The sequence below is a fragment of the Symphalangus syndactylus genome, chromosome 10 (genome assembly GCF_028878055.3).
Source record: "Symphalangus syndactylus isolate Jambi chromosome 10, NHGRI_mSymSyn1-v2.1_pri, whole genome shotgun sequence".
Classification (NCBI taxonomy): domain Eukaryota; kingdom Metazoa; phylum Chordata; class Mammalia; order Primates; family Hylobatidae; genus Symphalangus; species Symphalangus syndactylus.
In genome coordinates this window covers 79603998-79676086 of record NC_072432.2, presented here as the reverse complement: position 1 = coordinate 79676086, position 72089 = coordinate 79603998, and the positions used below count along the sequence as shown (strand labels likewise).

Below are 72089 nucleotides of genomic sequence, written 5' to 3'. Positions count from 1 at the left end.
TAGAGCTGACATACAGAGAAGAGCAATTACAGGGCTCTTCAAAAATGCACGTACTGCCCTCATAAACCTATTTCACAAGGCATTAGTCAAGAGTATATCCTCTGGACCCTCCCAACTGGGATGAGCAGGTCTAAAGTGATTAATCCACTCCACCATCCCAATCTCCCTAAGCCTTTGGATCTCTTCCTCTATATTAAACCAAGGGAGTTCAAGCATTACCAGCTCACTCACAGTGGGAGATCTTTTAATTCATATCTCATCTAACCAAGCAAATAAACTATTAGAACCTTTGGTTTTTTAAACTACCAGAGCTTCAACATTAAATGCAGAGTACCTGCTTAGTGGGTCCAAATCAATAAATTCAGCCTGATCCAATTCTATGTTCCTTCCACCATTATCCAACACCCTTAATATCCATTCCCATGCCTGGTCTCCAGATTTCTGTTTATATAAATTAGAAACTCAAGCAGTTATTTTTTAGTGACCCACATCTCATGGGTCACATTCTCAACCTCACCTCTAGAGGCCTGCTGGGAGTTTGGTCTAGTTATAGGCCTAGAAGCAAATGGGTGCTTTGTTGGGGGCTCCTGAGGAGAGTCAACATTATCTTGCCTGGAAACTGCCTCAGGCAAGGCCATCACTTTTGGCTCAGGCAGCACAGGGTTTATCTCCTCAATCAAAGGTGAAAAGCTTGGGCGAAAGCATGGGTCAAAGGTAAAAAGCATGGCAGCATGGGTTGGAGAGGGGATATTGCCACTACTGGGGATAGGGAAGCTTTTTCTTCAGCCAAAAAAAGTTCATCAGAGTTTATAACCTCAGTGTCTCCAGCTTCATCAGTGGCCTCCCACACCTCCGCATTCCAAGTTTCAGGGTCCCATTCTTTTCCAGTCGTTGCATTCACTTTAACAGTAGACAACTGGTGAGGTTGTGCATGCACCTTTCATTGCAAGTCAGCCATTCTCATGATAAGAACTTGTATCTGTTTTATCCACAATTTCAGCCCTTTCTCTATAGGGGATAAGACTCTCACTCAGGGCGATCTTAGCAGGTTTGAGGCTCAGTATCTGCTTCTGAAGCTGGGAGATAGAATCCCTGATTTCATCATTTTCTATAATCACTTTGTCCACTGAACTTAAGAGCAACCAACCAGCTTTATTATGTTCCTTGGTTCTCCACATATGGTCAAACGTATAATGCACAGAATCACTAAACTCCTTGCCTCTCACAAGCGATGAATCAGGAGTGTTAAATGCATTTATTTTGCATAACTCTCTAAACCATTCACACCAAGGATTATCAGTGTTCTCTATACTATTAGAAGTAGAGTCCTGGCTGGGCACAGTAGCTCATGCCTGTAATCCCAGGGCTTTGGGAGGCCAAGGCAGGCTAGGTCAGGAGTTCGAGACCAGCCTGGCCAACATGGTGAAACCCCATCTCTAATAAAAGCACAAAAATTAGCCAGGCATGGTGGTGGGTGCCTATAATCCCAGCTACTCAGGAGACTGAGGCAGAAGAAGTTTGAACCCGGGAGGCAGAGGTTGCAGCAAGCTGAGATCGCGTCACTGCACTCCAGCCTGGGCAACAAGAGTGAGACTCCACCTCAAAAAAAAAAAAAAAAAAAAAAAGAGTCCTTAGCATTTATGGGTCTAATTATACTAAGCTGCCAACTCCAGAAACCCCTAAACCAATGAAAGAACTCCATCTTTAATATTCTGTTCCTCTAGAACCACTCCTGGTACCAAAATTGGCATTAGTCAGGGTTCAATAGAGGGACAGAACTAATTGGATATATATACGGAATATATTGGAATGGAATATATATATATATATATATATATATATATATATATGAGTTTATTAAGTATTAATTCACAGACTCACAAGGTCCCACAATAAGCCATCTGCAAACTGAGGAGCAAGGTGAGCCAGCCTGAGTTCCAAAACAAGAACTTGGAGTCTAATGTTCAAAGGCAGGAAGCATCCGGCAAGGGAGAAAGATGTAGGCTGGAAGGCTAGGCCAGTCTCTCTTCTCACATTTTTCTGCCTGTTTATATTCTAGCTGCACTGGCAGCTGATTAGATTGTGCCCACCCAGATTAAGGGTGGGTCTGCCTTTCCCAACCCCCTGACTCAAATGTTAGTCTCCTTTGGCAACACCCTCACAGACATACCCAGGATCAATAGTTTGTATCCTTCAATCCAATAAGCTGACACTCAGTATTAACCATCACAGATACTTACATTTAACTACTCCCCAAACCTTAGAGCTTGTTCATCAGAAATGTTTGTTACTTTAGTTTCCTCTTTTTTCCTCACAACTACTGAAATTGTTCATAAGCTAGAATTTAATTTGCAGAATTATATGCCAGAAAAAGTATTGAAGAAATAGTACAATTAAAAGAAACTGTGAGATAAATTAATATACTTTGATGACATAAAATAGTGTGAGGGAACTAACAAAAGAATAAAGAAAATTTTTGGAGGTAAATGAATACTTCCAGTGACATTTGAATAATGGAAGCTAATAAAAAAGAAAAAATATATTGAGAATGAATTAAACTTTATTTGATAAGATAAAGAAATACACATTAGAAAATACATCAAAAGAAGGGAGAGTGGATGTGTCTATACTGCCTACACTATACAATACTCCAGGTTTTGTTGCAAATATGTTCTTATTTATTTCACCTTATTATCTTTAACTTAGCTCTTGATGTCCCTATTTTATTGTAAACAAAACTATGTCTTTGAGCTATCAAGCTACTTCCTTAAGTAACATCACAAATAAGTAACTAAGTTGGAATTCAACCAAGATTATTGTAATAAAAAATTCGATGTTATTTTTTCTCATATCCATAAATGTAAAAATTAAGGTGCTTAAAACAAAATATTCAATATAGTTTTTACTAATTTTAAGTATGCAAAAAACATATAGTGAACCCGCTTAATATCCTAGCGAAATTTTCCATGATACATTGCACTTTTTATATTAGTCATGAGCATTATATATTCATGCAAATTCTGGACATATTTTCTTATGATTTCCAAATAAAAAATTCTACAGAACAATATATAAATATTAAACTTTAAATTTTATGCATGCACATTTAAACATTAGTCATTTTAAATGAACTGAATTTTGTAATTAGAGCATTCAAAATGTCACTTTTTGCTTCATTTTATTTTTGTACATCAATCCTAACCAAGCGCTATTGCTTTGCGGTAGGCACAGGTAGAGATGTTTTTAGTGTTTTTAAATTTGAAATCAGATGTGTATCTTGAAAATATGTCTATTCTTTATTGCAAAAATTATGTAAATTAGAAGATTTAAAGTATCAGTAGCAGTTTAAAAATCTCTTACTTTTATGACAAGTAATAATCCCCTTCCATTTTCATTTTGCCACTTATTACACAGTTGATTAAAAGGGAAGGCAAGCATTAGGTGTGTATTGTTCTGTGCTATTACTGATAGTAAGCTATCTCATGGGTTCCAATATTTTTCAAAAGTAATAAAATTGTTTGGTTGCCTTGTTATGTATCTCTTAAGTCAGGTAGATATCTAATACAGAAAAAATATAATTAGATACCCTTCGTCAGAGAGTAAATAATTCCTTCAGTGAAACTTTTAAACAACCTACCATGTGATGTTCTCTGTAACAGAAAGTGGTGAACAAAATTTCCACAGTCACTGCTCTTAAAACTCATACTCGGTAACATAGATATACAAAAATATTACAATAATTATTTAAATAATTATGTTTGTTTATGCTTTAAAGGAGTACATACAGGATTTTGTATAAGCCTAAATCCAGGAAAACTAACTTAGCCTTTCGATGGAAAAAAAAAAAAAAAAGGGCTCCTTAAGATAATATTGTTTAAAATTAGACCTGAATGCTTAGAAAGGGTTAACTACATAAAGAGAAGAAAGCCAAAGCTTTCAGACACGTGAACAGTCAAGGTGAGAGAAAGCAAGATGGATTTTACTACTGAAGGAATAAAAACATCGTGGGTTATAGATATTGTAGGAAGCCCAAAATGGCTTGAGAAAAGAATACAAATGAAGGACTGAGACGAAATGGGTTAGGCAATATGAGAAGAGCTCAAGTCATGCAAGAAATCCTAGGGTCTATTTGGATCTAGGAAAATCCTATAGGAATTATAAGATTTTCACTTAAATCAACACTGTATATCTGTTGAAGAGTGTTATATCAAGGGGTGACTTGATGAGGCTTACATGTTAAGAAGTATACATTGGATTGGGGTAGGGGAATAAGGTGCTATGTGAAGGCCAATTATAATACTACTACTATTACCTTTTTTAAAGTGGTGCTGTGGTAATGAACTTATACAGAGATTCCCTAGCTAAGGATATTCTAGTTTTCATCATCTCAAATTGAAGCACTGTTATGCCAAGAGCTTGCATACAGCTAAATAAACTTACCAGGTCTCTTGGCGGTTAAGCAGAGCCATGTGACTGGGTTCTAGCCAATGAAATACCTGTGAGAGTGACTGGCACCTCTCCCAGTCTTGACTCATAAAACTATCCACATGTGCTCCTCCCTGCTTCTCCACAGGAAATGTAGCGAACTGTTGACTGTGGCAGAGCCCATATCAGGCTGAATCGGTGACAATTTTTTTTTTACCTTTCCAGTATTATGAAGAGAGCAAGAAGTTTTCTATCGTGTGACACATTTAGGGCCTACTTGTTACATCAGTGCTAACTAATACATGAATTTTGATTTAATTTTAAAAATCAGTTTATTTTGTACACAACTTTAAAATAGTTGAAGTTAGTTGGTTATATGCCACTTAATTTTTTTGTTTTCTCTAAGCTAATAGTTATCAATTATATAAGCTATTTTTTATTAATTATAGTGGCAAAGCACTTCACTATGCTGTTTACATATATTGTTCACAATATGTTCTTATGATATTTGCCAAAAATCAGCTTTACTGAGACAGAATATATTGTACTAGTTTCTTGAAACTGCCATAGAAGATTAACACAAACTGCATGGCTTAACAGGAGAAATTTATTCTTTCACATTTCTGGAGGCTAGAAATTTGAAATTAAGATGACAGCAAGTTTGGTTTTTTCTGGAGGTTTTGATGACAAATTTGTTCATATTTCTTTCCTAGCTCCTGGTGTTCATGAGCAATCTTTGGCACTCCTTGGCTTGCAGTGACATCATTCCAAGTTTTCTCTTTCTTATAACATGACATTCTCCCTGGGCCTCTCTGTATCCATGTGTCTTCACATAGCCTTCTTATAAGGACACCAGTTTTTGGTCACCCTAATCTCATATAATCTCATCTTAGTTTGATCATATCTGCAAATATATTATTTCCAAATAATGTCACATTCACACGTACCAGAGGTTGGAGTTTCTAACATCTCTTTTTGGAAAGCACAATTCAACTGAAAACATGTACATACAACAAAATCCACAAATTATAAAAATACTATGTTTGAACTCTGGCAAAGAAAAACCTTCATATAAGTGCCATCCTATTTATGATATGGAATATTTTAATCACCCCCAACCAACACTCCTGACACTTTGCAATCAATGTGCCACCTCCAACCACAGTACCTCAGAATCACTAATCTGTTTCCCCTCACTAGTTTTGCCTTCTAGCATGTCACATTGATGGAATCATACATTATAACACATTTTATGTCTGGCTTCTGTCACTTAGAAAATGTTTTTAAGATTCATTCATGTTTTTGCATGTATCTAAAACAAGTGCCTTTTGTTACTAAGTTTCCCTTTATATATATCTACTGCAATTTGTTTGTCTTTTCACCCATGGATGGAAATTTTGTGGCATACCTCTGGGTATGGCTTCCATATCACCCTCATGAGACTTAGGGGCAAGGAAAACTGATGAGAATATAAGGCTCATGCTACCTTCTGTGCTTTGAGTAATAAAGTCCTTTCTCTCTGGGCCAGAAGTCTGACGTCTTCCACCAGTAAGTGTGCAACCATGACAAGCTAACTTAATAACTTGCAGAAAGGGTAAAAAAAGTTTATTTTAATCTCTATTGTTGATAATTATTCCAGTGACTGATTATAAAAAACTGGTATTCCATATAATTTTCTTTTTGACTTTACTTTTTCATATGCTATTTGTTGCACATAGTTTACATGCATTTTAGATATCATTTTTAAACTATAAATCTGTATATCCTACCACATACCTGGACATCCTGTCTTGATTATCAAATATGTATATCAAATGAACTATATCCACAATTGTATTTATTAAATATTCCACATAGCACAGATCTGATTCTAAATACATCACCACTTCCTCTACCCAATCTATTAAAAAAATTTACATTACTGAACTCACATTTATTTATTAAATCTTAGGCTTTCATATTACCAATATCTCTTCAATCTGATGCTATATTTTATCTCCTATTATTAATAAAATAACTTTCAAAGTTATCGTGACAGAAAGAAGGAAGTAAAGAAAGAATTTAGATAATTGGAGAATAAATTGGCATGCATTCATTATTACTGAGGAGTGGGAAACAGAAAAGGTGGAAAGGGAGATTGAGACAGATATATTGGAGATGACTACAAGTTTGTTTGAAATGATGTAGATAATTAATTTGAAGAGAAAATAATTGAGAGAAGAATAATTTTAACATCTAAGAAAAACTTGTTATTCTCGGTTCTTTTACATTTTGTCATTTACTTATAATTAAATAATAAAGTAACTATAAATAGCACTATTTTCCAGTAGTGAAAAGTAAAATTCAAGTTACATGTTCAAATTCTCATGAACATGAAGTCATTAAATTGGAGTTGAAACCCATATGTTGGCTGGGTACAAGGACTCACACCTGTAATCCCAGCACTTAGGGAGGCCGAGGCAGGCAGATCACCTGAGGTCAGGAGTTTGAAACCAGCCTGGCCAACATGGTGAAACCCGATCTCTACTAAAAATAGAAAAATTAGCTGGGCATGGTGGTGGGCACCTGTAATCCCAGATACTCAGGAGGCTGAGGCAGGAGAATTGCTTGAACCTGGGAGATGGAGGCTGAAGTGAGCTGAGATCACACCACTGCACTGCAGCCTGGGCGACCGAGCAAGACTCTGTTAAAAAACAAAAACAAAAACAAAACAAAAAATATAATTTAAAAATCTGTATTATTTCATCTCCTTATATCTCTAAAAATGATAATTGATATTTTCAAGACAAATTATTTATTTACTATATTTTATCATAAATTAGAAATTTAGAATTCTTTTTTTGAAAACACCCAGGAATAAAGTGAAACCACTTGTAATAGCCCATTAGAAGTTTTTACCAACAATTAAAAAAAAATGCATTAGTGACTTTCGTTATATTGTATACAAATTATAGGAATGTTATATATACTTTGTAACTAATACATTCTAAAATGCAACATTTTTTAAAAATGGAATAAGGTACTAATTTTTTTTTTAATTGAGACAGCCTCGATCTGTTGTCCTGGATTGAGTGCTGTGGTGTGATCTTGGCTCACTGCAACCTCTGCTGCCTGGGTTCAAGTGATTCTCGTGCCTCAGCCTACCAAGCAGCTGGGACTACAGGTGCACGCCACCACGCCCGGCTTTTTTTTTTTTTTTTATATTTTTAGTAGAGATGGGGTTTTGCCATGTTGGCCAGGCTGGTCTCAAACTCCTGACCTCAGCTGATCTGCCCACCTCGGACTCCCAATGTGCTAGGATTAGAGGTGTGAGTCACCATGCCCGGCCAAGGTACTACTTTTTATATAAATCTTATTTGTATATAAAACTATTAATTTTGAGACAGATCATATATTTCAATCAGAATATTGAGAACTTCATTCACTTTTCTTCTCTTTGTTCTTTAATTTTAATAATTAATTGGTCCTTATCACAAACTGCTGATTTGTGAATGGTGTGAGCTAGGAAAAGTGAGGGAGCATATAGAATAGTATGAATTAAACATTGCACAGTATACTGGAAATTTTCTGGGAGTAGATTTTAGATGATCTTACCACAAAAACAGTAACTTTGTAAAATGATGGCTATGTGCAATTTATTGCCTGTATTAATCATTTCACTACGTATATACATATATATATATATGAAATCATCATGTTGTACATTGTAAATTTATACAATAAAAACATTATAAATATTAAATATAATTAAACAAGAAAACAATTGGGTGAATGAAATATGATGGCTCTTTATTACACTTTTGTGTGAAGATAGAAACTAATAGATTCAAGTAATGAATATTGTCTTACAATCTATGACTTTTAAGCCAAATTATGCCTTTCTTCTTTCTATTCTTCAGTGTGTTACACAAGATGTAACTATGTCAATGGGAGGTTAGATGTGTGGTTATATGGTTTTTATTCCTGAAGATTTGTTACTGCATTTGCAAATTTTCCAAAATGTTCTTAAGATAATTTTTAATTTGGTAGCTTTACTCATTCTCAAGCATTTTAAAGAATTATTCAGGTAATAAAGAACACAGAGAGACACACATATCCATCAGTAAGATCATCTATTAATTACTAAGTGTATGTTCAGCGCCTCTGGTGCTTTGGTCACTGCACACTAGGGATTGGTAAACAGCACTTCAAGCTTTTACTAGAGATGACAGCTATTTGAAATATTAATAATCAACTATTTAAATAATTCAAAATACACAATATGCTTTAAATGAAGAACAAGGATTTATGTCAACCCATATCAAGGCAATCTAAATTAAGTTGAGATGGTAGAATTGTTGGAAAAGCATGCAATAGGAAGAGTTGTAAAACCCAGACGTAAGGATAAGGAGTTAAGCAGGTAAAGAAAGAGAAGGTAAGTATTCCAGATTATGACTCTGCAGTTTATGTAATTTGAGTGCTGAATGAAATCCCATATGGATGAGAGGAGATTCCAGCTAAAAGGTGGAACTGGGAGACAATACAGAGACCTAAAAGGATTTCAGCCTGCCAGACTTTTAGGAAATATTAAGGATTTTGTATTTAAATGACAGTGTATATCTACTGAAGTTTTAAACTGAGGAGTGACACATGAGGCCTACCTTTTAAGAAAGACACTCTACATTGGAGAGGTATGGTGGCCCAGGCAGAGTGTCTGGGGGAAGGGTAGATGAGTAACTATGGACAAAACATTTATAAGGGCATGCTGTTTTAAAGTCAGAGCCTTGGAAATAAACTTTCATATACATAAATTCATCAGGTGAAAATTCAAATTTTCTTTCTCTCAATCAACATAATCTTTGTACAACAGTTCTAACCCAAATCAGAGTTATCTGCTACTTCCCAGGCATTCATCTAGATGCAGTCACCGGCCTCTGGCAGTTGGGGACAGCCCTGTGACTAATTGCTGAAGAGGGGAATGTAAACAGGAAAGACTGACATCTGATTCAACCCTACCCACCTGTGCTCCTAAATGTCTCCCCCTCTCAATTGGCTGGATGAATGTAAATTTAAAGGCAGTCTTGAAAGCCACCCATTGAAGTTGGCAAAGCCCACATTAGGCTGCGTATTTTTATTTTTACTTTCAGTATTAAGATCATATGACAATTTGTACTATGACTTAAACATTAGAAATTCAGTGGATATTTACAATTGCAGTTAATCTGCCTAAACACATAACATTACAATTCATACAAGTTAAGTTTAATGTATAAATACTTGAATATTTTAAGATAACAGATCGTTTTAGATGTGTTTCCTGTATGCTATTAATTTTCAATTCTCTGCACAGTACTTTGTTAGTCGTGATGACTAAACACTTCACCATGCTGCTGACTTTCATCTGAGATATCGTAGTATTTCTAAAATGTCACCCTTAGACTCAATACTTCAACTTCCATTCAACTTGCTTTAGACACTTCTTTTATGTAGCCTAAATTCACATTAATTTTGTTGGCAGTAAAAATCTTTTAACTCATATAATGTAAACAATATCCTTAAGGTATTTTTTCTATAATTTTGTATTTAAATAACATATTTAGTATAAAGATTTGGGACATTTGTATTATTTGGGTATTGGAGTTTGGTGGTAGTCATAAAATAAGGCAGTAAAATAGGTTTTTAGAGTTATTATTAACATTAACATTTATTATTAAATTTTATTTTTAGATGACATAATAATTGTACATATTTATGGAGTATAGAGTGATATTTCAGTTCATGTATTTTCTAGACAGAAAAGATTATTTGATAATCTAGCTCTATTATCTATCATGTCTATTCTTCTCTTAATTTTGTTTAACATAGGAATTTGATCAAGGTGCTATGTATTTTTCTTTCTTTTTTTTTCTCTTTTTTTAATTATACTTTAAATTCTGGGGTACATGTGCAGAACGTGCAGTTTTGTTACATAGGTGTACACGTGCCATGGTGGCTTGTTGCACCCATCACCCCATCACCTACATTAGGTATTTCTCCTAATGCTATCCCTCCCCTAGCCCCCAACCCCCAATAGCCCCAGTGTGTGATGTTCCCCTCCCTATGTCCATGTGTTCTCAATCATTGTTCAACTCCCACTTATGAGTGAGAACATGCATGTTTGGCTTTCTGTTCCTGTGATAGTTTGCTAAGAATGATGGTTTCCAGCTTCATCCATGTCCCTGCAAAGGACATGAACTCATCCTTTATTATGGCTGCATAGTACTCTATCCTGGATATGTGCCACATTTTCTTTATCCAGTCTGTCATTGTTGGGCATTTGGGTTCGTTTCAAGTCTTTGTTATTGTGAACAGTGCCACAATAAACATAGGTGTGCATGTGTCTTTATCGTAGAATGATTTGTAACCTTTGAGTAATTACCCAGTAATGGGATTGCTGGGTGAAATGGTATTTCTGGTCCTATATCCTTGAGGAATCTCCACACCGCGTCTTCCACAATGGACGAACCAATTTACATTCCTACCAACAGTGTAAGAGCGTTCCTATTTCTCCACATGTTTATATAGTGTTCCTATTTCTCTCCACGTGTTGCTTCCTGACTTTTTAATGATCGCCATTCTAACTGGCATAAGATGGTGTCTCATTGTAGTTTTCATTAGCATTTCTCTAATGACCAGTGCTGATGAGCATTTTTTCATATGTTTGTTGGCTGCATAAATGTCTTCTTTTGAGAAGTGTCTGTTCATATCATTTGCCCACTTTTTGATGGGGTTGTTTGTTTTTGCTTGTAAATTTAAGTTCTTTGTGGATTCTGGATATTAGACCTTTGTCAGGTGGATAGATTGCAAAAATTTTCTCCCATTCTGTAGGTTGTCTGTTCACTCTGATGATAGTTTCTTTTGTTGTGCAGAAGGTCTTTAATTAGATAAAATTTGTCAATTTTGGCTTTTGCTGCCATTGCTTTTGGTGTTTTAGTCATGAAGTCTTTGCCCATGCCTGTGTCCTGAATGGTATTGCCTAGGTTGCTTTTAGGATTTTTATGGTTTTAGGTCTTAAGTTTAAGTCTGTGATGTATCTTGAGTTAATTTTTGTATAAGGTGTAAGGAAGGGGTCCAATTTCAGTTTTCTGCATAAAGCTAGTCAGTTTTCCCAACATCATTTATAAAATAGGGAATCCTTCGCCCATTTCTTGTTTTTGTCAGGTTTGTCAAAGGTCAGATAGGTATAGATGTGTGGTGTTATATCTGAGGCCTCTGTTCTGTTGCATTGGTCTATATCACTGTTTTTGTACCAGTACCATGCTGCTTTTGTTATGGTAGCCTTGTAGTATAGTTTGAAGTCAGGTAGCGTGATACCTCCAGCTTTGCTCTTCTTGCCCAGATTGTCTAGGCTATGTGGGCTCTTTTTTGTTTCCATATAAAGTTTAAAATAGTTTTTTCTAATTCTGTGAAGAAATGGTAGCTTGATGTGGATAGCATTGAATCTATAAATTACTTTGGGCAGTACAGCCATTATCACAATATTGATTTTTCCTATCCATGAACATGGAATGTTTTTCCATTTGTTTGTTTCCTGTCTTATTCCCTTGAGCAGTGGTTTGCAGTTCTCCTTGAAGAGGTCCTTCACATCCCTTGTAAGTTTTACTGCTAGGTATTTTATTCTCCTTGTAGCAATTGTAAATGGGAGTTCACTCATGATTTGGCTCTCTGTTTGTCTGTTAATGGTGTATAGGAATGCTTGTGATTTTTGCACACTGGTTTTGTATCCTGAGACTTTGCAGAAGTTGCTTATCTGCTTAAGGAGATTTTGGGCTGAGATGGCGCAGTTTTCTAAATATACAATCATGTCATCTGCAAGCAGAAACAACTTGACTTCCTTTTTCCTATTTGAATACTCTTTATTTCTGTCTCTTGCCTGATTGCCCTGGCCAGAACTTCCAATACTATGTTGAATAGGAATGGTGAGAGAGAGCATCTTTGTCTTGTGCCGGTTTTCAAAGTGAATGCTTCCAGCTTTTGCCCATTCAGGATGATATTGGCTGTGGGTTTGTCATAAATAGCTGTTATTATTTTGAGATACATTCCATCGATACATAGTTTATTGAGACTTTTTAGCATGAAGCGCTAATGAATTTTGTCAAAGGCCTTTTCTGCATCTATTGATATAATCATGTGGTTTTTGTCGTTGGTTCTGTGTATGTGATGGATTACTTTTGTTGATTTGGGTATGTTGAACCAGCCTTGCATCCCAGGTATGAAGCCAAGTTGATCGTTGTGGATAAACTTTTTGATGTGATGCTGGATTCGGTTTGCCAGTATTTTATTGAGGATTTTCACATGGATGTTCATCAGGGATATTGGCCTGAAATTTGTTGTTGTTATTGTGTCTCTGCCAGGTTTTGATAGCAGGATGATAGTGGCCTCATAAAATGAGTTAGGGAGGATTCCGTCTTTTTCTATTGTTTGGAATGGTTTCAGAAAGAATGGTACTAGTTCCTCTTTGTACCTCTGGTAGAATTCAGCTGTGAATCCATCTAGTCCTAGACATTTTGTTTGGTAGGCTATTAATTACTGCCTCAATTTCAAAACTAGCTATTGTTCTATTCAGAGATTCGACTTCTTCCTGGTTTAGACTTGGGAGGGTTTATGTGTCCAGAAATTTATCCATTTCTTGTAGATTTTCTAGTTTAGTTGCATAGAGGTGTTTATAGTAGTCTCTGATAGTAGTTTGTATGTCTGTGGGATCAGTAGTGATATCCCATTTATCATTTTTTATTGTATATATTCTATTCTTCTCTCTTTTCTTCTTTATTAGTAAGGCTAGTGGTCTATCCATTTTGTTGATCTTTTCATAAACCAGCTCCTGGGTTCATTGATTTTTTGATGGGTTTTTCGTGTCTCTATCTTCTTCAGTTCTGCTCTTACCTTAATTATTTCTTGTCTTCGGCTAGGTTTTGAAATTGTTCACTCTTGCTTCTCTAGTTATTTTAATTTTGATGGTAGATTGTCGATTTTAAATCTTTCCTCGTTTCTCTTGTGGGCATTTATTGCTTAAATTTCCCTCTAAAAACTGCTTTAAATGTGTCCCAGATATTCCGGTAACTTGTGTCTTTGTTCTCATTGGTTTCAAAGAACGTCTTTATTTCTGCCTTCATTTTGTTATTTACCCAGTAGTCATTCAGGAGCAGGTTGTATAGTTTCCATGTAGTTGTGCAGTTTTGAGTGAGTTTCTTAATCCTGAGTTCTAATTTGTTTGCACTGTGGACTGAGACTGTTACGATTTCTGTTTGTTTGCATTTGCTGTGGAGTGCTTTACTTCCAATTAGGTGGTCAATTTTAGAATAAATGTGATGTGTTGCTGAGAAGAATATATATCCTGTTTCTCTGGGGTGGAGAGTTCTGTAGATGTCTATTACGTCCGATTGGTCCAGAGCTGAGTTCAGGTCCTGAATATCCTTGTTAATTTTCTGTCTCGTTGATCTGTCTAATATTGACAGTGGGGTGTTAAAGTCTTCCACTATTATTGTGTGGGAGTCTAAGTGTCTTTGTAGGTCTCCAAGAACTTGCTTTATGAATCTGGGTACTCCTGTATTGGGTGCATATATATTTAGGATAGTGAGTTCTTCTTATTGCACTGATCCCTTTACCATTATGTAATGCCCATCCTTGTCTCTTTTCATCTTTGTTGGCTTAAAGTCTGTTTTACCAGAGACTATGATTGAAACCCTGTTTTCTGTTTGTTTGCTTTTTTTTTTTTTTTTTTTTGCTTTCCATTTGCTCGGTAAATATTCCTCCCTCCCTTTATTTTGAGCCTACGTGTGTCTTTGCCCATGAAGTGGGTCTCCTGAACACAGCATACTGATAGGTTTTGACTCTTTATTCAATTTCCAAGTCTGTGTATTTTAACTGGGGCATTTAGCCCATTTCCATTTAAGGTTAATATAGTTATGTGTGAATTTGATCCTGTCATTATGATGCTAGCTGGTTATTTTGCCCATTAATTGATGCAGTTTCTTCATAGTGTTGATTGTCTTTATCATTTGGCATGTTTTTGCAGTGGCTGGTACCAATTGTTTCTTTCCATGCTTAGCACTTCCTTCAGGAGCTCTTGTAAGGCAGTCCTGGTGGTGTTGACAAAATCTTTCAGCATTTGCTTGTCTGTAAAGGAATTCATTTCTCCTTCACTTATAAAGCTTAGTTTTTCTGGATATGAAACTCTGGGTTGAATATTCTTTTCTTTAAGAAGGTTGAATATTGGCCCCCACTCTCTTCTGGCATGTAAGGTTTCTGCAGCATGATCCACTGTTAGTCTTATGGGCTTCCCTTTATGGATTACCTGACCTTTCTCTCTGGCTACTCTTAACATATATCCCTTCATTTCAACATTGGTGAATCTTACGATTTTATGTCTTGGGGTTGCTCTTCTCACGGAGTATCTTTGTGGTTTTCTCTGTATTTCTTGAATTTGAATGTTGGCCTGTCTTGCTTGGTTGGAGAAGTTCTCCTGGGTAATATCCTGAAGAGTGTTTTTCAACTTGGTCCCATTCTCCCCGTCACTTTCAGGTACACAAATGAAATGTAGGCTTGGTCTTTTCACATAGCCCCACATTTCTTGGAGGCTTTGTTTGTTCCTTTCCATTCTTTTTTCTCTATTCTTGTCTTCTAGCTTTACTTCATTAAGTTGATCTTCAATCTCTGATATCCTTTATTCTGCTTGACCGATTCAGCTGTTGATACTTGTGTGTGCTTCAGGAAGTTCTCGTGCTGTGTTTTTCAACTCCATCATTTCATGTATGTTTTTCTCTAAACTGGTTATTCTAGTTAGCAGTTCCTGTAAACTTGTATCAAGGTTCTTAGCTTCCTTGAATTTGGTTAGAACATGCTCCTTTAGCTCAGAGGAGTTTGTTATTACCCACCTTCTGTAGCCTACTTCTGTCAATTCATCAGACTCATTCTCCATCCAGTTTTGTTCCCTCACTGGCAAGGAGTTGTGATTCTTTGGAGGAGAGGAGGCATTCTGGTTTTTGGAATTTTCAGCCTTTTTGTGATGATTTATCCCCATCTTTGTGGATGTACCTACCCTTACTTTTGATGTTGGTGACATTCAGAGGGGGTCTCTGAGTGGATGTGCTATTCCTTTCTGTTTGTTAGTTTTCCTTCTAACAGTCAGGCCATTTTGCTGCAAGTCTGCTGGAGTTTGCTGGAGATTCACTCCAGACCCTGTTTGCCTGGGTGTCACCAGTGGAGGCTGCAGAACAAAGATTCCTGCCTGCTCTTTCCTCTGGAAGCTTAGTCCCAGAGGGGAACCCACCAGATGCCAGCCAGTGCTCTCCTGTACGAGGTGCCTTTTGGCCCTTACTGGGAGGTGTCTCCCAGTCAGGATACATGGGGCTCAGGGACCCACTTGAGGAGGCAGCTCTGTTCTTTACCAGAGCTCAAACGCTGTGCTGGGAGATCTGCTGCTGTCTTCAGAGCCATCAGGCAGGGGCATTTGAGTCTACCGAAGCTGCGCCCACAGCCACCCCTTCCCCCAGGTGCTCTGTCCCAGGAAGACGGGAGTTTTATCTATAAGTCCCTGACTGGGCTGCTTCCTTTTTTTCAGAGATACCCTGTCCAGAGAGGAGGAATCTAGAAAGGCAGTCTGGCCACAGCAGCCTTGCTGATCTGTGGTGGGCTCTGCCCTGTTCAAACTTCCAGGCAGCTTTGTTTACACTGTGAGGGTAAAACCACCTACTCAAGCCTCAGCAATGGCGGTCATCACTCCCCCAATGAAGTTCAAGCATCCCAGTTTGACTTCAGACTGCTGTGCTGGCAGCGAGAATTTCAAGCCAGGTGGATCTTTGCTTGCTGGGCTCTGTGGGCGTGGGACCCGCCGAGCCAGACCACTTGGCTCCCTGGCTTCAGCCCCCTTTCCAGGGGAGTGCACTGTTCTGTGTCAATGCCATTCCAGTATTCACTGGGGTATGGAAAAAAAAAAAACTCCTATAGTTAGCTCAGTGTCTGCCCAAATGGCTGCCTAGTTTTGTGCTTGAAACCCAGCGCCCTGGTGGCATAGGCACTGGAGGGAATCTCCTGGTCTGTGGGTTATGAAGACCATAGGAAAAGCACAGCATCTGGGCAGGAGTGCACCATTCCTCAGGCACAGTCCCTCACAGCTTCCCTGTGGTAGATGAGAGAATTCCCCGACCCCTTGTGCTTCCTGGGTGAGGAGATGCCCCACCTGCTTCTGCTTGCCCTCCATGCACTGCACCCACTCTCCAACCAGTTCCACTGAGATGAACCAAGTTCCTCAGTTGGAAATGCAGAAATCACCCACCTTCTGTGTCAATCTCGCTGGAAGCTGCAGACCAGAGCTTTTCCTAGTTGACCATCTTGCCAGCAATCCAAGCTGCCATGTATTTTTCTTAAGAATTGATAAACTTGATTAATATAAGGAGAGTTTAATACATAAAATCTTCCTATACCCCTAAAAGATCTCCCTAGATAGACAATAATATTTGAAATTGAATTATTTTTGTTCTGCCATTCAACCATTAATAAATGAAAATAGCAGTATCTCCAGTACGGTATCTCTCTTAATCTCCCAAAATATCCTAGGTAAATTTTTAGATGTCTTGCTAAAATTTTTACCTACTAAGTATCTCGAATTCCACTTACCTACCAATTGTTATCTCTTCCTCATAACTGACTCTAAAATTCTTGCACAATAGCTGAGTTCTACAGAACTAAACACAGTGTCATTTGGAAAAGGATTAGGCTATTTGAAAAAGATAGGACTAAGCCAGCAACAATGTATTTACCTGTCAAGAATAGCTTTTCATATTTTTCATCATGAAATATAGTGCAGAGAAAATACACAAAACAAAAAGTTACAGCTTGATGATTTATCAAAACTGAATTCACATAACCAGACTCCAGACAAAGGGAATACTGTTAGCTTCCTCAATGACACTTCATTCCAAATTCTACAACTTTTCATCTCTTCTCTGCAGATAAACCTTATCCTAAATGTTATGGGAATAACTTCCTTGCACCCCATAATATTCATACTAAATACCATAGCTTAATTTGATCTGTGTTTTGGAGCTTATATAAATATAATTAACTAGCAAATATTAAATTTTCTCTATGGCTTCTCATGTTTAGCAAAGATTTATATACTGTTGTCACTCATAATTCCTTTGTTTTTATTGTTGCATAGTATTCCCTTGGGTTTATTTACAGCAATCTAATCTAGTCTTGGTGGGTATTTGGATTGTTTTCAACTTTTGGCCTATTGTAATGTTCCCATTAATATTCCACAATAAGAATCTTGGATAATGTGGACATGAGTATCAGTTGGTTACACACCTAGAAGTGGACTTGCTTATTGATAGAGTATTTGCATGTTTAATATTAGTAAATGATGCTGAATGATATTCAAAAGGAGTTTTAACAATTTATATTGTTCATATAGTATATGGAAATTTTTAATGCTTCAAATGTCATAACTTTGTTAGATTTTATTTTATTTTTTTAAATATTGGCCATTCTATCTTAGTTGGTTTAATTTGCAATTTGTAAATAATTCAGTCTTTGTAAATAAGATCAAAGATAATTCTTGATCACATTAGAGTTAAGCATGTTTTCATACTTATAGGCTATTTAAAAATATTCACCTGTGAAGTGACTATATCTCTCAGCCTTAAAACAATTAGGTTGTTAATCTTTTATTGCTTTTAAAAAGCACTTTATATATGCTAAACATAAAACATTTATAGCTTATCTGGGTTAAAATACATTTTACAATTGAGTAAATTGCATTCTACTCTCAATTATCTACATTAATAAGCAATTCTCAATTTTATCAAGCTAAATTTATTAATATTTTAAATAAATAACGATTGTGTTTACTATTTTTATTATCGATAAAAGTCATGAATCTTTTATGGATTCATGATCCATAATTTGAATCACCAATATGTTACTTAGAAAATTTATATTCATATTTATAAGTGATATTAGTGTATAAATTTCTATTCTTATAATTTCTTTATCAGGTTTTGGTGTCAAGGTTATTTGAGACTCATTACATGGATTGAGGACCGTTCCTCCTTTTTTATTCCATAGGAGATATTTGTAACATCAGCAAAACTTATAATTTAAGTATTTGTTATAATTCAGAAGTGAAACTATTTATACCTACAGGTTTATTTGTGGAAAAAAAATAAAATTAGGAATTCAAATTCTCAAATAGCTATGTGATTATTAAGATTTATTGCATTGTTTTTATTTTACTATTTTCCCAAGAGTGTGTCCACTTCACCATGTTTTTTCAGATATGTTTGGATAGACATGTTCATAACAGTCATCTATGTGTCTACCCCTTTGTTTCTAGTTCTTTAATTCCTTTACTCCTTTAACCCTACTTTTCAAATTCATGTAACTGCTTTCCACCATTGCTGCTTTGAACCACTTTCACATTTTTCATATTTGACTTGTTTTCTTATTCCTGGAATTTGTACCTGAACTTTGCTATTTGAAGTAAAGTTTATTATTCTCTCTAGTCGGAAATCCTACAGGACTTGATTAGCTTTTTTGAGTTTACCTTTGTCACCTTAAAATCTATCCTTCACACTACTCTTAGAGTAATGAAAGCAAAACACATATGTAATTGCTGTTTTTAAAAAGTTAATATTTTCCAACTTTGGATATCATAAATTTGAGTAAACATTACAGTGAAACATTTTCTTCACGTAGTTTTTACCCACTTAATTCATGTTCTTATTTTGGTTCAGTATAGCAACACCAATCTTAGCCAGAAAGCATTTGCTGACTACTACCCTATCTACCTGGTTAACCAAGGCTTTCATTACTTTGTGTCTTTGCATGTATTTGTGTTATATAATGACATTAACTGCATTTTCGCGTAAGTTCATGTTTGTGTGGTGGCTGATATTGTTTGGCTGTGTCCTCACCCCGCTCTCATCTTGAGTTCCCACCTATTGTGGGAGGAACCTGGTGGGAGGTAATTCAATCATGGGGGCAGCTCTTCCAGTGCTTTCTCATGACAGAGAATAAGTCTCCTGAGAGCTGATGGTTTTTAAAAGAGGAGTTCCCCTGCACAAACTCTTTCTTTTTTCCTGCCGCCATCCAGGTAGGATGTGACTTGCTCCTCCTCACCTTCTGCCATGATTGTGAAGCTTCCCCAGCCACGCAGAACTCTGAATTCTCCATTAAATCATTTTTCTTTGTAAATTCCCCAGTCTCGGGTATGTCTTTATCAGCAGCGTGCAACATATTAATACAGCGGCTTCGTAATTGTTTTGTTCTTTGGATTATTTTTCTTCCTGTCTCTGACTTCTAGCTCAGTAACTCACATTGCTGAAACTCTTAAAAGTATTTATGGCCGGGCACAGTGGTTCACGCCTCTAATCCCAGCACTTTGGGAGGCCGAGACGGGCGGATCCCAAGGTCAGGAGATGGAGAACATCTTGGTCAACATGGTGAAACCCTGTCTCTACTAAAAATGCCAACGTTAGCCAGGCGTGGTGGTGCGCACCTGTAGTCCCAGCTACTCTGGAGGCTGAGGCAGGAGAACAGCTTGAACCTGGGAGGTGGAGGTTGCAGTCAGCCAAGATCGCACCACTGCACTCCAGCCTGGGTGACAACAAGAGTGAAACTCGATCTAAAAAAAAAAAAAAAAAAGATTATTACATAAATATTGGATAGATGAAAATAAAATATTTCATTTTAATCTAAGTAATCGTGATTATTTTACTACTGGACATTAAAAAGAAAAACATATCTCTGGCTTTATATTGCTCCTATTAACTACTCTGCAATAGTCACAGTTATCACACAATATTTAAAAGCTAGTAAACATGCCACATCTCTTAAAAATTTCCTGAGAAGTAAAGGCAAACTATCATGTGATTTGAAAATTTTCAGTTTTCTTGATGTGTAAAGTTAGGTTTTGCAACGTCTGTATCAGTTTTGTTATTAGAACATATTTATAGTCTGTCATTCTCCTTCAAGCAATTAACAGGAGTAGTTTTGATATTTTACTTTTCTGTAAAGTTAAAATTTTATTTCATATCCTTGCAATAGCTATGCATGGGAAAAAAGAACCAGAGATTTGTGCCTAATTTTTATTCTTAGTTATTCTTTTATTCTGTTTATTTTTATAGATAACCTTTGTGTAGTTTTCTTAGAAAAATTATAATATAGAGCACCTGTGAATGAATTTCAAAAATATCCATGGATGTTAATGCTTAATAATTAGTTTCTTATTTGCAAATTCTCCCTACACTTCCTCTTTTCCCTCTGTTTCTTAAATACTAGTGTCTTTTTAAAGTCTAATATGGATTTTGACTCACTCTGTGGCATCCTCCACCCTGATGACAAAAGTCTTGTTACTTTATTTCATCCTGCTGCTCAGAATAATTCAATGCTTCTTCATCACCTTCATATTAAGATGCAAGCTCCTTGGTGTATCACACAAAATCATTCACAATCTCAGCCTATTTTTGAAACTTCTCCAGCATCATCTCTTCCTGCCAATCCCGAGAATACTGTTTTTTTCTTTAAAAAATTTTTTTTTATTATTATTATACTGTAAGTTTTGGGATACACGTGCAGAATGTGCAGGTTTGTCACACAGGTATACATGTGACATGGTGGTTTCCTGCACCCATCAACCTGTCATCTACATTAAGTGTTTCTCCTAATGCTATTCTTCCCCCAGACCCCCACCCCGTGACAGGCCCTGGTATGTGATGTTCCCCTCCCTGTGTCCATGTGTTCTCGTTGTTCAGCTCCCGCTTGTGAGTGAGAACATGTGGTGTTTGGTTTTCTGTTCTTATGGAGAATACTTTTTGATTCTTGCCTTCATGCCCTTGCACCTGCTTTTCTCTCTGCTTTGAATGTTTTCTTTTTCATTTTCTGGGTAACTGCAATATATCTTTGAAGGGCTAAACTCCTGACAGATGCCTTCCCTAACCCATTGATTTACATCAAATGTTCTTTCTATGGCTTTCTATAACACCACTGAGTGTCATTATGAACACATAAATGATATGATCAGTATTCATTCCAGAATCTTATTCAACTCTGTACTCTTAGAACTAAGTGCAGCACTGGAAAGCTCAGTCATTTTGTTAAATGAGTGAATGAAAATGTGGGATTTGTGAACATGCACGGACACGGGGCCCTTACTGTTCTGTCAGGTAACTGGCTTCCCTGTTCTTTTTCCTCTCACTCCTCTCATTATACCACAGTTACCATCCTGTGGATACATGTTTCATTTATGTGCCTGTTGTCCCTGGCAGATTTCTGCAGTTCACCCTCAGTGCTCAGTAGCGTCTGCTAGCTTCCCTTCAGCTCCTAGTTTAAATAATGTTCCATATGCATTCTTCAAGGTTTATTGATTCTGCTCTCTAGGGAGTGCCCTATACTTCAAGTGAAGAATTTGAAAATAGGGGGATCATTAAAATAAATTCCTGTGTTTTGGCCAAAGTTCAGTTATGGTGCTGTAGTTATTTGCAGATTTCAGCCTGGAAGCAATGTTATATAATACAAAAAAATTGAAGGTATGCATCTAAACAACAGATTAATAAAGGGATTTTCTGGGTCTTAATTTTAATCAGTTTATTTGCCACCGGAGAATAGTGTTTGAAGTCAAAGCTTAAAATCTAGATGCATATTAATGGAATTCATTATTTCAAAGCATACAAGGGATAAATAAAGCTAAATTACAGGTAAAACAAATACATAATATAAGGAGAGACCTGGAATATCACTGATATTCTGGTAAAATTTTATTTACTTTTCATAAGTGGTACAGACTTTGTAAAATATTTCCAATAAAGCCCAGAAAGTTCACATATTGTATTTCAGAACCTCAGGTAATTAATGTAACTATGTCTTCAAAATCTTTATTTCTTGCTCAGAACTTTACTCTGGGGGATGCAATTTTTTTTAATTGATATTGGAAATATCCAAATGGTTGTCCCATAAGCATTTCAAGCTCAGCAAGCCTAAAACTGAGTTGAATGTCAGAATTCTCTGCAAATATTCTTGTTTTGTTTCTTGAAGTATCTTAATTACTGGGACCTTCATCAACTAAGAACACCAATTATAAATCACCTTCCTCCCTCTTCTAGATAATGCACCCTTCCGTCATCAATTTCGAGCAATTCTACAGCAAACTTTTAATGTATCTCTATTTCCACTATTAGAGACTTTAGTTATGTTCTCATTTATACCTGGGTAATTGAGTAACACTTCAGTTTACCCTGTTCCTCAGGCCAAACTCTTAGAACTCTATTGTTAGGGCTGAATGTTATTCCATTGTATATGTGTGCCACAGTTTATCCTCTTGTCTGTTGATGCACACTTAGGTTGTTTCCATATCTTGGCTATTGTGAATAATGCTGCAATAATCATGGGAGTACAGATATCTTTATCAGGTTGTTCTTTTTCTTTTATTTATTCATTTTTATTATATGCCTAGAAGAGGGATTTTTGAGTCATATGGCAGTCCTATTTTTAATTCCGAGAAACCTCTATACTGCTTTCCATAGTGGCCATACCAATTTACATTCCTGCCAACAGTGTACTTCCTCTTTCTCCACATGCTCACCAACATTTGTTATCTTTTGACTCTACTTATATAGAAAATCTTAAAGAGAGTCAAATATTTAGAGATAGGAAACAAAACAGTGGTTACCCGGGATGAAGGGTGGGAGAGAGAAAATGGAGAAATGTAGGTCAGATGATACAAAGTAGCAGATACGTAGGATGAAAAAATGAAAAAATCTAATGTACAAGATGAGGACTACAGGTAATAAAATTATGCCATATCTGGGATTCATGCTGAGTAGATTTTAGTGGCTCTTGCCATGAAAAAATAAATATGGATGTGACATGCTGCATATGGTCATTTGCTTCAGTATAGTAACGTTGTTTACTATCTATATTCATCCAGAAACATTATACTGTATACCTAGACACACACAATAAACTTTATTTTTAAACAAATTATTAGAAATTACCTCTATTTTCTATTATTTGCTCAATCTAACCTTCCAGTGAATCCTATATCTAACCTTCCAGTGAATTCTATAGGCTCTGCTTCCAAGCTGTATCCCTAATTTGACCACATTTAATTATTCTTATTTTTTGTAAAACTAATCAAGGCCAACATAATCTTTCATTAAGGTTACTGAAATAGCTTGCGTATTAGTCCCCTTATCATTACTTTCATACACCAGTCTGAAATCTTGTTCTAAAGGATAAATCAGATCATAATTTCTATTACTTATAATATTTGTTATGTCATATATTTAAACAATTCTCATCCTTTGAAATTTCATCCAGTATTCCTAAATATATTAATAGTACTGACAAGGTAGTAAGTTTGATAGAATATTTATTAATAACATTTTAACATAGAAATGTCAACATTTATTTGATATTTTATATCACAGCAGAGCAATTATATCATTATTACTCAAGGATTTATTTTCTTCCCCAAACTAACACAACTAGTAAGTTGTGCATGCAGTATCTGAAAATTCAAGCTTATAAATACCGATCATGGAAAAAAGGCATCAATTGTCTAGTGGCTTTGTTAGATAGCTCTGGATAAAGAGATTTTTTTTAAAAATCTGAACTCATTTCAGTTGTCCATAATATACTAATTCCAGAATGTTTACATCACAAATGACCTGAAAACACAAGAGAAATAGTTAGGAATCAGCTTATGAAATAGAATGTGCAACACAAATCCTCTACAAATACCTAAGGTTCAGATAGCCTGGATTTGTGTTTGGCTATGTGGCATTGATAACATCATTTTCTCTGTGCCTAAGTTTTTTTAATTGTAAAATAATGGTGATATTAGATGATCTATTTGATATATTTCCATTAGGGATGTCTAAAATAAAATAAAATAAATTATTGTGCTGGTTTGGATAGTCAAATAATCTGAGCTTAGTAAATTATGGTAATTATTATTCCTATGCCAGCACAGAAATCACAAAGGATGTGTAATGTGATGCTGTTATGTGTTGAATTGTGTTCCCCTAAAATCCATTTGAGAAAGAAAGGGTCTTTAATGCAATATGACAACATTCTTATTTACAGGAGAAATTTAGAGGCAGATACATTGAAAGAATGCCACGTGAAGATGAAGGTGAGGTTAATGTGATGGAGCAAAAATCCAGAAACACCAAAGATGGGTAAGAAATCATCAGAAGCCCGGAGACAGGCATGGAACAGGTTCTTTCTCATATCCCTCAGAAGGAACCAACACTGCCCACATCTTCCTCTTGGACTTTAAAGCTTCCTGAAATGTGAGACAATACATTCCTTTTGTTTAAGCTGCCCATTCTGTAGAACTTTGTTGTGGCAACCCCAGCAAACTAATACAAATGGTAAATATAGTCGTGCACCACATAACAACATTTCAGTCAGTGATGGACTGCTTATGTGACAGTGGTCTCATAAGATTATAATGCCGTGTTTTTACTGTACCTTTCTTATGCTTAGAAATGTTTAAGTACACAAATATTTATCTTTTTGTTACAACTGCCTATAGTATTCAGTACAGAAACATGTTGCAGAGGTTTGTAGCCCAGGAAAACATACCATATATTTGTAGGCATATACACCATGGAATACTATGCAGCCTTGCAGAAGGATGAGTTCATGTCCTATGCAGGGACACAGGTGAAGCTGGGAACCATCATTCTCAGCAAACTAACACAGGAACATAAAACCAGCCACCACATGTTCTCACTCATAAGTGAGAGTTGAACAATGAGAATACATGGATACAGGGCGGGGAACATCACACACCAGGGCCTGTCAGAGGGTTGGGGAGTTAGGGGAGGGAGAAATAATTAATGTAGATGATGAGTTGATGGGTGCAGCAGACCACCACGGCACGTGTACATACCTATGTAACAAACCTGCATGTTCTGCACATGTATCCCAGAACTTAAAGTATAATTAAAAAAAAAAATACTGTATAGCCCAGGTGTGTGGCTATACTATCTGGCTTTGTAGAAGTATACCCTAAGATGTTCATACAGTAACAAAATTGCCCAACGAAATATTTCTCAGAATGTATCCTTGTCATTATGTGACACATGACTGTAATAGTTACCTCTAGGTAAGTAATCAAAAATTTTAATTTCCAAAATGGTCATTTTTATCAAGCTGTCTAAAATTATGTACTATGTTATAATAAATACTATATGATAAAAGTTATGGGCCCATGCATACATATTCTCATTTCACAATTTAGAAAATGAGTAGCAGTATGTTGATTCTCCTTCATACAGGATCATCATATGCTTTATTATTTTGACAATATTTATACAATAAAGTAAAGGCACAATAAAAGGTCATATCTCTTTGATTTAAACTAAAGTTGCAATGATGTTTTTGAAACTGAGCCTGTAGTTATGAAATAAGATAAGAGATAAGAGACTCCACAAAGAGTGATACTTCAAATCCCACAATAGTCATTGTCATGACTCAAAGCAGAGTCTAGTAAAGCAAAACATGAAACTTCTGTTTTTCCATATGCATGTCAAATATACCGACCTGAATTTAGGCTCATTTTGACCTCTTAATTATTAGATAATAAGTAAATCAGAAAGGAGGAATGCAGATTTTTCGGCACAAGTGGAATCAATGTGGATTTTGTGTTCCTACTAACGTTAAAAAAATTGATAGACAAAAACTGCTATATAAATAGAAGAACCAGAAAACAATTAAATGGGGATATTAAAGAAAACTTACATCATATTCTCATTCACAAGGATTAATTTTTTAATCCCCTAATCAAGTGGTATAACACTGTTAATATAGCTGACATAGCATTGATCCAAATAAATCACATATAACTTAAGTTCCACAATGGGAAATACTATTTATACTATTTATACAATCACAAGTGTGTTAAAAAAAAAAAAGAGAGAGAGTTCTCTTTATGGCCATTATATAGTATTATTGGCCTTATTTTCTAAGACTTTGGCAAATTAATGAGTAACTTGATAGCATGCAGTAGATTTTTCTTTAAATAAATCAGTTAATAATGTGAACAACTAAGTTTTTATCTATAAAGTTGAATATTTAATAAATGGTTGTAAATATTCCTCTTTAGGTTAAGAATAACTATTCATATTAATTCATCCCAAATTCAACAAATTATTATAGTTCCTATCTTGTGTTTCCACCATTTAATCATAAAATACTGTGCAGTTCTCTTCATTGAAGTTGTTGTAAAGCAGTCTTGAAGCACTTTGGAAGGGTCTCTTGTGGTTTTTACAAGCTCTATTCTGTTTGTTTTCTTCTTTGGAGAACCTCCAGCTAACAGCTGACTGCACAGCCTTCGATACTGGCTTTGGTTATTCTGAAGTAAATCAATATTGTAAAAGTTATACTACTTGGCCCTTATTTCAGCATTATTTTAAAGCAAAAATAAAAAGGGGAACTGGAAATAGGGTTTAGGATTAAGGTCTCCTCACCAAACACTTTACAAGAAAATAAAAACTTTGCTCGGTTTCACCATCCAAGTACCTCATTGGTAAATGCAACAGGCAAAACTAAAATATGTGGTTCCACACCACCTCCTGGCCTTTGCACAGCTGCTAAGTAGAAAAATTCATGTTATGAACAATGCAACTGATTATAAAATTAAATAGGATGAGTTAATAAACATAAAATAAATAATCCAGAAATTGTAAGTAGTTACTATGAGAGGCAGAAAAGAAGATGATGATAACAAGAGAAAGAAAAGAAGAAATTTTACAGACATGAAAAATTTTTGAATGAAAGTCAATTAAAATAGTCATATCCCCTTTTAGAAGTCATAATTTCCTGAATTTTTTAAAATTCCATAAACTGTAATGTCAAATGAAAACTGGTATAAATGGGAAAATGATACATTACTATTATGTGGAGCTATAACATTTTCCTGATCACCTCCAAAAAGATTATCTGCTCCACGCGAGCTTGAAAGCACTAAAACTTCATCTTTTGTCTGTTGTGTTGTGCCATGGACTCAAAGAAGGTAAAACATCGATGATAATTACATCCTTGCGTTTTAAAGCAAGACTGAGCTGCCCATCCTTCACCGTTTTTCATAATAGCAGTACTATGCCTGCAGGACTCGAGCTTCTATATTGTTCTACCTTGCGGATTACTTTCAGCTCACAGTTCACCAAGAGGAACCAACTGCTTCTAAGAGAAATGAAAAAGCAAAGCACCAATGAAAAGCTATTTCCATCTGCTGGAGTCTGATTGCTTATTTATTCAGTGGCCAAAGCTGACTGGTTTGTAACTCAGAAAGTCCTCGTTTCAGAGTTGTTCCTATGCTAGCCAATGCCCAGGGTTCAGATTACTTCTTTATTGCATCTAACATTGAGCAAATTGCTGCCAGTTATTTTATTTGTTTTTGTCTCCTCATTAGCCACACACCTCAAAGATTAGAAGTACAATGCCTTATTGCACATTGTATGACTAGAACATCCCCTCTCCCAAAAGGGTAACATTTGCTCGCATTGTTAACATGCATGCTTAGGGCTCCACAGTATCAAATATCTCACAGAAAATGCCACGGCTCTATTATGTGCATGATATACTCCTAAGGAAAATTATAGGATAGGGATGATTATTAGTTACAGATTCTTCAAATATTACTCTTATTTAATAAATATATCCAAGGAAAAATAAAGATTTTGAAAAAATTATATAATGTGTTAAAATATATTGTCAGCATCAGAAATGATCAGTGGATATTAATCAGCCAGAGTGCCAGTTTCATGCTAGATTTAAATAGACTCATCTAGCTAGAATATTAATATTACTACAACAAGAGCAATACATTATCCATTATCTTTAATGACAGGGAAATGTAATATTATTGTTAATAAAAAATTGGATTAATGCTATTGTGTATATCATTTTTTAAAATTTCAAATAGAGCACTAAAAGTGATGTTAAAATCATGCTGAATGGAATTTAATAGAGTCAAATAGCCTTAATGTATTCACATTATTATTATTCTAAATAAATGTTAAAATTCTAGTTAATAAAGTACTAATGACAATAATACTGGATAAAAAAGAAGTAGAGTACATATTTTGGTGCAAAGCACTAAAATTTCACAACCATGGTAACATAAGCCACTATCGTAAGGAGTCCAGAGAAAGTTATTTATTCATTCATTCATCAAATATTTATCGCATATCAATAACGGACCAGTCAGTTGGGTAAAAGCTGTAAATACAACACAGGACAAGACATGGCCATAGCCCTCAAGAAGTAAAATGGCTAATGGACAATTTCAGCAGGTAAACATATTATTAAGTATACAGGACTCTCACAGTCCTGCAGTGTTATAGACCAAAACTAAAAAAAAAAAAAAAAAAAACATATTTAGAGTAAAAATGAAGTTTTAGAGTTAAGCAGATTTCAGATAGTAAAAAGCTGTTATCATAAATTGCAAAATTATATAATCATGTTCACCTTAAAATATGATGTAATTCACAAAAAAATTAACGATTGACATTGAATTAATATTATACCATGGAAATTCAGGAAATAATTATTATTTTTCAGGCCTTGCCTCAAAAATACAAGCTCTACAATTTTTATAGCAAAAAAAAAAAACTTGTTTTATAAAACTTTTGCTAGTTCTACTCTTGATGGTGGAGATGGATAAGGAGGAGATAGCTCTATCCCCTGATCTCAGAAACAGTTGCTTGAATAGCTTCCTAAAGTGACTACACAGAAACAAGATACTTCCCAAGAACACTCCTGCAACATTCAAAGTATTTAGACTGAGTATATGTCTCAGAGGCTGTGTGGAAAATTTCCTATTAGTGTGACTGAAGGCTGGAAACTATAATCTGGGCAAAAGGGCTTTTAAATATAATCTGGTCTGCTTCATTCCATCATTTATAGACAGATAGATGATAGATAGATAGATGATAGATGATAGATGATAGATAGATGATAGATAGATAGATAGATGATAGATAGATGATAGATAGATGATAGATAGATAGATAGATAGATGATAGATAGATAGATAGATAGATAGATAGATAGATAGATAGACGATAGATACAATGTTTTCACAAATATTCAGTACTTACTATGTTAGGTAATTTTGTAGTAACTGGGTATACTGTGGAGTGATGAACAAGATGGAAACTACACTGCTTTTATGAAACTCACACTTCATTGGAATATACACTTTTTACTACTAACGTCAGTTCAGAGTCATCTGAGGTGGTAAAATATGTTCAGTTTGAGTCAACTCACCAAATGTAGGGGTTTGCATGTAAAGATTTACAGAAAAGGCTTGTAGCAAACACAATAAAGAGAAGGTCTGTGAAATATAGCTTGAATGCATATTTTTGTTTGTTTTTTGGTCACGCGGGTTGTTTAACCTTTAGCATCTATAGCACTTTGAAATAACTTGTCAACATTGAAATATGAGAATATTTCATGTAAAAATGAGGATTCTTTAGTTTTCCTTAAATACTGGAAAAGTACGATTCTGGGCACATGTAATTTTAGGCGACTTCTAGGCTACTGGATATTATCCTTACCTCTAGAGTTTGGGCAAGGAAAGGAAAGCCCATTGTAAAGTGGAGTCCCACAGAGTAAAACCCATTTGAAATGTCATAAATTAATTAAAGTCATCATATTTTATCTTTTATTCCATTTTATACCTTTATTATAGAATTTAATCATAGAATTAATATGTTATTTTGTGGCTTCAGGTGCTGCTAGAATATTCTATGCTGAATAACCATGAGGATAGACACAGCCCAGGTAAGAAAGAAAATACTAAATTAATAGTTTTTTAAGCAAACAATTATGATTGGAAATATGGACGGGGAGACAGGACCATTGCTTTAAACTGTCAGAAATTTTCTTGCCTCTCAACAATTACCTGTTGCTCTAACACTGTTTCTAAACTATCACTGGTACCCAAGGAAATTATAAAACCCAATGTCCAGAAAAGTATTCAAGGTGGAAAAATCAATGCCTCCATAATAACAGCTCAGACTCTAAAGGTTGTGTAAACAGAACATAATGTGTATTCTGTAGATTCAATGTTCTTTTGTTATTTGTTATGTAGGAGAAGAGGGTAGTACAATAATAATATTGAAGATTTTGAAATTGAGTCTTCTTGTGGGAACACATTTGTTAAGAAGATTTTTTAGATAAGGTACACTGTGGTCACATGGTTTAGTTAATCTGAAAATGTGTTTGGCTTCCCTTCAATACTGATAAGTTTTCTAGGTATGTGATTTTTTATATTGGCAAATATTATTTCTTAGCACTTTGATGTTATTGCTGCATCTTTTCTGCTATTAAGAAAAGTACTGTCAGTCTAATATTTATTTCTTTGGAAGTGATCTGTCTTGTCTATTTGGCTGTTTTTAGACCTTGTCTTTGTCTTTGGTACACTATAGAAATGAATTTATTTATCTTGCTTAGAATATACTGTTCTTCAAGGAGTAGAGGATATATGTCTTTCATCAATATTGGAAAATTTTCACCATATTTCTCAATGTTCCCTCACCATTGTTTTACTTTTTTCAGGAACTCAGATTACACATGTGATATACCTTCTTATTTACTGAATCTGCCTCTTATCTCAGTTAAAAATTTTTCTCTTTCTTTAGGCTACATCATAATTTCAGGTCAATTCATTGTCTCCACTTCTTTGTAATCTGCTTTTTAAACTATCTTCCAATATTTGTTTTTTAATTTTAATTTTAATTTTAATTACTAGAGGTTGTAAGTAATTTATTTCTAAATCTAAAGTTATGGTAATATCTTGAATTTTTGTCATCTTTTTCTGTTCATTTACAAAATTTTGTATGCTCTCATTTCAATACTTTGTACATAGTTACTTTATAATTTGTATTAATATTTCTAATTTTTAGTACATGAGATATACATTTATTATGTATTGCTTTTGCTATATCATAGTAAGTAGGCTTCTTATTGCATTCATCACTCTGTTTTATCATAAACTCACATTTATTGGTACTTAACCCACATGAATTATAAGGAGTATGGTATGAGGAATATGAATATTACTCATATATAAAGGTAACAACAAAACTTATCTGTTACCTTTAATAAGAAGAAAATGTAATATAATTAATAAAATATTTGGATTGATGCTCTCATGCATATCATTTTTTAAAATTCCAAATAGAGCATTTTAAAAGTGATGTCAAAATCATGCAGAGTGGAATTAAATAGCTAGATAGTGAGTCAGATAACAGCAAGGTATGTTGAGGGATGTCTTCTTCCACGGGTCCATGTACCAGAATTCTATTCTCTGTGGAGTCATTCATCTCTACACTTTTATGTTCCTGGGATTGTTGTTAAGAAATAAGAAGTTATGGCTTCAGTTTTAACCACTCTGCTTTAACTTCCCTTTTGTATTTGCTTAACTTCTTTAAGTCTTGTGAGTTCAGATATGTTTTAAAATAAGTATGACATAATTTGTCCAACATTTATAGATTTTTACTGATTTCATTCAAAAATCACTGTAGTACTACACTTTTAAGAGTAGTGTTCAATCATATCGATGATTTTATCTCAGAATTTTTATTTAATATTTTCTATGTACAGAAGCATATAAGATAGAAACTCTTAACTCAATAATAAATTTATGCCCAGCTAAAATTTATTTGATAGTTAAAAACTGCAGATATTTGATTAAACATTAGGAATAAGGAAATTGACATATGCTTTTTAATATTGACATCCACAGACTAGCTGCAATACTGTATAGACAGTTTTGCAGAATGCAAGTGTTTTCATATGTATATGCAACAGAAATAGGCTACCTTTCTAAATATATAGAAATTGATTCATTTAGAAAACATCCAGTTATGTTAAGTAAAATGCTATGATATGAATATATATGAAATTGTTCCTCAAATGAAGAGTAAAATATAGGAAGATAGACAGTAAGATAATGCTACATGGTATCAACACATACAATGTTAGTTACTTACTGAAGGCTATGATAAGCTGGAGGTTCTCATCCTGATTTCCTAATTAAATTAACAAAATGCAAGCATAGAAAAATTCTCGCTGTGGAGACACCTTCATAACTTACATAGATGTGAGTCTCACATTCAACGTCTACCTTATTAGCACAGAGTAACAAACTTTTAAAAGCACATATATGTGCCCATGGGGTAAGCGGTATTAGAGAGATATATTTGAATCCTTAAATGGACTTGGCAAATGAAACTTTTTGAGGGTTTTGTTTCTAAGTAGAGTTTTTTGAAGTTACTCCACTGATATGGTTTGGCTGTGTCCCCACCCAAATCTATCTTGAATTGTAGTTCCCATAATCCCCACATGTCATGGAAGGGACCCAGTGGGAGGTAATTCAATCATGGAAGCAGTTATGGTTACTTCCCTACTATTCTCCTGATAGTGAGTGAGTTCTCCTCCTTTGCTGGTCTCTCATTCTCTCTCATGCTGCCCTGTGAAGAGATGCCTTTCACCATGATTGTAAGTTTACTGGGGCCTCCCTGGACATGCGGAAATTCGAGTCAATTAAACCTCTTTTCTTTATAAATTACCTAGTGTCGCTTAATTCTTCATAACAGTGTGAGAATGGACTAATACACCCACCACCACTCCCCCTAATGTAACTAGATCCTTCCCTGTTTTATGTAATATTTCAAGAGCAAGTTTTTACAAAATGTTCTTAAATATAATGCAAATGCCTTATGATCAAGAAACACATGTAAGTCATTCCCCCAAATTATTTTGTTTATTGATAGAGTATGAAGAGTTCCAGAAATAACCCAATGCCAATAAAGCTATACTATACTGCAGATGCAAAATTAATTATAGTTAAAAGATGATTAACTGTAAGTAAAACTGAGTAGTGTTCATATAACTGTATATTGTCGTTCTAAGCTTGAGTATCACTAAAACTTATCCTAAATTAATTATTCATACTTGAGTTTTTTTGAAAAAGTTCATGGAGCTCATTAGCACAGGATAAAATTAGAAAATAAAATATCATGGTGAATTCAGTAAGAATCTGGAATTGGACCCAAAATTAAAGACTAGCACATCAAAAATAAAATCTAGAAGACTTTTTTTTCCTAAAGGAGATTTTCAGCAAGATGGTTCTGTGCCCTGAAGGTGACTAGGAGCCCAATCTCTCAGGCAACATAGGCCAGTAGTATTCCCCAATAATTAAGAGTAACAAAGATGGTCCCCACACCTCCAAAAGCCTGCTGAGAAGCAATACCAGCATCCCAGGTAACAATAAACAATAAGGATTCTTATCTAAGGCTTTGTGTTGATGTGATTCATAGGTCTTTTTCTCTTGAATTATCTTGTCATTTCCTAAAAGTAACCTTATTTTTCCTGAAAATATTTTAATTATTTTTAGTAAAGATAACCTCAGAAAATTTAATTTTATATCACACACTTTGCATTATTCCTTAAAGAGTAACTTTTGAAGAGTCAATTTATGTTGAACATTAAATATTTCTATAAGGAGCATAAAATTTTATCCCTCATATTACAAGATACTGCTATTGTCAATTTATTGTTTTTAGCATTAATAAATTTTCTTACTTTCCACAGTACTCAATTCTTCAAAGTATACACATTGGACACTTTCTTCTACACTATCTGTAAGTTTATTTTTGTCTACAAATTATAATTTTGTGTTTTGTTATCTCAGTTTTTCATGTATGTGTATGCATGCATGCAAAATAAAAACAAATAGATGATGCATGCATGCCATTGTAACAAATTGTAATGAATCGAATAAAATATCCTGCTAATATTATGAACTAAATGGTAGATTTCTTCCTAACATCATATGTTCTACTGTGTTTGGAAATGGCTAGATATCACCAATAAACGATTAGCCGCATGGTGAAATATGTGTGTTGAATATGTGTGTTGGCCAGGGGGAAAGGTACTCTGAGGTCCACATTGAATGTCTAAGACTTTGTCCACCATTATTTTAGGCTTTTGGAGATTTTTACTAGTATATGTGAGCCACACAAATATTATAACCATTTTTTTCTCCTGTTTCTGAGATATTGTTATGAGATCATTAGTATAAATATTGTCTAAATAGATGGATTGCTCCTCATGTAAAATGTAGTTTGGAGAAACTCAGGTTTAAACTTTTTAAAGGAGAAAACACAGTCTTGAAGTACAATTTCCAGTTCAAAAAAAATGTATAGTATATGGGCTTTAAAAACTTCCCCTTTAATTTGATTGCACTGTGGTCTGAGAGACTGTTATGATTTCCATTCGTTTGCATTTGCTGAGGACTGTTTTACTTCCAATTATGTGATCAATTTTAGAATAAGTGTGATGAGGTGCTGAGAAGAATGTATATTCTGTTGATTTGGGGTGGAGATTTCAGTAGATGTCTATTAGGTCTACTTGGTCCAGAGCTGAGTTCAAGTCCTGAATATCCTTGTTAATTTTCTGTCTTGTTGATCTGTCTAATATTGACAGTGGGGAGTTAAAGTCTCCCACTATTATTGTGTGGGAGTCTAAGTCTCTTTGTAGGTCTCTAAGAACTTGCTTTATGAATCTGGGTGCTCCTGTGTTGGGTGCATATATATTTAGGATAGTTAGCTCTTCTTGTTGCATTGATCCCTTTACCATTATGTAATGCCTTTTTTTGTCTCTTTTGATCTTTATTGGTTTAAAGTCTGTTTTATCAGAGATTATGATTGCAACTCCTGCTTTTTTTTTGTCTTTCCATTTGCTTGGTAAATCTTCTTTCATCCCTTTATTTTGAGCCTGTGTGTATGTTTGCATGTGAGATGGGTCTCCTGAACACAGCACACTGATGGGTCTTGACTCTATCCAATTTGCCAGTCTGTGTCTTTTAATTGGGGCATTTAGCCTGTTTACTCTTAAGGCTAATATTGCTATGTTTGAATTTGATCCTGTCATTATTATGCTAGCTGGTTATTTTGACTGTTAGTTGATTCAGTTTCTTCATAGCGTCAATGGTCTTTACAGTTTGGCATGTTTTTGCAGTGGCTGGTACCAGTTGTTCCTTTCCATGTTGTTTAGTGCTTCCTTCAGGAGCTCTTGTAAGGCAGGCCTGGTGGTGACAAAATCTTTCAGCATTTGCTTGCCTATAAAGGATTGTATTTCTCCTTCACTTATGAAACTTAGTTTGGCTGGATATGAAATTCTGGGTTGAAAATTCTTTTCTTTAAGAATATTGAATATTGGCCCCCACTCTCTTCTGGCTTGTAGAGTTTCTGCTGAGACATCCGCTGTTAGTCTGATGGGCTTCCCTTTGTGGGTAACCCTATGTTTCTCTCTTGCTGCTCTTAACATTTTTTTCCTTCATTTCAACTTTGGTGAATCTGAAAATTATGTGTCTTGGCGTTGCTCTTCTCAAGGAGTATATTTGTGGCGTTCTTTGTATTTCTTGAATCTGAATGTTGGCCTGCCTTGCTAGATTGGGGAAGTTCTCCTGGATAATATCCTGAAGAGTGTTTTCCAACTTGGTTCGATTCTCCATGGTACTAGTACCAAAACAGAAATATAGAGCAATGGAACAGAACAGAGCTCTCAGAAATAATGCCACACATCTACAACTATCTGATCTTTGACAAACCTGACAAAAACAAGAAATAGGGAAATGATTCCCTATTTAATAAATGGTGCTGGGAAAACTGGCTAGCCATGTGTAGAAAGCTGAAACTGGATCCCTTCCTTACACCTTATACAAAAATTAATTCAAGATGGATTAAAGACTTAAATGTTAGACCTAAAACCATAAAAACCCTAGAAGAAGACCTAGGCAATACCATTCAGGACATAGCCAAGGCAAGGACTTCATCTCTAAAACACGAAAAGCAATGGCAACAAAAGCCAAAATTGACAAATGGGATCTAATTAAACTAAAGAGCTTCTGCACAGCAAAAGAAACTACCATCAGAGTGAACAGGCAACCTACAGAATGGGAGAAAATTTTTGCAATCTACTCATCTGACAAAGGGCTAGTATCCAGAATCTATAATGAACTTAAACAAATTTACAAGAAGAAAACAAACAACCCCATCAATGAGTGGGCAAAGGATATGAACAGACATTTCTCAAAAGAAGACATTTATGCAGCCAACAGACACATGAAAAAATGCTCATCCTCACTGGCCATCAGAGAAATGCAAATCAAAACTGCAATGAGATACCGTCTTACACCAGTTAGAATGGCGATCATTAAAAAGTCAGGAAATAACAGGTGCTGGAGAGGACTTGGAGAAATAGGAACACTTTTACACTGTTGATGGGACTGTAAAATAATTCAACCATGGTGGAAGTCAGTGTGGCGATTCCTCAGGGATCTAGAACTAGAAATACCATTTGACCCAGCCATCCCATTACTGGGTATATACCCAAAGGATTATTAATCATGCTGCTATAAGGACACATGCACACATATGTTTATTGTGGCACTATTCACAATAGCAAGACTTGGAACCAACCCAAATGTCCAACAATGGCAGACTGGATTAAGAAAATGTGGCATATATACACCATGGAATACTATGCAGCTGTAAAAATGATGAGTTCATGTCCTTTGTAGGGACATGGATGAAGCTGGATACCATCATCCTCAGTAAACTATTGCAAGGACAAAAAACCAAACACCGCATGTTCTCACTCATAGGTGGGAATTGAACAATGAGAACACATGGACACAGGAAGGGGAACATCACACACCAGGGCCTGTTGTGGGGTGAGGGGAGGGGGGAGGGATAGCATTAGGAGACAGGAGATATACCTAATGTTAAATGACAAGTTAATGGGTGCAGCACACCCACATGGCACATATGTAACAAACCTGCACGTTGTGCACATGTACCCTAAAACTTAAAGTATAATTAAAAAAAAAGAAAAAAAATGAAACTTAGGCAAAGGGAGTGCAAATCCTCTTTTCCAAAGCATACACATATTCAGGGCCAGTTCTGGGATTTGAACCCATTCCTACCTCACCTGAGAGCTAGGGATCTTATTTGCAATAACTTTGCTTTAGTGCATTTAATGACACTTCTCTCCCATCCTTCAATTATCTGAATGCCATTTATCTGTCTTCTAAGTAAGCAATAACCATTATGGCATGTTCTTCCTCATGAATTAAAAACTAATATGAAGCAATATACACTATTAGTGGAAACACTGGTAGCTCTTCACATTTATTTTTAATTCATCAATAGAATAGGAAACTTATTAAATAAAAATAAGTATAGATACATGTATTTATTCTCCATAGATTATTTCAGTCATAAGGATTATAGTTGTGTTAGTTGTAATAAAAAATCAAAACCATACATTGTTTGAGAATTACCCTGTTCTTTGTAGACCTTCCTGCTTCTAAGTGAGAAACAAAAATTTGAATTCAAGAAAGAGGCTCAATGATTAAATTAAGAGTAGTGATACAAATGAAGTTTTGACTGAAGGCAGAGCTATGGAATATAAAAGTCCTAAAAAAGTGAAAAGGCCTCCATACCCATAATAATTTTCCTCATTAGCAGTTTCAGAATTTAAAGGACATGTTAGAAGATGGCCTTTGTTGGAAATAAAATTATTTTGTTTTTGGTTCCTAATATCAAATAACTCCATTAAATATAGGTCAATTATTTTCACATACAAGAAAATTAAATTTTGTAAATTATCTGTAAGAGCTCATACGCCCAGTTACCACACATGCTATGGTTTGAATGTTCGTCCCCTCTAAAATTGGTGTTCAAATGTAATTGTCAATGTAACAGCACTTGGAAGTGGGGTGTTTAAGAGGTGATTAGGCCGTGAAGGCGCTACTGTCATGAGTAGTCTAAAGCCTTTACAAAAGAACTTTCAGGAGTCGGTTCCCTCTCTCCCTCTCCATCACCATGTGCTGATGCAACAAGAAGGCTCTCACCAAATGCAAGCATCTTAATATTGAAATTCCTAGATTCCAGAATGATGATCTAATACATGTCTGTTCATTATAAATTACCCAGTCTCAATACTCTGTTTTAGCAGCACAAAATAAACTAAAACAACCCATAGACTGGGAAAACAAAAAATGAAGGCTACACTCTGCATCTCTTTTATTTTGTCATTTTTGAGAGAGACGTATAATGCAGTATGCCCGCATTATAAGAAAAACAAACAACAGGGCAAGTATGATAACGAAATGCAACTTACTTTTAGTCTTGGTTATTAGAGCTACAATAAGGTCTGGTAGAGATTGCGGAAAATTGGGAAGTCATTGGCCTTGTGTAAATTAGGCACACACTCACCAACTCCTGTTGTTTATGCTGAGTCTAGTAGTTCCAGAGAGTCTGACATTTCAAGATAATCTGGAAAACCATATTTCATATGAATTATTCCAATTTTTAAATGTTGCTACAAAACAGTTGTATGCCAAACAAAATAAATCTACATGTTAAATCTGTCCTTTAGATCACCAGCAATTTCTGAAATATTGGCCTTGGTTTCAAGCAGTCTGTCAACTGTTGTTCAGAATGGAAAAAATAATTTTGAAATGACATGAATCAAAGCCCCATTTATGATTGAGTTGTCAAAGCCAGTCATTTATTTGTTTAATCTTAGATACTGTGATATGATAGCCAAGACCTCTTTATCTTCCTCCTGGATTATTGCCTCAGCTTCCCAACTGCTCTGTGACTTTGCTCTGATTCCCTTCTGTCAATTCTTCACAGAGCAGCCACAGTGATTCTGTCCAGGCATAAGGCACGCCATGCCAATCTTCTGCCTAAAACCACTAGTGGGTTTCCACTTGCATTAAAAGCCAAAACCTTATAAATTCCTAGATAACTTGAACCTATTAAATTTGTTTTCTTTTTTCTTTTTTCCTTTCTTTTTTTTTTTTTTTTTGAGACAGAGTATGGCTCTGTCACCCAAGCTGGAGTGCAGTGGCATGATCTCAGCTCACAGCAACCTCCGCCCCCTGGGCTCAAGTGATCCTCCCACCTCAGCCTCCCTCCCATGGTGGGATCACAGGGGCATACCACTATGCCCAGCTAATTGTTTTGTGTTTTTGGCAGATACGGGGTTTTACCATGTTACCCAGACTGATCTTTAACTCCTGAGCTCAAGCGACCCACCCATCTTGGCCTCCCAAACTGATGGGATTCCAGACCTGAACCACTGCATCTGGCCTAACTTTCTAATTATGATCATATCTCCTACATATGGTTCTTATTTCCCTCTCTTCTTCACTTCTAACTCATTCACCTCAATAAGGTTTCTTCAACACTGCACACAGACTCTTTCTTGAGGCAGTTGTTATTTTCTCTGTTGGATTTCTCTTTTTACTTATATCCCCGTGGCCAGTTCTCTCATTTCTCACAGGTGATTATTCAAAAGTCACTCTCTGAATAAGGTCTTTCCAGGCTCCCCTATCTAAAACGTTAATGGCCTATCCATGACTTCTTATAGCATTCGTGCTCAATAGATTAATGAACTGATAGACGGATTAATCATTTTTTCCCTCCAAAATCTAACATACACATACATCAGGGGTTTGTGATGTATATCCTTACCTTTGTCTTGTTTAATATCATTGAGTTACGATTTTGCAAAGAAAACAAAAAACCCACAAGTTTTATTCAAATGAACCAGTTTTCTCTACGTTTAATAGAAGTAAGAACTGAAATTTTTATGATCTGAAATTTTTAAAAAAATAGGGAGACGGTGTGGATCAATTCAATGTTTTCTGATTATTTACTGTATTAAAGTAGTAGAGATTAGTGAGCCAAGCATAATTGATAATTAAAAATAAGATACATTTTTCAAATACTTAAAGCCTCCAACAAGCCTTTCACAAATCTTGGCTATGGATAAAGATAAAAACAAGTAATTTTAAAGGGTAGCAAGTAGTCAGGGATAAAGTTAAGATGGTTAAGGGGTACAAAGATCCAGTTAGATAGAATGAATACCATATAATACTCAGTAGCACAGTATATTGGCTATAATTAACAATATTCTATTTTATATTTTAAAATAACTAAAAGAGTGAAATTAGAATGTTCCTAACATAAATAAATGACAAATGCTTGAGGTAATAAATACCCCAATTATCCTGATTTGATTATTAACCCTGATTTGGCCATGACTGCATCAAAACATGACATGTACCCCATAAATATATACAACTATTATATTCCCATAATAATTAAAATTTTAAAATAAAAATATTATTTGTGGAGCAGTCAATATTATACTGATGGAACATAATCAGATTATGACATTTCTAACCTTTAAAACCCTATGATAATGTTTTATATCACTCAGAATAAAAAGTTATTACAATGGTTTTCTCAGTCACCTCTTTCAGATACCTACTCAAACATCACCTTTTGCTGTTGCATTCCTGATGATAGTAATTAAGACTGCAGTACCTCCAGTCTCCTACTTTCCTCTTCTTTGCTTGATTTTGCTAAATATTTACTTATTTGTTTATATCTTTTTTTCTTTCTTTACTAGAAATGTAAACTATACAAGTGCAGGCATTTTCATCAACTGAATTTTACTAATGTATTCTGTATTTTTACTAATGTATATTCTGCATTTGTCATTTATTTATTTTAGGAGCATTCTAATTTCACTTTTTTAGTTCTTTTAAAATATACAATAGAATATTGTTAATTATATCCAACCTACTGTGCTACAGAGTATATTTTATTTATATATATATATTCTGTAAATTCAGGTATAAATGCCTATCATTTATACATACACAAAACACAATATACACACACACATAGTCATGCAAGCTAAATAATTATATGGACTAAATAGAAGTATGAAACAAACATTCAATATTCTTTCTTCCTTTTCCTTTTTTTTCTTTTTTTTCTTTCTTTCTTTCCTTTTTTTTTTTTTTTTTTTTTTTGAGACAGAGTCTTGTTTAGCCACCCAGGCTGGAGTGCAGTAGCACGATCTCAGCTCACTGCAAGCTCCACCTCCCGTGTTCAAGTGATTCTCCTGCCTCACCCTCCTGAGTAGCTGGGATTACAGGCATGTGCTACCATGTCCAGCTAATTTTTGTATTTTTAGTAGAGACGGAGTTTCACCATGTTGGCCAGGCTGGTCTCGAACTCCTGACCTTAAGTGATCTGCCCACCTCGGCCTCCCAAAGTGCTGGAATCACAGGCATGAGCTGTGATTCAGCATGTGAAAAGTTTTGCTGTTGATAACTCTAATAAAAATAGAGTTATGAACAATATTTTAAGAAAACAATTATTCCATTTTGACAGATCATTTTAAAATCTCACTGATGAAATACCAGAAGAAACACATTGATAAGCAATAATAATTCAATAATGATAAAGTACATTGAGCTTGCCACAGCAAGGAAGAGTTAACCTCAGAGCAAGTATGGGGCATCACATAGGACAGAATTTGTGGTTTGAAGGAGCTCTGGGCTTCTAACAGGATTCATCCTTGTGTTGGACGTTTTCAGAAGGTTCAGGCAGTGAGGGCTACTTCCTGGTTGCATTCTGTCAAGAAGTGGGAAGAATTCTGTGATCCAGTGCTTTGACAATTGCAATGTGGGCAGACTGGGGACAGCCTAAAGCTGTCACTGCTGGAGGAGCAGTCGTCATCTCTGTTGGCAGTGAGACCGTGCAGTGGCCTTGCTTGTACCCCCGGTTCAGTCCAGCTCACAGAACTGTCTTGCTGAAGCACTTGTATTTTATAAGCATTACTGACACGTAGTTGAAAATATTATGTCCTGGCTGCCAGCAGAGCCATTTCTGCTTTTCACAAAATTTAGTAGCTTGGAATTTATTATTTTAAATAAAATTCAGTTGTCATTACAGCCAAAAAGATTAAGTTTATTTTACCAGGATGCTTATAGGTAGCACTGTGCAGATGCAGTGTTAGGCTCAGTGCCTTCACTCTGTCTTTAGTTCATTGCCTAAGCTGGTGATAACTGATGAAAAGAAAATATAGATTTGTATTGGAAAAGTGAAGATGGTAAAAATGCACCAACCTAAGAACTGAAGACAGTTTTGGACTTGATACGAAGGAATTATGTAACCCCAGCAAGTACATCAACTCTCTCTGCAGTTCTCCATTGCAGTCTTAACGTTAGTGATTAATTTGATGATACATACTTAGAATTCCATGACTATTACAGGTTTTTAAAGCACAGAAAGTACAAGGTTTCTCTAAGTGCAAGTTATTATTGTTCTTTCATGTCTGCTTTAAAGATTCATTCAAGCAATTTGCTGATATTTAAACTAAAAATTTAGACTTTTTGAATATTGTATGTTGAATAATTTCAGGTTACTCATCTAAAATAACATCAGCAACAAACCCTCCATGTCAGAAGTGTATGCTTTTGTGAAAAGAATGTATAGCATTTTATTTTTGAATTCTCACTAGGTGCAAGTTACATTTCTTTTATTTATAAACCCAGCAGAGTAGCTGAAAAGTAATCTCACATACACACACACACACACACCCCTTCCCAAATATACAAACACAAAGTGTCTTATGGAGAAAGGTCAAAGTTATTTACCCAGAAAATTAATATAATAAAAGTAATAAATATTTAAGAATAGACATGTTTAAAAAGATGGCGTGACTAAGTATGGAAATTATTAATCATATATAGCATGCAGTATTTCCATGTAAAATACAAGAGGAGATGTGCTTGCATTTTTATCAAAAAAGGTACTTTAACTGAAACTCTTTTTAACGTTATTTTAAGTTAAAAAGTACATTCATAAATAACAACCTGAAAAGGTTGGAGTGGTTTGGATGTGAGAAGGGTATTTATAAGGAAAGATTTAAGATGGGCTGCTACAGTTTCTTTCCCTTCAATGACTAGAAAGCTGAAGGACAGCAAGGTAAAAGACGCCAACATTTGATAGAAAACAAAGACACTGAAAGAATAAATTTAAGAAGGAATAGTTTTAATTGACAGTAGACAAGAGATGCAGCAAGAGTATGGTAAATTGATAAATGCTTCCCTCTCCACAAAATATCAGATCCTAATCCCTGGAATGTATAAATGTTACCATATAAGTATAAACGTTTTTGCAGTTATAATTAAGGATCTGGATACTGGGAGATCATCCTGGATCATAAGGGTGGGCCCTAAACAGGATTGCATGTGTCCTTATTAGAGGGAGTGAGAGAATTTTCACACAAATACAGTCACCCACACAGAAGAAGTGATGTGAAAATGGATCAGGGAAGGATTCCAAGATACTGGCCTTGAAGTGTGGAGTGATGTGGTCACAAGACCAGGAGTACCTGCAATCACTAGAAGCTAGAAGAGGTAAAGAGTGGATTCTCCCCTTGAGCCTCCAGAGGACACTCCACTGACACCTTGCTAATAACTCAATGGTACTGATTTCAGACTTTTGGCTTCCAGAGCTGTGAAATGATAAATTTCTGTTTTTTTTTCAGCCCCAGTTTGTGTTAATTTAGACATCATATGCAAAATAGATTTTAACATTGCATAGACTCTCTGATTATTCAAATAACTTACAAAAATAATTAGAAATCTGCTATTCTGTTTTGACCTTGCCATTTCCGATACAAGCTGAGAGCCTCATAGTAGCACTGCCGAAGGAAGCAAAGATAAGCCAGTGTGAAGCCTTCACAGGCATGAGGTTTCTGACAGGCAGTTTATTTTTTGTAAACTGGTAGTAAGTTAATTATATTATTTCTGAAAAAAAATTATAAAAAGTCCCGTCAACTAATTGTTTCTATTTTGAGAAAATATTTCTTTTTTTCCAAAAGGAATTACTCTGAGTGACAGCTGTCTTCATAGCTATTAAAAAAGTTTTCAACTTCTGGAAAGTAGGCAGCGTAATTATAATACTCCAACCTTGAAAACAATGTAATTTGCCAAAAAAGGTTAAAAAAATCTTTATCTATGCTAAAGTACTAGGAAGTGGTCACAGCCTCATGCTAAACACGTAGAACAATACCTGCTAGATTAATTAGTGTCCAATCTCACTTAAGAGAGGATGCTTGACAGCTGAGTTGAAAAGGCTACCATTTAATGATTTGGGCAGCTAGAAAGAGAAGTAAGTTTGAAGCATAATTTAAAAAATCTATTTTTATGATAAATTCATAATGATAATTAGGGCACAAACTTAACATGTGAGTGGGCAACGGAACACACAATTGAGCAATTCAGTAAAAATATAATTTTAGGACACATGAGTATATGTTTCTGATTTCATGTAGAACTAGGAAGAGACTATCTATAGGGACCTGGAGGGGGGTGGGGCGGGTGAGAGGACTATGCATTAGAGCCACATTTCATATGAGAATTGGCTTTGATAGAATTAACCTCATTCAAAAAAAAAAAAGGAAAAGGAACAAGGAAAGAGACATATGCAAATAAAATATAGTAAACAAAGAAAATATAGATGTCAGGAAAAAATAAATAAATGAAGAAACAAATTAATACAGATTAACATCCATACTCTAAGTTACAACAAACAGAAACTATAAATCTAAGACAGAAGATAGTGTGATGAAAATTGAGACAGGCAAACTAAGGGAACAAATTAAGGAGGAAAAACACAACTGGATATCATGAAGTGGAAATGAAGCAGAAAAGCATGAATCACTAGTGTAGAAAGCCAAATCCCTCGCATAGAGGACACGTTGAAGGAAATCATCCATACTGGGAAAGAAAAGAGCAAAGGAAGCCAGCAACCTCACACAAGGAACACAGTAACTGAAGAGAACAGACAAAAAAAATGATATCAAATAGTGATCCTCTAATCTACTCCGAAAGAACACCAAAGGAAACAAAACAAAAAATATTCAAATTTAATAATGGAAGACAATTTTAATTAAAAGAAAACACAAACTTTTAATGAAACATTTGCATGTACTTCAGGCAAAAATTAAAGAAATTTGGTGATGGCAATTAGTATTATTGATCCCAATTCTCCATTTCTCCTTGTGTTCACAGCTTTTGTTCATGTAATTTTGTAGGTTTTCCACAGGAAGTGGAATTTACTTCCCTCCCCTCTGATGATGGGCCTAACTGTGTGCTTGTTTTAACCATTAATATGTGTGAGGAAAAGGCAGCAGTGTATAATCACTAATTCCAAGCCTTAAGAGGCATCCATATTCCACTTTGCTTTTCTTAAGTTTCTTCCATCCCTATGAGATTTTCAGTGCGCTAGAATCCATGCCTCTCATTTACATCTAATACCTAGTTTATTCAATGGTTCAGATAGCATAATAAACATGTGGGGCAGATGTGGACCCAAACTGCAGCTTGAAATCTTGTCTAGCTAAGCAGCCTTTATCAACCAGACCCCTGATTAACCTACCAGTGCATGATCAGAAATCAATAACCACTTTAAATCAATGAGTTTCTAGGTGAACTCTTACATGACACTTTTGTGGCAATACTTAACAGAGGAATTCACCAAGCAGAAAATATTTTATTTGTTATTTAAATTCAAGCTTAAAGAAATAAGCTACTTTGGAAAAAAATGCATGGAAGTACATTCACTAAGTAAATGAAAAGAAATCAATAAATATTTGTTGGATTATGAGTAAATCCAGAGGGAAGACATTTACTTTTAAAGAAAGAAAAATATTAAGCAAACTGACCTCAGGCATCTCTGTAATACTGAATGACTCCAAAATCTATTTATAAGACAACAGCTAGGGAATTTTTTAAAAGCTAAAAAGGATCACTCAACCCCACTTTTCAGAACACTGCATTGGCTTATATTACACTCAGATTAAAATCCAAACTACTTCCCTTAAATGAGCTGGCCCAAAGCTGTATCTCCAATCTCTTATACAACCTTCGCCATCACTTAATTTTCTCTGCTCATACAGGGCCTCCCTAGTAAAAGCCAGAATTTTTCCAGGCTCAGAGTCTTTTGCAATTGCTATTTCCTCTGCTTAGTCACTCTCCTTAGTCATTTCAGATTGCTTGTTCCCAGATGCCTGTCCTAACCACTTCTAAAAGTAGCACTCATATCCTCCACATAGCATAGTATATATTTATTTCTGTGTTATGTATTTATTTACTTGTTTATTGCATTCACAATGCAGAGAGTTCTATCAGAGTTGCAGTTTGAGTTTCTTGTTCATTGCTGTATACCTAGCAACTGACAATATATTTGAAAGAAAATACAGCCAATAGGTAATTGATAAATATTTTTAATACACTGATAAACAAATGTTACAAATCAGATGAACATCAAAATCATTTAAATGGGAAAAAGTCCCTAACAAACTTCTCTGTGGAACATGTAATCCTGTAAAGTCTCCAAATAAAGTCCACTTCGTAGAACAATCTATACTAGTTAAAAATAAACAGAAATAAAACTGCAAATATCTGAGTTTAACAGTATCAAAGTACTAGTGGTAGCATTGAATCTAGTTATAAACACAGAAATGTGTTCATGTAATTTTGATAATTATGGATATGATGTTATGATATAAATTGTAAAAATTCACTAATATAATAGGTATAATAATTTATTTACAAAAAGATGAAAAAAGTTGTTAAGAAGAAAGGCAGGAGAAGATATATGTAATTCATTACTTTATTATTTCTAATGAGAGTCTGTACATGTTGCTTTGTTTCTGAGGTCGATACATCAAGAAATATAGATTAAGGATTAACGTAAATGGGTAAAGCAAATTCTGCTAATAAGACAAAAAGCACTCTATAATGTTCAGATTATCAGAAGGGAACATAAGTAAAACAATGAGACAGATCATAAAGCACATGAAAGATAACAGAGGTAATTTCTAGGAAACATTAAAAAACTAAATCAAATAAGATGACAGAAGTGAAAACAATGTGATATGTCATATCAATATATAAATGCAATAACTTCACAATCAGGGTTATAACATTAAATTCAACTATATAGGGTTGTAAAATTAAACTGTATGTTTACAAAGAGACACACCCTGCAATACGGTAATTTAAAATGCTTGAATATAAAATAGCGGGAAATACAGAGAGAAAAATTCAAAAAAAAAAACAGTGCCACAACTTTAATGTCAGAAAGTAAATGAAGTTCAAAGTAAAAGAAAACCAGCAAAATATATAAACCAAAAAAATGCTAGAAATATAAGAAGAAAAGGGTAGGAAAAATGTACTCTCCTCTGAAAGTTCAAGCAGATAGAAAAACATGTAAGTTCTTAGTAGGCATATTACAATCTAAATCAAGACAACAGCAAAGACCAATTAAGCCTCTATATACTTTAGACGTATTAGAAACGGTACAGACTACATCATCAGCAATTAAACAAAAATAACAGAAAAACATGAGAAGGAACTCAAGTGCCAGACAGTAAAGCAAAACCATAAGCATGTATATTTAGCAAACAATTATAATGAGCTGAGCACATTTTCAGAAACTATAGAATATGGTGGAAGTTGTACTCAGAGGAAAATTTGCAGTCTTAAACATTTTCATTACTAAAGAAGAGATCAAATAAATTAAGCATTGAGCTCAAGAATTTTAAAAAGAGAACATAAAAATAAATAATATGAAAATAATATTAAAATGATTTAAATCTGAAAATAATGATGTCAAAATCAGGAAAAACACATTCAGTTAAATTTGACTGATGAAAACAATAATTCAACAAGTTTATTCTTGGTCCTATTCTAAGCACTTGGATGATGTTAGTGGACAAGTGGTTTTACAGTGAAAGGAACAGATCCTTTCAATCTAATCTAAATTGTTCCAGAGACTATGAGGTATAAGAAAAGCTCCCAACTAATTTTAGAGGGCAGTATATCCTTTAAAGCAAACCCCACACCGAAAACGAAAGAAAAGACAGAATAGAAAGAAAAGTAAAATCATGAACATAGCTTAAAATATGCTAATTATATATGAATATTTTGACCAAATTTTATTATAAGTTCTTTTTGTTAATTACTAGGGAAGAAATACAATTATTATTTCTCTTAAAATCTAAAATAAATGTTTTATTTACAGTTTGAAATAAATTTTCCTTGCCCATTTTACCCTTTTCACTACAAATTCCAAAAACCAAACATTTAGCTGGGCACGGTGGCGTGTAATTATACTCCTTCCTTAGCTGCAACATGTGCTGCTTTGTGTGTTAACTGCCAGAGCGCCTTCAGAGTCTCCGAAATTGTACTGGTTCAACATTAAGTCTGTAATGTGCCTAATTATGTTTTTAGCTTAACAAATTTAACTATATAACATAATTAATTTTCTGAAATGTGTACAATCATGTAACTCTCCTAATATCGTGATATATAACATTTCCATCAATCTAAAAAGGTCCATACCCTGATGTCATTGTTACATATTGTATGCCTGTGTCAAAGTATCTCATATTCCCCATACAAATATATATCTACTATATACTCAAAGTTAAAAATTGAAAGTTGAAAATTGAAAAAAAGCTCCCTTGTAGCATTTTTTTGAGTCAACTTTGAACCCTGGTAAACCACTGAGGGGCCTGCTATTACTATAGTTTACACTAGAATTTAAAGTAAGTAAAATGCTTCTTCCCTTTTTACGATTCATTCATGTTTGTTCCCTGTCTTCAGCAGTACACAGCATACATCAAATATCCACCAACTGGTCAATGGAAAACAAATTATCATCCATTTATACAATAGACTTATTTATGTTTTAAGAAGACAAAAATACAAAGAAACAAGATCATCAGAGCACTAGCATCACAACCAAATCAAATTTGCGAAACAAATCCATTCGGATCCTCATACCTGTTGTCCCAGGACTCAGCACTGAGTATTCCTAAAGTCCAAGACACAGTGTTTTTGGTGTTTGAGGCAAGGACTGTGCAGAGAAGCATTTCTTTGGTTTTAGCCAAAAACCGGTAGTCTGGAATACCAGGTAGTTTGTGCCAGTTGTCTAGAATCCACGATGAATTCATTAACACTCAATTAGGAAAAGGTCCAACAAGAACTTAATTTTTTCAGAACATATTTACCACATTTAGAAGCCAACCAGTCTATGGAAACTGCCTCCTAAGTGAATTCCCCACATTTGTTTCAGCTGGAGCAGATTTCTGACATCAAGTGGATTTCTCAAATGAAGCTACTATAAATGTTTCTGAAGCCTGTTCCACGAAGAGTAAAAACTGGGCATGGGGTAGACTGGTATGAATAAAATTTTGGTTTTATGCACCTCAAAATACTTTTTTCTTCTATTTTCAATTCTATAAATTTTTCAATAATGTTCCCTGCGGACACAGGCCGTATCTGCATACCCACTTATCATGTTTCTCTCACCTTGAAATACACTCGATAATGTTTTCTTGGAGTCTTTTTTATTGCTTAGCTTGTGGACAAGTCTGTATGTACCTCCGCAGAATCCTCTATGGCCTTGAATGCAGAATGAAATTTGATTCAGTGTCTTTAGTCATGTCTACATAAGCCTAGCTTTAAAGGTTTAAAGCAAGAAATTCTCCTGTGTTCTACAACACAAGCAAACACAAATGCCTTGGATTTCAGCTGCATTAGAAATTGTTTAGCCCACAAATTCTTAAGACAACAAATATTTGTTTCCTTACGATCAAAACTTTGTTTCAGCCAAACATTCCTAGGAAATCCTGAACTTGCATTGCAATCCAATGATGGCCTGCAAAAACATGCTGCCTGAGCCTGCATAAGTGGTCTTGAGATTGTGACGGCCATGTTAGCCACCTGTAGGGCAGTATTAGAGAGGCCACCCCTGACCTCTGCTGTTTTCGTAACTTATTCCTCCTTTTCTTTTGTGTTCACTTGGTAAAGCTCCAGCAACACTATGATATATTCCACAGACTCTTTTAGCCTCCACAGAAGTCATCCAAACATCTTTCCTTTGTGTTTGTTTGTGCTCCCAGAGTACTAGTCACTTTTGTGCATTTGTCTTTGACATTTCTGAGGAACCCATCACCTTCCTCAAGGTTCAAGTATTTTTGCCTGTATTCCTGATTTTATAAACGTAGGCAATCTACTGTGGAAAGCTCTCCATAGAAAAATCATCATCAAATTCAAAATGTTACATAGCCCAAGGCTTAGAGCCAGTAGTCTAGTTGCCTCTAGAAACCATTAAGTTTTCAAATCTCCTAAAAATCCTAAAATGTAAAGTCAAAAGTCACATGCTAGACTCTACCAAAAAGCCTCTCCTCTTGTATTTCTGTGTCCTCCTAATTCACAATGTCTTCAGTCATGCAGAAGATATTGGTATCTCCAATAGATCACTTCATAAATAGTTGTACCTTCTCTGGTAATGTTCTAAAAATAATTAAAAAGAGCAACTTAGGGTGGAGGATAAAATATTACCATTATTATTTATAGCAATGGACATGGAGAATGTGTTTACTATGGAATCCAAATAGGTCTCTCAACTGAGCTCAACAATTAGGGAATTAAATCCACCCAATTACTTCGACTGAGACACATTTGTAGCATGCATTTGTAGCTTGGAGAAGTAGAGGATAATTTGTGATTTCTACTGCTGTGTAGATCCTAGAGAAAGAGAACAGCCCAGATGACAGCCTGGGATACGTATGTCCAGTTTATCCTTCCCACATTTCTCATCAGCTAAGTCACTATCCTTCTCCTAGAGAGGATAGCCTAATGGAAAAAGGAATGACAAGAATCTTATAGCTACTGAAGTTCCATGCATGGGAAGCAATTATCGTGATTGAAAATATAACTGCTTCTAATACAATTAAACAAGTTCATCTCACAAGAACTGCTCTTGATAAGATATATCTGTGATATCTTGGTTGTATTGTGAAAAATGTGGGAAAAAATTAAAAATCAAAATTGTATATAGCGTTAAGACTATCAAAAGTAGTACTTTCATAATTCTAATCATATTTATTTTTAATATTAAATTTAAATTCTTTTTGAATGTAGAAAATAGAAAGAACATAACTATCTCACTCTATAAACGAGAAAACTCTGGAGGAACTACCAAATTGACAGAGCAATGACCTCTCCAAGGGGAGTCTTGTGTTGCAGAACAATAGAAGAAGATGTGGCAGGCATTCAAATGGGTACAAAAATATGAGCTAAGATTTCAAAGAATTGTAAAAATGATGAGTGTGGTGAAGAAGGTTAGTATAGAAACCATTGGAGACCCAAAATAAAAAGTGGAACCCACACCCAGCTACAGGCCTTTTTTCCCACAGATCTCCATAGATTGTTTACAAGCAACACTGGGGTGGAATCAGAGCACAAAAAACAACAACAACAACAACAAAAAACTTCTATTATTCAGTTCCTGTAGGAAAAGATTTACGGCTGCTGTTGGAAATATTCAGAATCCCACTTTCTGCTTGGAGTAGTCATTCATACTCAGAAAAATCCTTAGCTACTAAGAAAGGAACAGTAAACTCTACTGTAGTCTGTATGCAGGTAATGTTTGATTGTGAGTGGCAGAAGGATGAAAAGGAAATACCTCATAAACTTGGGGAAGTTGCAAGAAAAATTCCTGAGCTCAGGACCCTATATCAATACTATCAGGGATTTCCTTCTCGTAGGGGAGCAAACTCTCTCCCACATAAGATCCAACAGAAATACAAAACACAATTGGATTATCGTGCCGAAGGAGGAAAGGACCATAGAGAGAAGCTTGTCTATGAGGCTGGGTTACTCACTCCAGAACCATCTGGTCGGCGGTGGGCGGGTCGGGGTGGGGGGCTCTAACAAACAAAAGGAGCAGTTTAACACTGAGGGAAGGGCAACGTGTTAGGGTTCTCCAGAGAAACAGAAACAATAGAAGGGTGTGTGCGTGTGTGTGTGTGTTCTATTGGTTCTGATTTTAATTTATTACTTTATTATAAGGAATTGGCTCATGGAATTCCTTATAAATGACAAGGGATTGGATGAGCCTGAGACTGAGAAGTCCGAAGGTCTGTAGTTGGCAAGCTGGAGACTGATAAGAACTGACAGTGTAGTTCCAATCTGAAAGCTGGCAGGTTTTAGATCCAAGAAGAGCTGATGCTTTTGTTCAAATCCAAAGGCAAGAAGAGACCAATGTCCCAGCTCAGGGCAGTCAGGCAAAGTTCCCTCTTACTCTTACTCTTACTCGAGGAAGAGTCAGCATTTTTGTTCTACTCCAGCTGTCAATTGATTGGATGAGATCCACACAAATTAGAGACATCAATATTCTGTATTCAGTCTATCAACTGAAATGTTAACCTCATCTAAAAACACCCTCACAGATATACTCCAGATAATGTTTTACCAAATGTCTTGGCACCCTATTGGCCCAGTAAAGTTGACATAAAATTAGCCATCCGGGACAAGATAACGGAGAAGACACTTTGTGGCACACGTATACAGGAATAGCTGCACATGACCAGTAATACACATAATACATATTGACAACATATACCCCTGATGTGACACACTAAGAGGAGCACATCACTTTTGTTGTATTCTGGCCAAAAATGCATTACCTCAAGTTAATCATAATAAGCAGCAGGTAAACCTAAATTAGGGATACTCTATAAAATAACTAATCAGGACTTTTCAAACATGTCAAGGTCATGAAAAATCAAGAAAGGCAGAGAAATAGCCACAGGTTGGAGGAGACTGAAGGCACGTGACAACTAAATGCCATGTGGGAATATGGATTAGATTCTTCAACAGAAAAAAAAAAAGGATGCTAATAGAAAAGCTAGAGAAATCCAAATATGATCAAACAGTTAATAGCATTGTACCAATATTAATTTATTAGTTTTGATAATAGTGTTATGGTTACGTAAGATCATAACCTTAGAGAAATACGGGGGAAAATCATACAAGGACACTCCACAGTGTTTTGCAACTCTTCTGCAAATCTAATATTATTTTAAAGTAAACATTTTTTAAAAGAAGTAAATTATCAGCGTTAGAAATGAAAGTTGAAGCACTTCTAAAGGATGCTAAGACATATCAAAAACAAATTTATATCAATACGTTTGATAATGTAGATGATATGCATGAATTCCTTAAGTTACAGAATTTATCAACATTAATTCAAGAAGAAATAGATAACTGCCTGTCTTCTCCCACTAGAATGTAAACTCCCTTAGAGCCTTGATTTTACCTAGTTTATCAATGTATGCCTTGTGTCTAGAACAGATTTTTAAACATTCAGTAAACACTTAATGAGTAAATATGGCAAATTCAATAGCAAAGTTCAGTTACTAAGAATTAAATTTATATTTAAAAACTTTCCAACAAAGAAAGATTAAGGTCTAGACAACATCACTGATGAATTTTACTTAATATTTAAGGGAGAAATAATACCAATTTTACATCATGTGTTTCAGAAAATGAAACAGGTAGGAACATGTCTCAATTGATTTTTTAAGGCAAGAATTATCCTGATTTAAAACCAAACAAAGGAATTACAGTAAAACTGTAGAACAATATTCTTCATTATCATAAATGTGAAGATAGTTAACCAAATATTGGTACTGCAAAGCCAGTTAAAAATACGAATCTTGAACTATGCCTTACACAAGGCTTTACTGAGGATATGTAGAGCATGATGTGGAAAAAAAACAGCACATAATAAATGACCAACTTGACTTCATCCTGGAAAGTTGAGATTGCTCAACATTTGAAAGTCAATCAATGTAGCTCTATAACCACAAACTGAAGAAAGCTATATGATTATTTCAGTTGATGAAGAAAAACATTTGACAAAATTTTACATTCATTTATTACTTAAAAAAATCACACTCTAAGGAAAGCAGACGTTGAAGCGAACTTTCTCAACCTGATAAACAACATACTTGAAAAACTTATAACTGACATGACACTCTATGATAGAATACTGAACATGTTCCCCTTCATGTTAAAAGCAATGTAAGGATGTCTGTTGACACGATCTTCACTCAATATTGTATTGAAAACCCTAGCCAGTAAAATCAGATAAGAAAATTTTAATAAAAGCATGTGGATTAAAAAGGGAGGGGACAACTGTTCTTCTTCACAGATTAAAAAAAGATTGTCTATGTAAAAATTCCTAAAATGTCTACAAAAACTCTTATATCTGATAAATAAGATCATCAAGATTAATTGACAAAATACGATCACTTTATACCAGCAATGCAGAAATAAAAACTAACAAATTCAGTAAAATTGCAACAACATATGAAATAGTAATCATATATGTGCACTCTCTTTTCACTGAAACTATAAAACATTTATGTGAGAAATAGAAGTAGGCCTAAAAATGAATGACGTATTCCTTGTTCATGAATCAGATTGCTCAATAATGTTAAGAATATCAATTCTTTTTCAATTAAGCCATAGGTTAAAAGCAATTGAAATAAAAATACCAGCAAGTTTTTAAAATAGTCATTGACAAGCTGAATCTTTAGTTTTTACAGAAAATCAAAGAAACTTAGAATAGCAAAAACAAATTTAAAAACAGTTGAAGTACTCATATGCACATTTTAAGGATTGAGTACAAAGCAATGAAGATAACATGGTATTGATGAAAAGATAGATTTATAGGTCATTGGAATAGAATTTAAAAACCAGATATAGGCCTACTTTTATACAGTCAAACGATTTTCAGCAAAGGTAATTCAGTGGAAAAAGTGGCTTTTAAACTAATGGTGCTGGCACAATTAAATATCCACAGATAAAAACATCAATCTTGACCTATACCTTGTATAAGACAGCATTGAGGATATGCAGGGTATTGAGAAAAAACAAATAAAAACCAGTTTTTGTTGTTGTTGTTTATCCAATATTCATGAGTTCTAGAGGTCCTCAGAGCATATGGTTTAATCAATTAACATGTAAAAATGTTGGAGGTACCCGAAAGGGGAGAAATATAGACATGGGGCTCCTGTGGGTTGTCTCAGGAACCTGAGTGGTACTTTGAACGTTTTGAAGGAATCTCTACAAAGTAGAGAGGGCAAGTTCTGTGGTGTATGGACCTAGGCAAGGGTCCCACTTGCCCGGGTCAAAAAGCAGTACTATTTTGCACCATATACAAAACTCCATTAAAAATTGGACATAAATCTGCCATAGAATATAAAATGTAAAAACGTCTGAATGATGGGGAAAAATCGTTATAATCTTGAGTTAGTCAAAGATTTTTTCAGATGATACACGTAAAGCAAGAACTATTAATGGAAAAATATGTTACATACTCGACTTCCATAAAATTTAAAACTTCTGCTACTTGAAAGACAGTTATGAGAATGAAAAGACCAGCCACTAACTAGGAATAAATAATTACACAGCCCATATATAATGAATAGTAGATATTCTTCATACATAAAAATTATCAACACCCAATAATAAAAAAACTGATTTTAAAATGGGCAAAAATTTGAATATACACATCTTCAAAGAAGATATATAGATGACAAATAAGTACATGAAAAGAAAGTCATCATCATTAATCATTAAGGATAATTTTTAAAAAACATAATGAGATGATGCTATGAATCTATTAAAGTGTCTTAAATGAATACTTATAGCTGAAAATTTCAAGTGTAGAGGAGTGAAAGGACAAACTGAAATCTCATATGTTGCTGGTAAGAATTCAAAATGATAAAGCCGTTTTGCAAGATAATTTGGCAGCTTTTAATAAGAGTAAAAGACAATCTTACCTTATGACTCAGCAGCCCTAATACTGCTATTTCAAGAGAAATGAAAACATCTGTCTATGCAAAACATATTTGCAAATACTTATATCAGTTTTATTTATAGTCACCAAAACCAGGAAACAATTCAAATATTCAGCAAGTCATAAGTGGGAAAAAATGGTGTCTATTCATACAATGGAATACTACTGAACAATAAAAAGAAAGAATCTATTCATCAATGGGAAAGAATCTTATATGCAACATAGCAAGTGAAGAAAAGACAGGCACCAAATATTATATAACTATAATTTATCTGACGCATAAAATTAACCATCACATTTTACAATGAATATATACAATACTCATTGTACTGTGTGGTGGCGAATATATATAAAGTATATATAATATATATCATACATTATATATACATATATGGCCAGGCGCAGTGGCTCACACCTGTAATCCCAGCACTTTGGGAGGCCGAGGTGGGCAGATCACAAGGTCAGGAGATTGAGACCATTCTGGCTAACACGGTGAAACACCGTCCATACTAAAAATAAAAAAAAAAAAAGAGAAACTAGCCGGGTGTGGTGGTGGGTACCTGTAGTCCCAGCTACTTGGAAGGCTGAAGCAGGAGAATGGCATGAACCCAGGAGGCAGAGCTTGCAGTGAGCCGAGATTGGGCCACTGCACTCCAGCCTGGGTGACAGAGAGAGAGTGTCTCAAAAAAAAAAAAAAAAAAAAAAAAACAATTATATATACATATGTAATTGTGTGTTTTATGTATATATTATATATAATACAGTATATATTTTATACATATATATGTGTGTGGTTAGACACATAAACATCTTTTCTATTTCCTTATTGATTTTTAAACATATTATTTTCCATTTTTAGACTCACACAAAGTTACAAAAACAATGGAAATATTCCCTTATACCCTTAACTTAGATTTCCTCAATAACTTCTTACATAAACATGGTACACCATAAAAATTAGGAAATTGACATTAGTATAGTACTACTAAATAAACGATAGACATTCTCTAGACTTTACTGCTTTTTACATGCACTCATTGTTTTGTTGCTACTGTTGTTAGTTTCGGTTTTACCTTTTTTGTGTTTTATGTGCAGAGCTTGGGTTACAAGCCATGTTGAACATTCCAGCTAAGCAGAACAAACAACAACACAAACAAGAACAAACAAACAAAACAGCAATTAGGAAGCAACCCACTCCCCGCTAGCTAGAAAGTTGCTAAAGGATTATGAAGAAAAGTGAGGGATTCTGAGAATATCCCTGAGTGACCCATGCAGGAAACTGTCCAGTCAACAAAACACATGGTTTGATTGATGGTGTGGAACAATGTCAAGTTGTAAATTGGCCTCTGGTTAACACACCAATGGGATAGATCAAAATAATATCTCAAGACTTTGAAAGCTAAGTTTACATGTGAATCGTAGCCCCCAAAATCTAAATAGGATGCACTCTGAACCTACACAGTTTGACTGCCCACAAAAACGAGAAGAGTTAATATGAACCAGACTCTTATAAAATAATAACTACCAAGATGCAATCCAACACTAATCATGATACCGATAATGAAGAAAATCTCAATTTATGACAGCAGATAATCAACTGACACCAATGCCAAGATGCCATATTGCTGAAATTATCTCAGGAGTATTTTAAAGCTCATTCTTTAAAATGATCCAATGAGCAATTATTAACACTCAGATTAAATTAAAAAATAGAAGATCTCAGCAAAGAAATAGAACATACATATATCTTCTAATTAGATTTTAAAAGAACTGCAATGACTTTTTAGAAGTGAAAAATACAAAACCAAGACAAACCCCCAAAACCAAAATACACCTCACTGGAGGAGATCAAGAGCATAATGGAAGTGACAGAAAAAAATCAGTGAACTTGAAGATATGTCAATAAACTTATTCAATATAAACAGTAAAGATAGATTTAAAGAAATGAATGGAACTATGTTCCAAATGACTCGTGGGTCAACAACAACAGCACCAAAAAGATTGAACATTTGTGTCATCAGAGTTCTAAAAGAGAAAAAGAAAAAGTTAACAGATAAAAAAATTGATGAAATAACAACTGAAAACACCCCACATTTGTAAAAGACATAACTATCCACATAGAAATAGCTCAGTAAAATTCAAGCAAGATAAACCTAAATAAATCAATAACCAGACACATGACAAACAAATTTCCGTAAACTAAAAACAAAAAAATTGATAGCAAACGGAAAGAAAAATACATAATCTATAAGGTAACAAAAACTTCAATGACAAGAAACAAAGATAGTTGAGAGAAAATAACATTTTTCAAATGCTCAAAAGGATGGCCAACCCATACATCTATATTCAGTGAAAATATTCTTAATGCATAAAGATGAAATAAACATTTTGCTATATAAAAAACTAAGAAAATTTGTTGCCGGTAGAACTACTTTAAAGTAATTTCTAATGGAATTTCTTCTAACATAAAAAAATGATAAAATGTAGAATATATACATGTCTTTTTTTTTTCTTTTTTTTTTTTGAGATAGATTCTTGCCCTGTCACCCAGGCTGGAGTGCGGCGGCGCCATCTGGGCTCACTGCAAGCTCCGCCTCCCGGGTTCGCACCATTCTCCTGCCTCAGCCTCCCGAGTAGCTGGGACTACAGGCACCTGCCACCACGCCCGGCTAATTTTTTTGCATTTTTAGTAGAGACGGGATTTCACCATGTTAGCCAGGATGGTCTCGATCTCCTAACCTCGTGATCCACCCACCTTGGCCTCCCAAAGTGCTGGGATTACAGGCGTGAGGCACCGCGCCTGGCCCCATACATGTCTTTTAATAATATAAAATTTAATTATGAATTATATTAAGACACTACCAACTGGTTTCTGGTTGAGCTATGAAATTATTAGTTCAGACATTCTGCACTTCTTCTAATCCAAGAAATAAACATATTTGTATTAAGTTTCTGGCCATTTATGCATGCTTTGAGCTCTGTAGTTTACAGGATTAATTCCCACTTATCCTTGAGGTCTCAGTTAAAATATTTTTCTCTGGTTCTATTTCTCAAAGTCCCTCAGATAGTTTATAAGTGTTTTCTGCATTTGCTACTGCTGTATGACATTTCTCCTATCACAATGCTTATCATAATTTAGGTTATTGATTTACTATAAGCTGTCTTAAGAGAAGCTGTGACTCTATTTTTCACCGTTATATTCCCACCAACTAGCAGACTATCTGACCCATAATAAGCACTTGAGAAAATTAAACATGGAGCATATAATGGGTGTTTCTTCATTAAATCTCTATTAAAAACAAGTAAATGCATGACTTTAAAAATCATGTTTTTAAATTATATTGTTCTGGAATTATCAAATCACTAATTTTTAAGTAAAAATAGACTAATATTTAACGTATTGCACAGACTAGCTCATTGAAGTCTCATAAGCATTTATGAAATCAACATTATCATTTTTTGTATATATTCGTGAAGGAGGAAACTGAGCCAGAGGGCGGTTAAACCACTCTGCTAGGAAATGGCTGGTAAGCAACTGGGTTAGGATTTAAATAAATGGTATTTTAAATGGCAGTTCAACCACTTGTTTTACACTTCCTAATTTTTATTACAAACTTTAAAAAGATTATTTCTAAAAAATTTATTTCTTGCCTGACATTTTCATAGTTGATTTATTTTTTCACATTGTTCATTCCCCCAAGGTAATATAATACATTGTTGTAGGTGAGTCTAGAATTGTCATGCATGTGTGAGGCTTCACCACATTTTTAAGCTTTACCAAAAATATCCAATCAGATGATGACATTCAAATACTTTTGGAAGTGTCAAGATTAGACAGCAAGTGTGACTTGAATAATCTTTATTCTTTGCACATATTCAAGCCATTGTATAAAGGTTTGCTTTTAAATAATCAAAATGCATCAAAATAATAGCTAATATTAGTTCAATTTTCATTGTTTGCCACATACTCTTCAGAGCAATTAATATATTATCAAATTCATGTGTGTGAGATACTGCTGGTATTTCTATTTAATAGAAGAGAAACTGAGGCCCAGACAGATAATCAAACCTGGTAAATATTACATATTTGCACATACGCATAGGTTTCCTAAATTCAGGTATTTCAAAGAACTCATCGAACTCCGCAGAGCAAACTCATGAAAGCTTTTACTTAAAGGTACTGATTACAATACAGAATATGAAAGGGGCAGGCAAGTATTAGGGATATGAGAAACATATAGACACAATCTTCCCAGGGTCCTCATGCACACAGGGGCATGCTTTGAATCATGATTAAACCAACAAGATCTGTTTTCTGAATCTTGGCTTCAGGATAGCTCAAGGCAGAAGTTACAGTGGTATCTAATTTTATGTCCCTTTGGTCAGTTGGTCAAGCCAGGCCATCACACTGCTAAGGCCAGGTGAAAACCATCAGTAAACAAACCAGTTCTGTGTATCATAGATGGAGTTTTGGAGTTGAAACAGCACACACTTAAATTGCCTTTATATTAGCCAAGAGTCAAAGTTGGATGTGAAGGCACCACATGGGTAAGGCTGGAGTTTTCCAGGCCCAGCTGTAAATGAACTCGATCCTACATCATGTTGGAGCCTGGATTTTAACCACAACCCTGTGGGGTTAAAGACATTATGCACTTAAAACAATGCAGTTGATGTCATAGGGTAAATTTACTATTTCTTTGGCCCAATATCCCTTATTAAAGATGAAAAACCAGGCCTCACAGTGGTAAACCTATGCTAATATATTAATAATATATCAATTGATCATAATTTTAATAGCTGATATTTACCTTATTATAATATAAAGTTGGTAATTTTGTAAGCATTCTCATTTTATAAGCAAGGGAACTGAGGCTTACAGATGGTGTATACACACACACACACACACATACACATATACATATACATACACACACACACCATTTTTGGAAGTGCCATTCATCTATTTTTCCATCTATCTATCCTGCTGCACTATTTATGAGTTTATAGTCTGCAGCTAGACTACATGTTCTCACTCATAGATGGGAATTGAACAATCAGAACACTTGGAGACAGGAAGGGGAACATCACACACTGGGGCCTGTCATGGGCTGGGGGGAGCGGGGAGGGATAGCATTAGGAGATATTAGGATTACCTAATTAGAATTAGGATTGACATAGATACAGCGGAGTTCTCTTTGTGAAGATTAAATTAGTTGATACATGTACAGCTCCTAGAACAGTGTCAGGCATACAGTAAACATAATATTAGCATTTCCTATTATTACTCATTCAATAAGTGTTTATTGAGTGTTCAGATCTGTTCTATACACGGGGATACCTTAGTGAATAAACTAAATAAAGTCAAGCTTCTAAGGGAGTTTGCATTCTAGTTGCAGAAGACATATAATGCATAAGCAAATAGATGTGTACTCCATATAACAAGAGATAATACAATCAAGAAAAATTAAGCAGAGAAATGTTTTAGAGAGTGATAAATAAATGGGCCTGCTATTTACTACCTAAGATTTGAGGAAAGACCTAATTAAAATCAGAAGAGACAGATGCAGACATCTGTAAAACAACATTCATGGCAGAAAGCAGAAAATGTAAAGGTCCTGAGGCAGGCATTTGTTTGTATAGTGTAAGAAACAGCAAAAGAAACAACCATCAGAGTGAACAGGCAACCTACAGAATGGGAGAAAATTTTTGCAGTCTACTCATCTGACAAAGGGCTAATATCCAGAATCTACAAATAACTCAAACAAATTTACAAGAAAAAAACAAACAACCCCATCAAAAAGTGGGCGAAGGACATGAACAGACACTTCTGAAAAGAAGACATTTATGCAGCCAACAGACACATGAAAAAATGCTCATCATCACTGGCCACCAGAGAAATGCAAATCAAAACCACAATGAGATACCATCTCACACCACTTAGAATGGCAATCATTAAAAAGTCAGGAAACAACTGGTGCTGGAGAGGATGTGGAGAAATAGGAACACTTTTACACTGTTGCTGGGACTTTAAACTGGTTCAACCCCCCTTGTGGAAGACAGTGTGGTGATTCCTCAAGGAACTAGAACTAGAAATATCATTTGACCCAGCCATCCCGTTACTGGGTATATACCCAAAGGATTACAAATCATGCTGCTGTAAAGACACATGTGCACTTATGTTTATTGCGGCACTATTCACACTATTCACAACAGCAAAGACTTAGAACCAACCCGAATGTCCATCAGTGATAGATTGGATTAAGAAAATGTGGCACATATACACCATGGAATACTATGCAGACATAAAAAATGATGAGTTCATGTCCTTTGTAGGGACATGGATGAAGCTGCAAACCATCATTCTCAGCAAACTATTGCAGGGACAAAAAAACCAAACACCGCATGTTCTCACTCATAGGTGGGAATTGAACAATGAGAACACATGGATACAGGAAGAGGAACATCATAAACTGGGGCCTGTTGTGGGCTGGGGGGAGTGGGAAGGGATAGCATTAAGAGATATACCTAATGTAAATGACGAGTTAATGGGTGCAGCACACCAACATGGCACATGTATACATATGTAACAAACCTGCACATTGTGCACACATACCCTAGAACTTAAAGTATAATAATAATAATAAAAGAAAGAAAGAAATAGCAAAGGAGGGCAGTGTGATTGATACAGTAGAAAAGAAAAAAGTGAGTATCAGAAGGCTAGACGATTAAGGTAAGAAAGAAGAGTTTTGGGAGGAACCTCCCCATAACGTAGAATCTGTACACTGTAATGACTTTTGACTTTTTTAAAAATGAGATGGGAAGCTACTAGAGTGTTGAAGGTAGATTAAAAATAAACAGTAAGTTACTCTTTTAAAATATTTTACGAACTCCTATGTGTGAAAGGTGGCAAGGAGGAGAGGAGACAATTAGAGGAGAGCTGAAAATTACTCAGAAAAGGGCAGTAGATTGATGAAGAGTGAGCAATCTATAATTGGGGATATTTGCAAGATAAAACCAAGATTTAATCTGTGCCTGCTTAACTGCAAATCCCCTAAGTCTATGACCAGACATGAAACAAATATCTTTGTCGACTAACTCCCAAGGTTCCAAGGTATATCTATATCACATCACTGCTTCTGCAACTGAAGAGGGACACTATTATACTAATCCTTTATCACCACCATGCCCTGGAGCTTGTGTTCCCTCCAAGGGTCTCAAGTTATTCTGCATTCTTCCTATAGAAAAATCATTCCCATTCCCTGAATTATCATCTGTACACAGAAGCATTCCACATCTGTAACACCATCTAAAATCTTTCTAACAATCTCTTGGATTGTTTACAACATTGTGGAAAAAAATGACTGTTATTCTTCAAGCATAGCAAACTCAAAGTTAAACTCAATATTCAACACTCGTCTCCCCTGCTTCGCTCTCCCTAAATATGCTTATAATCCAACACACATCTCACTCTTTAAATTAAATTTATGCTTCCTCTACTCTGGTTTCTAGCTCAATGAATGAGAACTTTTTGAAAACAGATATGAAGGCACATTGAAAACTAGAGATGAAAAGGTGATTTTCAACAATCAGTAGTGGCTGGCTGGGTTAGAAAATGAAAAAGCACAATACAGTTTCTCTCTCGTATCTTTCATAGACACATACACACACGTAATTGGAGTTCAGTTTAATAACTCAAACATACTTTCAATCAAAGTGAAAATATATTGAGGGTTAGAAGTGTATCAGAATAAGTTATTAACATTCTAAATGTTAAGTAAAATCCCACAAAACATTCCACATTACAATAGGGCATACAATTTTTTAAAGTTGTAATTAGTCATGCATTTTATTAGAGAAGTACCTCTTTCTTCAAAAGACAGTAAGTACCTTGGATAAGAGTGAAACTTAGAATTTTCATGGAGGATGTTAAGACTACTCACCCCGGGTAGAAATCTCCTCCAAAGCAACACTCGACAGTCTTCCAGACTGCTTGAGCATATTCAACAATGTAGTAATCATGAACCCTTACTGTAGTTAGTGTACTTTTTAAAACTCTAATCATCGGATCATTCTCTATCTCTTATTAAAGAAGAAGTTGTGGAGATATTTGACCAGCGATATAAAATGAAATTCAAATATCTTTACAAACTGAATCCAAATAGCTGATTTACCTGCTTGTTTACTGTTTAAACAAATCCAGTATACTTTCACAAGCATAACCACGGCAAATGTCCCCAAACCAACTTCACATTCATTCTTTCTTTTTATCCTGGAGTGTGGACAAGTTTTCATCCTGACTAACTCAGTCTCTTCTTCTGTAATTAAAAATATTGTGATCACAGGTCTGTCTCATAATCGTGTAAGATTCTTAAATGATTTAATATACATAAATTGCTTAGGACAATGCCGAGGACAAGCAATCAATGTATGTTATACATTATTATTGTCATTGTTATTGTTATTTTCTTATTAATATTATAATTTCTCACTTTCTCATTGGTTACTTCTAATTCTAGCTCATTTCTTTGACTGATACTGGCCATATATTCCCTTGGTTTGGAGTCCTTTTGGGCATTTGCTATCCTGATTTGATTTCTGGCGTACCCTGGAGAGTGTCTCCTGGTTTTTCCCTTTTGGCATCACAGGCAAATAAACCACATGTGAGAACTAACTCTGAATTGCATAGGCTGAACTGGCCCTCATTCATCCACACCTTGGCATTCAAAGCCACAGGATGTTCCTAGGGTCATACTGATTTCAAATGCAGAAGATCCATACTGTGATAATTGACTTCTAACAACTGATTTTTTTTTTTTTCACTTCCAGGGTTCACATCAGGTATTAATCCTTGGCATAGAGTGCGAAGCTATGTAATTCTAATCTCACATCTCCCAACTTTATGTGATGCTGTCATCACCATTCCTGCTTGATAAGTTGTTCAGTGCCCTTACTTTGAGACTACCTGTTTTCTTTGTTAAAATCACTCTTCAGCAAACCATTAATGTCTAAATTTTCAGAACATTTGAAGAAATGTGCATCTCTACTGTCTCGCAACTGAATCAGTTTGTTTTTTTTTTTCCTGATGTTTACTTTTTTCCTGAATAGGACCAATAGCCCTACTATTTTCTCATGAATCAATACTTTTGTAAAATAAATAAAAAACAAATAAGGATTAGAAAAAATGAAATAATAACAGGTATACTCAAGTTACAAACATCGTATTTTACTATTAAATTACATTTTCTATGAAACTACATTTCAATAAGAGTAGTAAAAACTTACGATAAAAAATGGTTCTTTAAAAAAGAAAGTATAGGCTAATCAATATGAAAATGGTTCTTATAACTTTTGATCTTCTACAGTACTAAATAAACAAAATGCCATAAGTAAAATGAAATTATTCATAGTAAATCTTGTTTGCACATTTTGAATGAACACTATGCATATAAATATTAAAATTCTATTTAATAAGTTGCCTTATTTGTTAATTTATCTAATCTAGATGACAATGGTACAGCAGCTGATAGTGTATAGCCAGTTTCTATGTTTTATTTTTTCACTACTTGTAGTATAAACCAATCTGAGAAAGTGTATTAATGAAAATAGAAGAAAAACATGTAAAGCAATTTCAGTAAGCTCAGGAAATTCTTCTTCAACTTTTACCCAAATTGGAACAAATCATGGTATAGATTCAAAATTTATTTTCAATTTTTCATCAATAGCCAGTACCAACAATTTATCTTATAAACTATAGAAAAAATAAATAATGATTTGTTAAAAACCTATGTTATGAATTTTATATTACTTTATTTATTTTTATTCTGGATTAAGGAAACTACCTAATGTTACTTTATTGGTTATTTAACCATCTTTTATTCTCTAAAAATGTTAGGTTACTTTCTCTTTGTTTCAGAATTATTGTCACTTACATATGACCCATGGATTCTTACTGTTTTTAATTTATTTCTAAATAGCTTTCTAGGAAATAATACCTAATTCAAACTCTAATAGTAGCAAATTAATCTAGTCACACTTTTACAAATATGCTACAATATTTATCTTTCAAATGTTTCTTTTTTCTTGTTCTAGTCCGTTTTCATGCTGCTGACAAAGACATACCTGAGACTGGGAAGGAAAAGAGGTTTAATGGATTTACAGTTCCACATGGCTGGAGAGGCCTCACAATCATGGTGGAAGGTGAAAAGCACATCTCACATGGCAGCAGACAAGAGAAGAGAGCTTGTTTGGGGAAATTCCCATTTTTAAAACCATCAGATTTCATGAGACTTATTCACTATCACGAGAAGAGCGCAGGAAAGACCTGCCCCCATAATTCAATTATCTCCCACCAGGGTGCTCCCATGACACACGGGAATTCTGGGAGTTTCAATTCAAGATGAGATTTGGGTGAGGACACAGCTAAACCATATCATTCTGTGCCTAGACCCTCCTAAATCTCATGTCCTCACATTTCAAAACCAATCATGCCTTCCCAACTGTACCCTAAAGTCTTAACTCATTTCAGCATTAACTCAAAAGTCCACAGTCTGATGTCTCATCTGAAACAAGGCAAGTCCCTTCTGCCTATGAGCCAGTAAAATAAAAAGCAAGTTAGTTATTTCCCTGATACAATGGGTACAGAGTACAGGAATTGGGTAAATACAGCTGCTCCAACTGGGAGAAATTGTCCAAAACAGAGAGGCTACAGGCCCCAGGCAAGTCTGAAATCCAGTAGGGCAGTAAAATCTTAAAACTCCAGAATGATCTCCTTTGACACCATGTCTCACATCCAGGTCATGCTGATGCAAGAGGGAGGTTCCCATGGTCTTGAGCAGCTCTGCTCCTGTGGCTTTGCTGGGTATAGACCCCCCTCCCAGCTACTTTCACAGGCTGGCATTGAATGTCTGTGGCTTCTTTAGATGCAGAATGCAAGCTGTCGGTGGATCTGCCATTCTGGGGTCTGGAGGGTGGTGGCCCTCTTCTCACAGCTCCACTAGGCAGCGCCCCAGTCCTTCTGGGCTGCTCTAGCAGAGGTTCTCAATGAGGGCCTTGCCCCTGCAGCAAACTTCTGCCTGGGCATCCAGGTGTTTCCATATATCCTCTGAAATTTAGGTGGATGTTCTGAAACACCAATTCTCGACTTCTGTGTACTCACAGGCTCAACACCATGTGGAAGCTGCCAAAGCTTGGGGCTTGCACCCTCTGAAGCCACAGCCTGAGCTGTACATTGGCCCCTATCAGCCATGGCTGGAATGTCTGGGATGCAGGGAACCAATTCCCAAGGTTGCACCCAGCACGGGGACCATGGGCTTGGCCCACAAAACCACTTTTTCCTCCTAAACCTCTGGGTCTGTGATGGAAGGGGCTGCTGCAAAGGTCTCTGACATGACCTGGAGATATTTTCCCCATTGTCTTGGGGATTAACATTCAGCTCCTCATTACTTAAGCAAATTTCTGCAGCCAACATGAATTTATCCTGAGAAAATAAGATTTTCTTTTCTATCATATTGTCAGGTTGTAAATTTTCCAAACTTTATTCCCTAATTTCCTTATAAAACTGAATGTCTTTAACAGCACCCAAATCACCTCTTAACTGCTTTGGTCCTTAGAAATTTCTTCCACCAAATACCCTAAATGACCTCCCTCAAGTTCAAATTTCCACAAATCTCTAGGGCAGGGGCAAAATGCCACCAGTCTCTTTCCTAAAACATAACAAGAGTCACCTTTGCTCCAATTCTCAACAAGCTCCTTATCTCCATTTGGGACCAACTCAGCCTGGATTTCATTGTCTATATCACTATCAGCATCTTAGTCAAAGCCATTCAACGAGTCTCTAGGAAGTTCCAAACTTACTCGTGTTTTCCCGACTTCTTCTGAGCCCTCCAAACTGTTTCAACCTCTGCCTGTTATCCAGTTCCAAAGTCGCTTCCACATTTTTGGGTATCTTTTCAGCAACACCACACTCTATTGTACCAATGTACTGTATTAGTTCATTTTCACACTGCTGATAAAGACATACCCTAGACTGAGAAGAAAAAGAGGTTTCTTGGACTTACAGCTCCACATGGCTGGGAAGGCCTCCCAATCGGAGGCAGAAGGTGAAAAGCAAATCTCACATGGCAGCAGACAAGAGAGGAGAGCTTGTGGGGGGAATCTCCCATTTCTAAAACCACCAGATCCCATGAGACTTATTCACTGTCACTATTACAGTGCAGGAAAGACCTGCCCCCATAATTCAGTTACCTCCCACCAAGTTCCTCCCAAGACACGTGGGAATTGTGGGAGTTAAAATTCAAGATGAGATTTGGGTGGGGATGCAGCCAAACTATATCATTCCTCCAGCTCATTGGTCCTTTAATCATCACTATTTCATTGAATGTATTTTAAGATTTTAGTACATTTTATTTACTATTTTATCATGTCTATTATTCTCTTATCACTAGATGATATATTAATAATAAACATGAGGGAAAAGACCTTGGAATTATGTTTGCAATGTAGCTCTGCTACTTCCTAGCTATTTCCACTCCCTGAGATTGGTACTTTCATAAAAGGGGTTAACAGTAACTATGTAATAGGAGAGTAATAATGTTTACATGAGCTAATCCTTTTAGAATGGCTTCTACAAGGCAAGAACTGAATAGATCTTCAACAGGCTCTAAGCTCCTCTCGATCAGGGAGGCTATAATATTCGATTATCCATATTCATAATTCCTTATATAGAATAGGTCCTAATTAAGGTACTTTTGCAATGTAAGAGAACTATTGTTTTAGTTTTTTATTGCTGTATAGGAAAGCACCATAAATGTAGCAATTAAAAAAGAAACAAACACCCACACATTTTTTACCTCTCCATTATACATGACAAAAGTCTGAAGATGGCATGGCTGCATTCTTTTCAATGTCTCACAAAGTAAATAGTAAGGCTTCAGCTTTGATATCAAAGCATCTTCTCTGGAGCTTGAGGAAACTATTCCTAACTCACATGAGAGAGGCAGATTTCATTTTTTTTTTTTTTATGATTTAGTACTGAGATTCCTGCTTACTTGCTGCAAGTCAAACATGAGCTAGTCTCAATTCCTAAAGGCAATTGGTGATCCCCTATCACATGACCCATCAATCTTCAAAGTATTCAGTACTCTTAAAGAAAAGAATTTCCAACTAAGAATTTCATTTCCAACCAAATTAAGCTCCATAAATGAAGGAGAAATAAGATCCTTTTCGGACAAACAAATGCTAAGGTAATTCACTACCATCAGACCTGCCTTACAAAAGGTCCTGAAGGGAGTTGTATATGGAAAGGGAAAGACCATTATTATTCACTATAAAAACACACTGAAGTACATAGACTAGTGATGCTATAAAGCAACCATACAAACAAGTCTGCAGAATTACTAGCTAACAGCATAATGAAGGGTCAAATCCACATATATCAATACTAACCTTGAATATAAATGGGCTAAATGCCCCAATTAAAAGGCACAAAGTGGCAAACTGAATAAATAAGCAAGACCTAATTGTATGCGTCTTCAAGAAACCCATTCCACATGCAATGATTTCCGTAGGCTCAAAGTAAGAGAATGGAGAAAAATCTAGCAAGCAAATGGAAAAGAGAAAAAGGAAGGGGCTGCTACTCTAATGCAGACAAAACAGAATTTAAACAAACAAACAAAAAATGATCAAAAAAGACAAAGAAGAGCATGACATAATGATAATAGGCTCAATTCAACAAGAAGTTCCAGCTATCCTAAATATGTATTACATTTAACACAGAAGCACCCAGATTTATAAAGCAAAGTTTTTGGAGACCTAGAAATAGAGATAACCACACAATAATGGTGGGATAATTTAGCACTCCTCTGACAGTATTAGACAGATCATTGAGGCACAAAACTAACAGATACTTAGGACCTGAACTTGACACTTGACCAAATGGAACTAACAGACATCTACAGAACTCTGCACTCCAAAACAACAGATTATACATTCTTCTCATTGTCACATGGCACATACTCTAAAATACCCTAAAATGACCACATAATTAGACATAAAACAATCCTCAGCAAGTTAAATAAATGAAATTGTACAAATCAAACTATAAGACCAAAGCACAATATAAATATAAATCAACACTAAGAAAATTTCTTAAAACACTACAATTACATAGGAATTAAACAAATTGCTCCTGAATGACTTTTAGGTAAATAGTAAAATTCATACAGAAATCAAGAAATTCTACAAAACTAATGAGAACAAAGATAACACATATCAAAATATCTGGAATACAGCTAACGTGTTAAAAAGAAAGATTATACAACTAAATACCCACATCAAAATGTTAGAAAAATCTCAAATTAACAACCTAACCTCATAACTAGAACTAGAAGAACTAGAGAGACCAGAAAAAATGAACCCCAAAACTAGCAGAAGACAACAGATAACCAAAATCAGAGCTGAATTAAAGGAAATTGAGATGTGAAAAACCATAAAAAAGATCAATTAATCCATGAGTTGGTTCTTTGAGAGTAATAATAAAATACATAGATTGTTATCTACATTAATTAAGAAAAAAGAGAAGATCCAAATAAACACAGTTAGAAATGACAAAGGAGACATTACCTCTGACCCCACAAAAATTCAAAAAAATCCTTGGAGACCACTACAAACACCTCTTCTATCATACGGGCTGGAAAAAAATAGATAAATTCCTGGAAACATACAACTTCCTAAGATTCAACCAGAAAGAAATTGAATACCAAAATGAGTTCTGAAATTGAATGAGTAATAAAATGCCTACCAACTAGAAAAATCTCGAGACCAGACACATTCATAGCTGAATTCTATCAGATGTATAAAGAAGAACTGGTATCATTCCTACTGAAATTATTCCAGAAAAATAAAGAAGGAGGAACTCCATTGCAACTCATTCTATGAGGTTAATAATAGATACTAAAACCTAGCAGAGATACTACAACCAGAACAAATGAATTTCAGGCAAGAATCCTTGATGAACATAGATGTAAAAATCCTCAACAAAATATTGGCAAACAGAATCTCACACCGCATCAAAAAGCCAATGTACCATAACCAACTAGGCTTTATCCTGGGATGCAAGGTCAGATCAACATATCCAAATCAATAAATGTGATTCATCACATAAAGAGAACTAAAAACTACATGATTATCTCAAGAGATGAAGAAAAGGCTTTTGATAAAATTTAACATCGTTTCATTTTTAAAACCCTCAACAAAGTAAGCATTGAAGGAACATGCTTCAAAATAATAAGAGCCATCTATGATAAATCCACAGCCAATATTACATTGAATGAGTAAAAGCTGGAAGCATTTGTACTGAAAACTGAAATAAGAAAAGGATGGATGCTCTCCCTCACCCCTCCTATTCAATATCGTAATGAAAGTACTGGCCAGAGCAATCAGGCAATTGAAATCAACAAGAGGCATCCACATAGGAAGAGAGGAAGTCAAACTATCTGTTTGCAGACGATATAATTATATACTTAGAAAACCCCATGGTCTCTGCTGAAAAGCTCCCTGTTCTCATAAGCATCTTCAGCAAAGTTTGAGGATACAAAATCAATGTACAAAAATCAGTAGCACTCCTACACACTAGCAACATTCAAGTTTAGGTCAAAATAAAGAACACATTCCCATTCAAAATGGCCACAAAAAGAATAAAATACCTAGGAATACAGCTAACCAGGGAGTTTAAAGATCTTTACAATGAAAATTACAAAACGCTGAAGAAATCAGAGATGACATAAACAAATGGAAAAGCATTCCTTGCTCATGGATAGGAAAAATCAATACTGTTAAAATGGCCATACTGCCCAAAGCAATTTATAGATTCAATGCTATTCCTATAAAACTATCAATGGCAATTTTCACGGAATTAGAAAAAAAAGCTATTTTAAATGTTTTATATGGAACCCCCTAAAAAAAAAATCTTGAATAGCCAAGACGATCCTAAGAAAAAGAGCAAAACTGGAGGTATCA

The 72089-nt window shown here is 35.1% G+C and overlaps 1 protein-coding gene across 1 annotated transcript; it reads right to left on the bottom strand.

Moving 5' to 3' along the window:
* Window positions 1-16760: 16760 nt before the first annotated feature.
* LOC129491630 (putative uncharacterized protein CCDC28A-AS1) lies at window positions 16761-68090 on the bottom strand. The gene is made up of 5 exons (XM_055296158.2): window positions 67929-68090; window positions 64247-64390; window positions 49730-49822; window positions 19943-20068; window positions 16761-16804 (listed from the first exon to the last, which is right to left on the bottom strand). Exons 2-5 carry the CDS (start codon window positions 64365-64367, stop codon window positions 16761-16763), a joined length of 384 nt encoding a protein of 127 aa, XP_055152133.2. The 5' UTR covers window positions 64368-64390; window positions 67929-68090.
* Between the last annotated feature and the right edge of the window lie 3999 nt (window positions 68091-72089).

Excerpts from the sequence above, each read along its gene's own strand:
- LOC129491630 (XM_055296158.2), bottom strand. The coding sequence starts at position 64,367 with ATGAAAACTTGTCCACACTCCAGGATAAAAAGAAAGAATGAATGTGAA. Across the intron at positions 49,823-64,246 it reads TTTAAACAGTAAACAAGCAG|GCCATAGAGGATTCTGCGGA; the intron begins GTAAATCAGCTA and ends TCTGCATTCAAG. Across the intron at positions 16,805-19,942 it reads CAGAGTAGCTGGGACTACAG|AAAAATACATGGCAGCTTGG; the intron begins GTGCGCACCACC and ends TCAATTCTTAAG.